The sequence below is a fragment of the Equus quagga genome, chromosome 20 (genome assembly GCF_021613505.1).
Source record: "Equus quagga isolate Etosha38 chromosome 20, UCLA_HA_Equagga_1.0, whole genome shotgun sequence".
Taxonomy (NCBI): Eukaryota; Metazoa; Chordata; class Mammalia; order Perissodactyla; family Equidae; genus Equus; species Equus quagga.
In genome coordinates this window covers 26,335,083-26,407,171 of record NC_060286.1, presented here as the reverse complement: position 1 = coordinate 26,407,171, position 72,089 = coordinate 26,335,083, and positions in this window count along the sequence as shown.

Here is a 72,089-nt window from a genome sequence, read left to right as displayed (position 1 = left end):
TAATAAAATGAATATGTTCACAGAACCAAGATGCAAATATCTAAATAAGAAAAAATATGTAGATTTTAAAATGAAAAATAGGAAATAAATTTTATTATAAACTCTTGAATAAAGTAGAAATATAAATGTATGTACACACATGCATGCACATATATATATGTACGTGTAATTATTGAAATTATCAAAAGCAGCAGATTAGAAACAAAAAGCGTTAATTACATTAAAAGGATTAATGAAATATGGTTTAGATTTTTAAAAATGTAACAGATTTCAAGACAGAAGAAAAAACAAGATGGAAAATATAATAGAAGCTGGAGAGACACTAAAATTCAAGAGAGTTGGATAAATGTACATAAGTTAAATCAGTGTTTCAAAAAATGATAACAATGAAGAAACAATATTTAAGTAACTATTAACCAAGAAATTTCCTGAATTGTTGAGAAACACTTATTCTCAGAACTAACCGACTAAGCAAATCAATAAAAATGATATTCTAAATTGCAATCCTAGGAAATATAAATAAAATAAATCCACACCTATGCACAACATAATTAAACCACAGAATCCTAATGGCAAAGAAATTATTGGCAAGGCATCTAGAAGACACACAGAAACACACACAGACGTACACAAATTTGACTGAGAGCTGACTTCTTAATAGCATCAATCTTGTCAAAAGTGAGTAGAAAGGAATGAATTGTACAGTTTCTCCAATGAATTTACTTATGTAAAGAACACAAACAGAAACATAAAAGGTGATGATATAAAATTCTTCAGGATTATGACATAATGTTTTTACATTCATATACAGGTGATGCCAGTGCTTATTACTACAAACTTTGGGGAACACCATTTGTATAAATAAATATAATTAGATTAATTATTTTGGACAAAAGACTACAACTCATGGGGATTTATTCTAAGGGAAGAAAGGACATTTACTCTTTTCTAAAAAGTTAAAATAGTGTAAACTCTAATAAAACATAAACTGTAGCATAACAATGGAATATTACTGCCACTAAAAATAAAAGCAGTAAGGATAGTCTGCTCACATACAAAATGCTTAAGTAAAAGATAAAAGTAAAAATTGTACAACTGCTACATTATAATTATTTAATACTTGAATACATCTAAACAAGGCCTGAGAGGAAATTGAAATGTTTTGCAACTAATTTTACATTATTCCATTTTTATTTCTAATAAAATATCCATAGTACATATTCTTCTGTGAATTATTTTGTGTAAATTTTTTTCACTGCATCCAGTTAATCACAACCAGCATAACAAAGAATTTTATTATTCATTAACAAAGAATTCATAAGATTGTATTAGATTCTATTTAAATATGGAATAAGTCAAGATGTCTTCTATGAGGTATCTACGATCTAATAAGGACAGAAGATGACCAAAATACATGAATACACATTTTAAGTCGCATGTTTTGTTTAAAAATCCTCAAAATAGATTCTGCATAAATTTAGCAAGTATAGAATTTATTAAAATGTGTTAGGAGGAATTATGGATTGGAGGAGAAAGTTGAAGAATTTAGGAATGGATAAGACTCACGTTGATTTCAGGGATGAAGACAGAGGCTTGTTTATTGGTTTTCTATAGCTGGCTGCTGTAACAAATTACTACAGACACAGTGGCTTAAAACAACACAAAAGATTATCTTCTAGTTTTGTAGTTTTAGAAGTCTGAAATGGGTCCTAGTGAGCTAAAATCAAGGTGTCAGCAGGACTACATATCTTTCCGGAGGCTCTGGGGGAAAATTCATTCCCTTACCTTTTCCAACTTCAAGAGGATGCCCAGGTTCCTTAACTTAGCCCCTTTCTTCCATTTTCAAAGGCAGAAACATCAAAGTCCTCACACTCTTACTCCTCTGGTTTTCACTAAAAATATGGCTTATAAACAAAAATGATTATGCTATTTAATTTAGCATTGTTTTGAAAGTGTTTTTTTTTTTTTTTACATAGCTATGGAAGAGCAATTGTTCCCCTATTTAATTGATGCTGAACATATCTTTTAATAGAACTTCCTTAGTTCTGAGCCCTCAGTGACATATGAATGAGGGTCATTAATATTCCCTTATTGTCCTCCTGGCCATATAAAAAGTATAAATACTAACAGTGCAATATAGTTTTACTGTATCCTTTTGAATTGACAATAGATTCCTTAACATTGATTTAATTTGCATTTGTTGGGTATGTGACTTATTATTTAGCCTCTAGACACAGATGCACAATGGGAGGAAGTTAGACAGCAAATCCACGTGGCATGAGATGGTAATTCCAGTTCATTTCATTAAATTACATTGCCTCCTAATGCTTAGCAAGGTGAAGACAATATGAAACTTTTAGTTCTTTTGACATTAGTTTATCAAGTATTTATGGTGTAACAGGTTATACCTAAGACATTATGTTTTCTATGTTGTGGATACAGTAATTAGTAAGATGCACTTTCAGCAATGAAATAGGTAGACCCTGCAAGGACGGACAAAAGAGTGAACAGGAAATTTTAAAACAAGATGTAGAAGAGATTAAAAGTGTTATGAAGGTTGAATAGCAAAAGGAAGATTTTCTTTCTTGTGAATATGTCACAGCCAGTCATTAAGATCTCTTTCTTGCTCATACTCTGGTCTTCTTTGTTCCCTCATGTTTTGTCACTGTCATTTTCCAGTCCATTTGTATTTTGTCATGTTTTCCATTTTCCAGTTTTCATAGTTTCTTAAGTCTAACTGTTTTCCCAGTCCTTGCTTCCACCCCTGTACCTTCTTTGAGAAAAACACAGAAGCACAATGATTGGTCTCTATATTCATGACCACAGACTTTTGCCTCCAGTGTTTCCTTAAGCTACCAGTCACATAATATATTCCCATTGGCATTTTGCTCTCTTAACTCTTGTAGAAATGTTTTTCCTCAAACTTTAATATGCATATAAATCACCTGTGGACCTTAGTAAAGTCCAGATTTTGATTCATCAAGATTGAGGAGAGACCTAAAATTGTACATTTCTAAGAAACACCCAATGATGTTGATACTGCTTTTTCTTAGACTACACCTTTAGGAAGAGGTTCTAAGAAAACTATTTCCTACAGTCTTCTCACTCCTAAACCCCAAACTCCCTCCCTATTCTTGCTTTCAGTTAATGGTTCTGCTTCTGACTGCACTGAAACAGTCAAAAGAGAAAATCAATAGTCTCAACATCATACTTTCCTATGTAACAACCTCTGTATCCTTACAGTATGACTTGCAGACATCAATGAACTATGTGTGATCTTTTTTTTTGAGGAAGATTAGCCCTGAGGTAACATCTGCTGCCAATCCTTCTTTTTTTGCTGAGGAAGATTGGCCATGAGCTAACATCCATTCCCACCTTCCTCTACTTTATATGTGGGACACCCACCACAGCATGGCTTGCCAAGCGGTGCCATGTCTGAACCCAGGATCTGAACCAGGGAACCCCGGCCCGCCCACGCAGAATGTGCAAACTTAACTGCTGTGCCACCGGGCCCACCCAACTATGTGTGATCTTAATGAAAGCCAGCATCTTTATCTCTAGAGTAAAGACCCAGTCTCCTCTTCTCTACTCAAGAACATTTTCCCCAACACTTTCCTCCTCCTTCTCCTATATTGTTGAGTTTTCACATTCTTCTCCTTAGCTAAGTGTGGGTGCAGATAAGAAACATCTAGCAATTCCCACTTACACTCACTCCAAACTTTTGCCATTATCACACCACTCCAACTTCTCCTGTTAAATCACCAATAAACTCCATGTAGCCAAATCCAATTATCAATGATTAATTAATACCTTGTTTGAACTGTCTTTGCATTTGAAAATTTTTTTAATCAGTCTCTTTACTCAGTTCCCAGAAGAACTTGGGTTTTTTCTTGTCCCCTTGGGCACTTTTAATCTCTTCTGCAAGTTTCTAATGTTCTCCTTGACAACTCAATATTGACTACACAAGGACTCAATCCTTAATTCTCTCTTTCCTCCTCTCCCATCCTTTGTGCACACCCCCACCTTCCCCTTCCTTCCTCTCTCTTCTTCTCCTCTCCCATCACCTTCCTTTGCGTTCTTTTCCTGTCTCTATTTTATCTACAGTCACATCGTTATGATCTCATCTAGTATCATGACTTTAAATTCCATTGAAATTTCTAAATGTTTATTTCCAGCCCACAGCTTGCTCCTAAACTGCAGAGCTTTTTAATTGCCACTGGTTATCTCCAAACAAAGGTCTAATAAATATTGCAACTCAATGTTTCCAACGGCAAACTCCTGAGCGCCCCACCCTAACAAACTTGCTTGATCCCAGTCTTATACATCTTAGTCAGTGGCAACTCCATCCTTGCAGATACCTTTCAGTCACTCTTAATTGTTCTCTTTCTCTCACACCCTAATCCAATTTTTCAGAAATTCTGTTGGATTGCCCTCCAAGATTTACGCACAGGCTGACCACTTATTGCCACCTCCATTGCTTCCCTTTGGTCTAAGTAACCATCATATCTCATACGAACTACTGAAACAGCCTCCCTATTGGTCTCTGTTTTCCACCAACAGCAGCCAAAATTATCTTTTAAACAAGCGAGTCAGATTCTCTGCTCAAAACTCTGCAATAGCTCTCAATTTCATTCAGAGTGAAAGCCAGAGATTTTACAATAACCTACAAGGTTCTACATGATCTCTCTATCCTACCCCTGTTATTGCCTCTCTGATCTAATTTTCTACAACCCACTGCTACCCATACTCGCCCCCCTCAGCCAGCTATTCAACAACACCTCCTTGCTACTGTTGCAACACCTCAGACATGTTCCAAGGAGCCTTAGGACTGTTGTACTTATTCTCCTTTACTGGGGAAGCTCTTCCCCAGATTAAAACATTGTTCAACCCCATTGCCTTCTTTAAGTTTTTCAAAGAAGTCTGATCTCTTTACTTAATAATGAAAAAATTTTCTCTCATCCCTCCACCCACTCCCTTGTTCCTCACATTGCTGAGTTTCTTTTGACCGCACCAATTATCATGTACTATACTTCTGTACTATAAATTTATTTCTTATTTATGGTTCTTGTTTATTGTCAAACTAAAACTGAAGTTCTATAGTTCTAAGAATCTTTGTTTTTTTACACTGATATAACCCCAGTGCTGTAACAGTGTCTAGAAGATAGCAGAACTCAACAAGTATTAGTTAATTGAATGTTGAACAAAGAATTATTTAGAGGAATAATAGGGTGTTACGTTGGATAATACCAAGGAAAGAGTTACTAGACACTGGATCTGTCAATGCTCATTGCATTACGTGAAATGTCAGCGTTTTTTTTCCCCCTGAAAATATATGGAAAACATTTTGAAAATTGGTGTCTGTATTCCTTGCAAGTACTACAGTTCCAGCATTCCACAGATCTGTCTGAATCCTGTTTTAGAGCTCCAACTGTTGTAGCTGTTAATTTCTTGGTATTTACTTGTTCATTTACAAATCAAAGCATTCATTTAACTTAAAACACTGGAGAATAACCTCTTCATGCACTTTATAATGCCAAAAGCAGGTTACTGCCTCCTTAATACCGTAGCCACATACGACATGAATGGAATTACAGGAGACCATTTACCATTCAATTACCAGTGCTCCTACTGCTTGGTCGTTGAAGCAGCGCTGTGCATTTTAAAAAGATCTATTTAGATAAGCAACATAATTTATTTAAGAAGGTTTTAAAAATACACATGGCATCTATCTTTTCAGAAGCTTTAGTGCATTGTATGTAACAGTAATTATAAACAAAACAAACAATTAAATCCCTGCAACTGAAACAGAAGCAACTTGCTTGTAAGAGTTTATCAGAAAATCTATTTAAACAGGCTTCAGCGAAGAGAAAGAACCTTCCTACTCAAAATAAAGTGCAGTGGCTGCTTTCAAATCTTTAACATGTTATCTCCAACTGATTTATAAATTTGTGTTCCGAGGTCCAAACAGATATTTGTTATGGGTCATCGTTGAGGGTCTCCAGGCAGAATTAGGTGTTTTGAGACTGTTTATGAGGCAGCACTTCAAGTATGGAAAGATTGCATTAGCCTTTGTAGCACACTGTGTGTGCAAATAGGTTTCTTGCTCAAGCTTCTGCAACAAACTGTGGCAAAGCTGCCCACAAAGTTGTCCCTAATAAGACAGCTAAAATGTGTTGCCACGTGGGTATTTCTGATCTAGCTCTCCAAACTCTCCAAAGGATGCTGCATAATGAATCAAAGAATCTGCCAGCCATTGAGATGCAACCCCAGGAAACGTCAAAGGTAGTCTCCAGCCTAATGTTCTGGTGAAAGAGGGACATAACCAGAGACCTGAAATCCATGTGCGTTTTTCAAAGGACTCTCTGATGCACTGGTTTGTGCTTAGGGGAGAGACAAGTAACCCGAATCCCCGGGCATTTCCTTTGGTGTGAGTGTGCGCCTCTTCAAGATTCTCCCAGGTGCAATGACAGGTTTGCGAGCAGAGCCTGCATCATAAAACTTACCCGGGGTTCTTAGCCACAGGAAATCTCCTAAGGAAAGCAGAGCCAGAGGCAAATACTCATATGGGCCCTCCCCTCTCTAACAACACTAACATTTTTTCCAAGGGATACTAAATTAAAACAACATTAAGTAGGGAAAAATTGACAGAACTCTCTGATCCTCAGGACAAGTTCCAAAACAGAGCAGGACAGACCCGTTTGCTTTTTTTAGCAGTAGCAGAAAATTGGAGATTAGGAGACGGGTAAGAAGCTGTGGGCTGATGATATGTCAGCAATCTCAAGGTATTTTTTTCTTTCCACACCATCCTGCAGACTGTTTATCCACATGTGTAGGAAGCTCCCCATGACACTCAGGTAACCACAGTGAGTGTGAGATCCAGAGTGACTAGTTAAATTAGATGTGTCCTGTCTAAAGAAATATCTGTGGCAGCTGGTCTTGAATGGTGATTACGTAACTGCAAGGAGTTATTTTCTTAAGCTTTTAATTAAACACAGTAAAATGAAGTTACCCTGAACTGACAGCAGTGACACATATATTCCTACCTTCAACAAGCAGCTGTTAGATGCAAAGCAAAGGAAAGGATTACATAAGGAAAACACAGTCAATTTTCCAATTAACTTACAGGAAAACACACCACCTTTGAAACAACTTCTAAACATGAATTCTCATGAAAAAGTAAATCTGTTTTGCTAATATAATGGCTGATTTTGAAGAGTTAAGATACTTCATTCCATGGATGGTCATTTCTTCTTTAGTTTGAGAGTCTTTCTGGTCTTTCTTCCAAGCTTATCCTGACATTATCTGACTTTGGATGCTCTACTCAATGTTTTTATAATTATATATAAAATAATATATATACACAGTATATATATATTATCAAATTTATCTTAAACGTTGACCAGAAGTTGCCAGAGAAGTAGAAGGCTTTGGTACTATCCTGGACAAAGTATTTGCCAGTTGGGTTGCTTTGGGAAGGTCATTTAACTTTGCAGAACATCAGACTCTTTGTCTGTATAATAAAGGAACTGAGAACGATGAACTCTCACTTTGGTTCTTAACAGAATATCTTGTTATTCTGTGATCATGTCTAGTCTAAAGTCCCCTCTGAGAATAGAGTGGAAATTGAACATCAGCATTTGAAGCTTTACACAGATCTGAGTCATCACATCATTGCTTTACACTTAGATAGTGCTAAACTTTCCTATTAACTGCTTTCACATATGCTTTGTTATGACAACCCTAAATGGGACATAAGGAAGGCATTATTGTATGTTTTTTTGAATGAAGAAAATGAAACGCAAAGTTAAGAATTTCAATCTCCCATCAAGTGTTCTGTGCATAGCTGCTTTACTCCTACTGTTTCAAATATGTAATCAACAACTCATTGTCCTTAGAAATAAATACGAATAGCTTCTAGGATTTTCATTTATCATTTTTTGAGATGTACAGGATATTTTAGTATCTTGGATAACTATCAAGAGCAGCTCTCTGACTCTATAGAAGCAATGTAGCTGCTTTTTCCTTTTTCAAAATGGACAACAAAAAGTCTGTGAAGCACAAAGAAAGATATGGAGACTTGTTATAAAACCAATGCCAGGAATTTGTTTAACACGGGTATGTATCGTGTTAGGCTACCACATCCAATTTAAATAAACTATGTTATGCTGCAGGAACAAATCTCAAAATATCTCTGGTTAATACCCTGGGTCCATCGATGGGAGGCTATGATTGTTCCTCAATATCTTTAGCCAGAGACCCATGATGTTGATGTAACTTCTATATAGATTATGTGTAGGATCATGGGAGAGAAAAGAGGGTAAGGAAAATTATACACTGGCCCTTAACATTTCTGCCAAATAGTAATACACACCCTTCTGCTCACATCTCATTAATCTGAATAAGTCATATGACCATGCTTGAGTTCAACAGAGTTGTGTTGTATATTCAACATGCAGGGGAGGATGAAAAACTGTGGTCAAGATTAAAACAGTCTATCATAACTATTTTCTAAAACAAATTAATATATTTAAAGAGAAAGTAAAGATTCCTGAGGTAGCTGGTTATTTATACGTGATTTAAACAACAAAGGTGTCAAATTACAAGAACCAAATTTCAAATAATAGTGTAAAGACCTCCAAAAATTTACTCCTCCACAAAAGTATTGAGAACACTGACCAAAATTGTTTAAATCAACCTTTTTAAAACTCTGGAAATCAACCAAAAGCTTGTAATGATCCTAGAAGAGCTTATTCAAGAAAAATGGCTAAATCTTAGTCATAGAAAAGAGCAAGTTTTGTGGCATTTTAATTTGTCATAAATCTTTCCATTCCCCTCTTGACGTATTTTTTGTATCCTTGAAAACCAAGAATTACAGTAGCTATAAAAATCAGCAGCCTAGCACCTTAGCAACCACTGCAGGGGACAGATCAGGATGGAGCTCCTCAAAAGGCTTATGCCCAGGGAAGAGTCATTATTTGACATTTCTAGAAGGTCCCTGAAAAGCTCTATTCTTGGAGCTTGTCTGTACTGACATGACTCAATGCATGCTCTCAGCAAAAAGAGAATATTGAGGGCACTTGTCAAAAATAATCACTGTCAATTGTTTAGCATCATAGAAGCCTGAAGCAGCAACACCAACTGGGGATAAGAAGAGACTTGCCAAAAATCTTAAAAGGACAAATTGGAGAAAAAAGTGTCCATAGTGGACTTGGAAAAACTCCAATATGTTTCTGGAAATTGAGAAGATCGCGCACACGTATTCTTCCCAAATTTTATGCAGGACTGTGTATATGCCCAGGAAATACCTAAAAAGGCCCTAATCTCTCACCTCGACTGGCCTTGAGGGTCTGCATGAACAGAAAGTGAAGGCTAAGGTGGAGCTTCAAACTGCCTGATCTGCCTTCAGCAAACTTCAAAGCATTTAAGGAAATCTCTGTCCAGTCAAAAGTTAACCACTAAACTAACTGGGCAAAGATTTCAGTGGCTACACATGACAAATAATACAGAAGTACAAATACAAATAATAAGAATAGTCCAAACAAAGACACAAAAAACAATACACACCAACAAAAACAATCCATAAGGAGGTGGGTAAATCTGATTTTTAGAGATGCCACAGTATATTATTTAAAATATCCAGTTTTCCACAAAGAAATTATGAGACACACAAAAGAAGCAGAAAAATATGACCCAAACACAGGAAAAGATGCTGTTAATAGAAATGTCCCTGGGGAAACCTAAATATTGAATTAAGATCGACTTTAAATCAGCTATTGTAAATATATTAAAGGAACTAAAAAAAACCATCTCTAAAGAACCAAAAGCAGATATGAGAATGATATCTTACAAAATAGAGATTAACCACAAGCAGATAGAAATTATAATAAAGAAACAACTAGAACTTCTGGAGATTTTCATAATAAATTAAGTGAATAATTGACAAGAGGAGTTCAAAGCAAATTTTAGCTGGCTAAAGACAGAATCAGGGAACCTGAACATATGTCAGTTGGGATTTTTCTAGTCTGAGAAATACAAAGACAAAAAATAAAGAAAAATGTACAGAGCCCCAGAGATACTTGGGATACCATCAAGCATATCAATATACAGATGATGGATTTTCAGGAAAGAGGAGACAGAAAGGTGAAGAATCAAGTGAAAAACTAATGGCTAAAAACTTCCCAAATATTATGAAAAATATTAGTCTGCACATCTTAGACAGCTACATAATTCACTTTATTGATTAACATCAGAAATAATGAATTTTGTATAAATATATTAAATACAATTCACTTTGGGTGAAAAAAGTACTTTCTTTATTATGGTTTAATTTTCCCAGTACAAAAATATTCATTGAGCAACTACAATAGACCAGAACCTTGTTCAGGTGAGGCTGTGTTAGTGAAACAGAATGCCCAAGGTCCTGGGGCAGAGACTGCTAAACCTCCCAGATATTTATTATCTCCATGTTCCTTCAGCCAGAGAGTCTCTTGTGGTCTCTCAACATCCCTGCCATTTTGGTTTCGCTGGGCAGATGGTCACCTGATTTAGAGAATACAATCCTTGGCTTCCACTGAAACTGTTTGGCAGCATGGGAGTAAGAGTAAGCTCCAAGTAGTGACAGCTGAGCAGAAGCAAGGGGTGCCACTTCCAGGTCAAATGTTTCTAAAAGAAATTGTTTTTTTACTCTAAATGATTTGAAGGAAATAACTCTGTTTCCCTTCTCTCTAACTGTAAAACAGATGTTGTGTTGGCAAGATGGCATTGATCCATTGTTCACTACAACACCTCAGAGAATCCAAGTTCAAGACAGAAGGAATCTAGGTCCTCATGTAATTGCATCAGCTAATCCACTTCCATCCTGCCTACCTGTCTCTGGGCTCTCACATGAGAGGAAAGTGATCTAATTGAATTGATCCACTCTATTTTTTGGTCTTATTATCTATACCCCTAACTAGTAAAATTCTTTCTTCTTGGAGTTTATACTGTAATGAATAGTTGGAATAGTCTGTCCAAAATTAAACCAATAAAACAGTGGGCTTATTTTACTCATCAAGGAATCTCTTGTTTTATTTCCCAAAGGATCTGCTTTTCATTTCCTTCAAAATATTTAAAACGTAAGCATCTAATTTTAATGTGAGAGCCCACTCAATCTCACAAATTTTCTGCAAATGTATCTTGATAAACTATGGTTTTATATTATCGAATTTTGTTAGTTTTGTTTAAGAAATTCTGATTAGCATTTCTTTCCAATGAGTTTTCTCTCATTAAATTAGGCAAATTTAAATTTATTTTCAAACATAATGATATTAATTCTTCAGGCAAAAATTCTTCCAGGTAATCTGGTGAACTTTCTCTACCAGTGTTTTGGTCTTACTTTCAAAAACTTAATTTTCTCTGTTACAAGATCTAGCATAATAAAAAATTATAGACTACATTCAGAAAGATGAGAGAATAAATGTATATCATGGCTCTACAAGTGTAGGAAATATCACATTGTCTCATCTCAAATGCATTTATTATATACAAATTTATTAAAGTACACTATCTATAGCATATACAAATGTTGATATAATATTGTATTGTATAATGTATGTGACTATTTTAAGTATAAATATATTATGTCATATATATAATGTATTTTTTTATTGTAATAGTCAACAAGCTAATTTTACTTTTATTTTTTGTGAGGAAGATTGACCCTGAGCTAACATCTGTTTTCCATCTTCCTCTTTTTGCTTGAGGAAGATTTTCACTGAGCTAACATCTATGCCAATCCTCCTCTATTCTGTATGTGGGTTGCCGCCACAGCACGGCTTGAAGAGCAGTGCGTAGGTCCACTCCCAGTATCTGAACCCGTGAACCCTGAGCCTCCAAAGGGGAATGCATGAACCCAACCACTATGCCACTGGGCCAGCCCCTAATTTTATTTTTAATAGCACAATTTAATCAATAGAAGGGATAGATACAACTATGCATATTAGAGAAGGCTTGATAGAATTTAAATAGAGCCAGTGAAGATTAATAGAGTGAATAATCAATCCTATTGCAAATATAAAAACATTGCAAAGTTTTACCTATGTAAGTTTTATCCACATATTTGTTTTCATTTTTCTAATCTAAGTACTCTTGCAATGTTTTTATAGCATCAATTTCATAAACAGTAATTTTGATCTATGCATGGAGACTACTTAAGTTGCTTCAAAATCTTGACCTTTTTTATGCCTCTCTCCATGTTGCCACTTTTGAGCTCTCATTCACACTTGATTTGGGTTATTATATAAAGAGTTTCCAAGACATTGCATTCTTCACATTGACTTGCTATTTAATAATATACTAGGAAAACTTGTCAATGCTAAACGTTTTTCTAGACTGTGAAATATGAGTTGTCTATGGTTAAAATAAAACGTGAGAAAAATTAAAATTTAACTTTATAAACAAAAGAGTATTTTTTCACTCAAAACCAATTTTATGAGTAATTTTTTTCTCAAACCATGTCTTTCTCTTTAATTAAAATGATCCACAATGTGATTCGAAGCAGGTCATTAATATGGACATTTAATGATAGCTTGATGATTGACTGCAGTGTGGTTTTCTGCCAACTCTTGCCCTGAGCAAAGTCATGGGAATATCATGAATCAAGGACAAAGAAAGAATTCTACTCTGCAGATATTCTGAAACTTTTAAAAGTTGCTGATTAACTAAAAATAACATTTAATGGTTGGTTGGTTTGCATTAAGCTACTCATTCTTTACTTCCTGGGCAATCCAAAATCGTCAGAAGATGATTGCACATCGTGGAAAGTCATCAACCTCCTTCATCCTTCATGTTGAAAAGCAGTGTATCCTTTAAACATAAAGAAATGAGAAATGTCGGTGAAAAGTTGTTTCAGACTTTTTAGCCCATGGAAACATTTCCTTCTTTGTTCATGGAGCTGTTACTACGGCTGGGGTGTAGTAAGAGGTATATGGACAAATAATTTAACAAAATTCTCTGTACTATTTCCTATTTTCCTTTCTTATCAAATCAAAATAAATATTGAAATATTAAATTCTCTCAGCATTTTTAAATTAGATATTTATTTAACACTGCATTTGCAAAAACAATTGTGTGGAATCCCCATCATCTTCTACCCTTAACATCATTGTTAATATTCTCAAGACAATGTTCTAGTATGTCATTTAGGAAAACACTTAGTCATAGTTAAGTGGATGTATAGGAGAATGCCTGGAGTATCATAGATTACATTTAGTTTTACTCATTGTCTCTATATATGTAGAACATACTTTCTTTTAAAAAATTGGCTTCAAGGGCCTGGCCCCGTGGCCGAGTGGTTAAGTTCACTTGCTCCTCTCGGAGGCCCAGGGTTTCGCTGGTTTGGATCCAGGGTGTGGGCATGGCACCACTCATCAGGCCACGCTGAGGCGGCATCCCACATGCCACAACTAGAAGGACCCACAACTAAGAATATACAACTATGTACTGGGGGACTTTGGGGAGAAAAAGGAAAACATGAAATCTTAAAAAAAAAAAATTGGCTTCAAAATAGGAAAAAAACACGATTTGCCAAAATGGTCAAAACATTTGTTTCAATGTGAGGCAATGTGCTGAATTGTACTTTTGTCAACTTGGTTATGCTAGGAACTAAATATCCCAGAAGGCCCTTTCCTGTGTGGTTCCAGGTTAGAGTTCTCCAAAATGAAGCTGTACGAGACTTGCAGGCATAGAAAAGCTGTTGCCATGACACGCTGCAAGGTAATCGTTGTTTAGAGGTGGAGAGAGACAGAGAGACTCGGCCAGGTTCCAGTTTGTCCTCACTTATCCAGCTTTATTTTCAGCATTCATTCTCAACTGATCAATAGCAAAACCAGACCCAACACACAAGTTTTGCTCAAAACTCAGAGACCATAAGCATGAAGAACTAACATCCTTTCATAGACCTCTGTATCACCCACAATTTGTGGTGCAACTACAGCAGCTGGAAATTTCTAGATTACTGGTGTCCTGGCAAGTTTCCTTTCACTTATTCAGGTATCATTACTGATTTTTCTTAGATTATTTAACTTCCCTTTGGGGACACTGACTTCCCCAACTACTCCCATAATTTTTTAAGATCTTATTCTTATAGCAAACATATTACTCCAGAATGGTCTTCATAGTTTTGCTTAAGTCATTAAAACATGACTGATACGAGCATCATATTTTTGTCCTCATTCTCTTGGTCTTTTGAATCAGATTTATATTCTGGTGGTCATTTTTCCCTAAAATCATTTGCACAGTGGGAAATCTGGGAGAATAGACTTGTCGTCATTTGTGTTGCCCGAACATGGGACAAGTTATTTTGCAAAGATAACTGATTATATTATAACAAACACAATTTCACCTTTCCAAATTTTAGAATTTTATCTTGACAAATTGTTTTCTTTACCTTATTACCTTGCATTTTGTCCATTTAGAAGTATAGATTAAATAAATTTAAAGTCCCCTACAACTGCCACACTCACATTTTCAAATCTCCTGTCTTTAAAAGTAGATACAGGGGCCAGCCCCATGGCTGAGCGGTTAAAGTTCCATCCGCTCTGCTTCAGTGGACTGGGTTTGTGGGTTTGGAACCCGAGTGTGGACCTACCCCACTCATCAGCCATTCTATGGAGGCATCCCACATACAAGGTAGAGGAAAACAGGCACAGATGTTAGCTTAGGGCAAATCTTCCTCACACACACAAAAATAATAGAAAATAAAAGTACATAACTTTTTCCTTTGCCATAGAAATTTCATGTCTCACTATATTACAGGTGACTTTTCTGTTTAGAATGGTAAGTTCCATCATATCTTGTGTTCGGATAGAAGGGATCCAGACTTATTTACTCACTGTGAAAATGAAATATCATTTTTTATTATTTTTATAATATAAAATGTGAAGATTTTAATTATTGACTTTATAAAACTAGCAAAATATTTTTAACGAAGGTTTCCTATAATAATAAGTGCAAAAAATTTTTCAAATGAGATTAGAAATATCAAAGTAATGTTGGAACAAAATTGTTCTAGTCATGGCACTTAGACTAGAGGTTGATTATGCGTCAGTTTAACTTGTTTAAGCATCAACTTCCATGGTCTTAATTTCTTATACTTCCAAAATATCTTGATTTTATATCATTTATTTAGATAAATTTCTAAAGATAAATGAAGAAAAAATACCCATATTTGGGAAGACAGCAAGAATAATCATGTCCAGTATACTTAATTAAAATAAAAATCTAAAAATTATTTATTTTTCAATAAATTATTTTATTCTGTTGGATACAGATTTAGGAGGAGATGAATAAAAGGGGAGTAATTCTCAGATTGAATACACTTGCAAGGAACCTATTTATGTTTGTCTTTATAAGCATTGTTTATCTTTATAAATAACATTTTGGTCAAATCTAATGAGAAATGTGTCACTTATCAAAAGATGAATGCACAGCAAGTGGGGAAGCAATGGTGTATTACATCGTGCTGTATTCTTCAGTCAGAAGATGTACATTCTCACCCAAGTCTACCACTCATTAGCTGGGGAATCTGGGAGAGTCATTTGACTCTCCAGGGACTTTGTTTCCATTTGCAAAAATTAGAAGATTGGACTTTCTTGGAGTTAAAGGATCCAGAGCTCATAAGAGCTCTAGGATCCAATGATTTTATAAAAATATGAAGCTTATCCCTTTGATCACAAAAATCTTATATATCAAGTAAGATTCCTGGTAGAAAAAAGAATTTATCTTGATTATAAAATTTCCTTTCTCACTAGTAGATTATAATGGTTATAATACAAAGTCCCCATCATGAACCACGGGCGTTATTTTAGATCTTGATCATTGTATCAGGTTTGACTGTAACCAACTTAACAAAGATTGGTGTGTTAAAGAAATATCGGCTTCTACAATGAATGGCCCAGAACAGATGAATTTTTCTGGCTTCTTTCTCACTCTTTGTTGCCTCTATTTTCTATGATTTGTGCAAGTATCTCTGGTACCATCTTTCCTACCCTATTTTACTATATTACATTTTCAAACTGCGTGATCTAAGAAGGGCGAAAAGTGATTAACAAAACGAAAATCAATGAACCATTACTGAAGGAAGGGGAGGAATATGCTGAGGAGAAAAACAAATAAAATTACAGCAAAAACAACAAAATCAAAGATCCACCACACTCTAAAATGGATGGCAGCTTCGAGAAAGAGTCACCTTTTACTTAGTTCTAACAATGTTGTAGAAATATCAAAACGAGAATGTTTTCCTTGGATTTGTTTAAACTTGCACAAAATTTATTTTCTTGTTATATGGTAATTTGGCTCTTATTATTTCTTTCTCTGATGCATATTTGTGGAATAGTGTGTAACACGACAAGGAGTGAATTTATTGTAAGGATAATCATATGGGATCTAAATTAATGTTCTGGACTTGCCTTTAAATAGTTGTATGATATTTGTCATGAATATATATGCATATTCATCACGTTCAGCTACCAGTGGTGATAATAAAGCCCTATTTTCCTCAATTTTTGCTTGCAATAAGTAAATAACCTAATTGAAACTTCTAAATTGCTGATACCATGATTTTAAATGCATAAAAATCACGTGCATTTTACTTGCACGTGATGACGTGACGAAGTTAGTTTCTCCAATTATAATTTGTCCCTAAGAGAAGAATGGAAAGAGAGAGGCCAGCACTAACTTCACCCTCATGACTCCCTACTTATTTCTGAAAAAAAGACCCCAAAAATTCATTTCTAAGTTATCCAGATTAAAATAGAGCCTCTTGAAGGAACAGATGAACCTCAGCATTAAATTACTTTAACCTTCATTTGTTTAGTTTCTAATTTTCGACACCATGTTTGATTATGTCTTTTCTGTTAATTAAACTTGAAAAAAAGTATATGTGATATATATTAATATGTAATACAAATATAACTATATTAACATATAACATAAACAATATATAATCACACATAGAATTCGATTTGATTTTTAAAATAAATTCTTGGTTTTATGGTGACAGATGGTAACCAGAATTATCATGGTGATGATTTCATAATGTATACAAATATTGAATCACTATGATGTACACCTGAAACTAATAGGATATTGTACATCAATTATAATTAAATAATAAAATAATTCCTTGGTTTTATAATCTCTGTGTATGGTCTAGAAAAAATTTACCAGAATCATTTTAGTTCATGGACAATATCCTATCATGGTGAACATGATGACATGATTTGTCACGTATGTCATTTTTTAATTCAGTTCAGGATTAGATTAAATCAAACTATCCCTGATTGTTTCATGGAAAGATTGTAGACAATGAAATGGAATCTATTGGTCTTACTATCACTTATTTAATGGAAGGTTCTGGAAAATATGAAAAGGAAGAGGAACATATCTCTATGACATTTAACCTAATAGTGCAAAAGAATATTTCTGCAGATAATTAATAAGCTCATCACGATGGATCTTTTTTCATTTGGAATAGAAATAATCTTCTGAGATAATAAACTTCCTATAGAAATTCATGAATTATATTCCTTTATTGAGAAGTATTTTAACCAGTTAAGATGTCTAACATTATATACACAGATAATTTATATCCTAATTTTGTCTAACGTGAATATTAGGTGTTTGTCTAGGGAACTTTTCATTTCAAGTACCATAAACCTTCTCAAGACTTTAAGAAAAGGGATTAGAGTTGTTTTAAAAAACATACAGGGATGTATTCTAAAACAGAAGACCATGAATTAAGTATGAAATTCATAAGGAAACAGAAACAGAAATTATGAAGGCTTCATGGACCTGAGTTATACATCTACTAGTAGGAGATTTACACTATCACACAAAAAGATCTGGGCCCATCATAATGTTAAAAACTGCATCTGGTGCCAACCCGGTGGCCAAGTGGTTAAGTTCACGCACTCTGTTTCAGCGGCCCGAGGTTTGCTGGTTCAGATCCTGGGCACAGATCTACACACCACTCATCATGCCTTGCTGTGGCAGCATCCCACATAAGAAGAACTGGAATGACCTACAACTAGGATATACAATTATGTACTGGGGCTTTGGGGAGAAAAAAAAAAAAGGAAGATCGGCAACAGATGTTAGCTCAGGGCCAATCTTTGTCACCAAAAAAAAAGCATAAAAAATAGAGAAAAAAACTGCATTAAATCTGTTTGGAAATGTGTATTAGGGGAGTATACTCTTTAGACTGATGATAATTAGAGCACCCACATGAAATTTTATTTATCCTTTCTAAAGTCCATTTTGAGGATTTGATGGTAATCTTCACAATATACATTTTTATCATGACTGATAGAGGTTATAAAAAATAATATATATGTCATCTTGTACTCCCCTTAAAAAAAAAGGCCCTTAATCAAACCGAGAGCACTTTCCTTCAAATAAGTAAAAATTAGTAGGGCCTCATCTATCTCTGGGAAATACTGACACCAGAAGTTTTATAGGCCAATTCATTCTTACCCTCAGACTTTTTTAAAGAGCTAATATCATTGGGCCTTTGAAATCAAATCACTGTTATATATGATTTCTTTTCCATCCATTTACAAATGTCATTTTTAATTCATTTTTAGATTGCACTTAATTGAAAATAAAACCCAGACCATGACTATCACAAGGGACACATTAATTTTAAAGTTCATTTATAGATTTGTTTTTAATCACAGTGATTTTTCTTTTTCATCTTCATTTACATTAGGGCTGGGCAAAAGGGCAAGAAGAAATATTGAGTCCGTCTAACTTTTATGGGTTAAGATGATGTGAGCGACTAACTGACTTTCATTAATTATCTAAACTCCCTACTCAGTACCCAGAAATACGGGCATTTAAGTGTGGTATTTCATTGCATAAAACATCACAATCATCTATGGTATTTACATTATTACAGATGCATAATGAGGTGATATTCTAAAATTATCACGACCCTGCTATATATTTGTTCCAGATGCTTTTAATGTTGCAGTGAAGAAAAGCATTGAAATATTTGAATGGATAGTTGGGATAGGGGATGCCATGAAATGGGATGGTTTAATTGAAACACAAGTCCAGACTGTCCTAATCCTGTGCAGTAAAACCCTTCAATGGCTTCCAAATGCTCCTAAAATAAAGGCAAAAAATTTTGATCGCCCAACTTAAAGTCAGTACTGGTCTACACTCTTCCCGATTCTCCAGTCTCAACTTATACTATTTTCCTCATCATTTTGAAGATCCCAGCCAAATAAGATCTTCCTTAGTTCTCAGTTTCTCCAAGCTCTTAATCAACATAAATTGTTCGCAAATACTTTGTACCTTTGCCAAAAGTACCTCCCTCTTCTTGCTCATTCCTCCACAACATCCTTTTAGCTCGGACAGCTCTTATGTCTTCTTCCCTATCAGTTATCTTAACTCCCAGGCAGACTTCCTCAGATTAGACTAGATGGCTTTCTTTACATACTTCAATATCACCAGCAAATGATACCATGACAGCAACATCTTAACAGAGATATGGGTTTGGATTTTCCAAGTTTTAATTGTCAATCCTCTGGAAATCATTTTTATGGAAGTAGATAATTGCATACGTTTCTATTTCTGCTGTGACAAATTATCACAAACAGTGGCTTAAAACAATGTAGATTTATAATTTCACATCTCTGGAAGTCAATAAGTGCAAAATGAGTGTCACGAGGCTAAAGTCAAGGTGTCAGCAGAACTGCTGTCCAACTGGGGTCTCCAAGCTGGGATCTATTCCTTGTCTTTTCCAGCTTCTAGAGGATGCCTGCATCACTTAGCTTATGGCTCTAGCTCTCCAAACTCTGCTTGTCATTACATCATGTGCCCTGCCTGACTCTGACACTCCTGCTTCTCTCTTACAAGGATCTATGTGATTACATTAGACTCACCTGGATAATACAAGGTAATCTTCCAATCCCAAAATCCTTAACTTAATCACATCTATGAAGTCCATGTTGCCATTGAGAGAACATGTTCGCATGTCCAGGCGTTGAAACCTAATGGACATCTTTGAGGAATGTGATGCATTATTCTACTTAACACAATGAGGATATTTTAAAAGAAATGATCATTCTATGTTTTGCAGAAATTAAAAAAAAATTATCTCATTAACTCTTTCAACGCTCTGTACTGAATCTTCACTACATGCGAGGAATTATATAGTACAATCAAAAATGTATCAATGACCAAGGATAATAGGATCTCAAGACAACTACATAGTAAGATGACACATAGAAAATTCATAGTAACTTTGTAGTAACTATGTAGTAAAACTACATAGCAAGTCTTGTAATAGGTACAATATTTCCTGAAAATTACACGTACAAATAATATGTAACTGAATTTTTTCACTAATGAAATTTAATCCGTATATCTCAGCCTTATTCTAACTAATGGGAGAAATGATAAACACAGTCACTTCTGAGTTAACTGAACTCCAACAATTCTATATTAGTCTCTACTTCCCTCTCCCTGGGGAGGATTTAATATCAGGGAACCTACCTGAGATCACAGGTTTGTGTCTTTCCACATTACTCTGCTGGTTTCTCAAATGTCATCATCCTATTCCAGTTCCTGAGTTTTGTGGCCCAGGATTCTCTGGGTCTGCAGACTTTCAGTGTTATATTCACACATATTTGGGAAACACACATAGAGGCACAGTAAATCAACAAACAATTGAAACTACTGAACATGAGAAAGTTGTGACAAAGAAAGGTAAAAAAATGACAGCTTCTTGACAGCTATGTATTCTTTCTTAAATATTTGTATATGTGTTGTAGTGGTGGCTTTCAAATTTATTTTACCAGAAGAATATTTGCTTAAGACCAAATTTTACATAAGAGCCAAAGATATAAAATAGATAGAAATGAAACTATTTTGCTATTAGCCCCCTAGAATTTCTAGAACTCAGAGAAGCACAATTAACCATCAAATCCTGCTCCCTCGCCCCAACACACACACTGGATGAAAAGAGATTTCAGGATGAAACAAGCATCTGTTTGGATTCCATCTTTGTAATTTGATAGACACTCACCCTGGGCAATATTGCTTAATTCCACTAGACTTCAATTTTATCATCTAAAAATGGTGTAATTCATCAAACTTTATAGAATTCATCCTTTTAGAATTAGATGATGTGGGTAGTTCACCAAGTGTATGCATGAGATGTTGTAAGTGCTCAAAAAGAGAAGTTCCTTTGGGCCAGCCCAGTGGTACCATGGTTAAGTTCACATTTTCTGCTTTGGTGACCCAGGGTTCACCAGTTCAGATCCTGGGTGCAGGCCTATGCACCACTTGTCAAGCCATGCTGTGGCAGGTGTCCCACATATAAAGTAGAGGAAGATGGGCACGAATGTTAGCTCAGGGCCAGTTTTCCTCAGCAAAATGAGGAGGATTGGCAGCAGATGTTAGCTCAGGGCTGCTCTTCCTCCAAAAAAAAAATGTAGTAATAAAATAGTAAAATGAAGTTCTGGGGCCGGCTCCGTGGCCGAGTAGTTAAGTTCACATGCTATGCTTCAGCGGCTCAAGGTTTCACTGCTTCAGATTCTGGGCGCAAGCATGTCACCGCTCATCAGGCCATGCTCATGCTGAGATGGCTTCCCACATGCCACAACTAGACGGACCCACACCTAAAAGTAAAACACATACCATTATATACTGGGGGGATTTAGGGAGAAAAAGCAGCAAAAAAAACAGAAGATTGGCAACAGTTGTTAGCTTAGGTACCAATCTTTAAAAAAATACAAAAAAAAAAAAAAGAAGTTCCTTTTCACCAAATTCCTCTGAAAAATAAGTTTTTGTCTTTTGATCATTTCTATTGTTTAACAATTTTCTGAGTGACAAATAACAAATTAAATTATATTCTGCCCCCTCGTGTCTCATCAGAAGAAAAGGAAAGATGAAGACTCATGATAAAAATGATGTTTTATAAATGTGAGCACCAAACTAGAAGTACATTGACATGGGTTAATATAGCACGTTTTAGAAATTAGAAACGCTCCACAATGAATATTCTCTGAGTGGCTTTTCAGTACGATTTGTTTATATGTTAAGATGCTCAAGAAGTTAGATTGCCAGTGAAGCACAGAGAAGCCCATCTTTATTTGCAGCCTGCTTCCTCTACCAAGGTCCAACAAAAGCCTCTCTGAAAGAGAAAAGCATGGATATCAATCGTGGTTGGTGGCACAAAATGGAGTACTGTGCTTCAGGAACAAGAATAAAGAACAAACTCCTTCTCTAATTGAATGAGTCAGCCCAATTTGATTCAAGATCCTTTTATCAATGAGCAGACCTATAATATACTTTACTCTCAAAGATTGAAAAAGTGGAACAAAAATAAATAAATAAATACTTAAGCCCAAGACACAAGGAAAATGGAACAAATGTGCATTTCATTTGAAAGATCTGACAGTATTCAAATACTTTTCTTTATTTCAAGTTATAGTGGATCAAGATCTCTCTTTAAAGTCAGGTCTCTAGAGAGGCAGTGGTGGTGTAGCTGTCAACAACCTTGATTATTTACATCACATAGCATAACGTCATCTTTACGTTTTGAAAGCTCTGGGTCTTAAAACCTCTTTACTTCCCCTGTCCCCAAGTCCTTGTAATTAAAAGCAAGAACGGCTTAAGTAGTTTTATTTCACTATCTCTATCTTTCGTTGCTAAGTTATACATTAATAAGCCTATCTGATATAGTAACATTAAATGGCTTTTTTGGTAACAAAATACAGTCCAGTGAGGAACAGTTCTATTGGGTTTAACAAAGAGTTAGTATAAGTAAATTTTCTTTTGTTATTACATATGTCTAATTTTATAAAATAATGAACATTTGAAATAGTTCCTATTTACTTCTTTGTCATTTTGCTGAAGTTGGTATAAAATAAACGGATTCACCCTCTACCCCTTCCCATGCCCCGCCCCCCACCCCAACCCACCGTGGACATAATTGCAAAGCAATAGATAGTAGCTTATATTTGGCAGGATGGGAGCAAGAGCTGAATAGCTTAGGCTTTAAGGGACATTTCGAGGACTTGTGTCTCTGAAAAAAATGAGAGATGAATGAGCTGAAAAGGAGGAAGAACTTTGAGTTGTTGAATGAAGAATTTGATGAGATTTTGGTAGAAATGTTAAGTTGTAAAACGTGTGTCTCATCTCCTTACTAAAATTCTCGTGACTTCTTGATGAGTTAAGAACTTGATCAATTGTATGATGTGCTTAACAGTGGTATTCTGCTTTAAAATAAATGAACATTGCAACAATAATTCTGAGGAGTTCTCATACTCTTAAATTCTACTACTCAAAGTAACAAGCTAATAACTTTCAAAATCTAACTGCAAGGTAGGGAGATCTAATTTTCGTTAGTTTGTTTCTTACTTTTTCCCCCTGTGCTATCAGCAGCGGTAGAGTGGTTGGGAGAAGATTAAAACATATAAAGAACAAATTACATTAACAGAATCCTTAGATTCTTTACACATTATAAACACAAGGAATATTTATCACAAGAAAAACAAACTAAAACTAAAAACAGTGTCTTAAACAAGTAAATGCTTTGTTTCACCATACAAAAATTCTTAAAGCAATAACCCAGGATTACTTCAAATGTGCAAAGATGCTAATTACGAAAGAGATTTTTTTTTTCATCTTTGGTCTCCAATATTCCCAGCACTTGGCTTTCATCCTCCTAACTGTAGGATGATTCCTTCACATCCTGGCATTGTTTCCACATTCTGGGCGGGAAGAAGGGCAAAGAGCCAAGGGATGAGCTAGCTGAGGCTTTTACATAAATAAAGCATTCCCAAAAGTCTTCCCCAGAGATTTTGGCTTACATTTTACTAGCGACAACTCGTATCATGTCCATGTCTAGATGCAAAAGAATCTGGGAAGGTGAGTAATTTGACTTTTCAGCCTCTATTGAAGAGAAAAGCAGAAAGTGAAAAAGCAGAAAAGAAAAACTCTAAGATGTAACTCTAATATGTAACTAATCCTTAGAGTATGCAACATATATTCCTACATTAATTAATCCTAACAACAAACCTATGTGATAGTAGTAGTAGACTAATTTATAGAAAATAAAACTAAAATTCAGAGGTTAAGGAAATTTCTCAAATTCATGAACTTGTAAAGAGCTGAGAATAAAACCCAAGTGTGTCCTATACTAAAAAGAAAGCTCGTGTGTACTCTTAGAGAATACATGAATAATATTTTATTAGAATATAAATAAAAATAGGTGGGTTTAATCAAAGTTGTGCTGTAGACAGTATATTAAATGGCTGTGCTAAAATTGTTCTTGCATTTCTCATTCACACACCCAGAGAAAAAGAGAGAGAGAGGAAAATCTACATATATATCACTTATTAGTTTTGTAACAAAGTAGGGGCAATTTTTTGAACACACACATCCCAGAATACATTTGGTGATATTGAAAGAAGGGAAGGATGTTTTATTTTTGATTTTGTCAGGTGTTCAATCTCTCAGATTTGCTCTCATTTAAGTCTAGAAACAGATTTTTGTAGAAAAGATAATGATCTTATTGAAAACTCATGTCTGAATCTTAAGATAGAAAATTTCTCACTAAATTTTGTCAGCTAGACAAAGTGACATTTTTGGCATATTATCTTTCTCTGTAAGCTTTTCAAACCACTTAGACTTATGTCGCCAATTGAAAACATCCCCTCTTAAACGTCAAAAGATGGTGATGAACTTCAAAACCAAAATTCAACACATCCAAAATAGCCTATAATTGATCTACAACATGTATTTGGACGAAAGCAGAGTTTTTTAAATGATATAATAGATTAAGAAGTCATGATTGTTTTACTTTCCTATGACTTATTTTGTAAAAATAACGTATCAAAAAATCATTACTTAATACCTAAAGCATTTTTATAAACTCATCTTAAAAACCTGTATAGTCATTTTCTCCCAAAACATTCAACAGATAAAATCATTGAATAAGAAATGCATGTCTTTTGACCATATAAAATCCTTTCCAAATACATTGTTACAGCAATGAGAAGGGCGTTGGTACCAAAGATTATGCAGGATGTTCTTTATTCTATTTTCCGCATTGCTTCTAGAATGATATTGGAAAAATGTAACTTGGTAATATCAAATTTTAAAATCATTCATAAGTTTTATTTTTCTCTGGGATAAAGTTTTAAATCCTTATCTTTGGACGTACACATTTTCTGATGTTACCTCTATCACATTCACCTACTTAATTTTTATTTTATATAAGTTCATAGATAAATGGACTTTCACATTCAAATTTGTGTTTATTTTCATGGCATCAACAAATTTTACCATATTTATCATCAGTTAGCCCTGAAAGTGTATCTCATATTTTACTGTCAGATCAGGAGTTTAAAGATGCTTCTTTTCATCAGAGTCACATAGCCAGGAGAGATAAATGATGGGAATCCCTAATCATGCTCTTTCATGGCCATAATTTAAAATCTGTATTCATATCATTAGCTATTTTACTACACTAACTATGATAGGATTCTATAATATCTATCAGGATATTCTTCTATACACACACATAGAAACACACATGCACAACTATTCAAACAGCACAGTCTTCATTGTCATTTTCCTCTTCTATCAAATTTTGATAGAATTGGATAAAATTTACCATTTTTTAAACATTTCAACTTTGCCATTTTATCCACATTATTGCTTTAAAGTACGACTCTGAGGACATATGAACTATTTTTAATCCTATCTTATTTCCTTCTTTTGAAATATCATCCATTATTGCTTTTCTTTCTAGGTAATAACTCCTTTTTTTCTTTATTAAACAGATTTTATGTGTCTTTTTATTACCAAGCCAAATTTCTCTTTTAAAAATCCTTACTACATCATTGATTCTCTTTCCAAGTGCGTTCTTATTAGTTTATTTACTTGTTTTACTGATAAGCTCTAGATCATAAATGCATTTCTTGGTCCTATTTCTGCTCTAAAATCTTATTTCTGCTCTAAAATCTAACTGGATGAAAGAATATGATAAGCATGTGTTCTTTCAAAGTTATTAAAACATTTCCACATATATATTTCAGATTTCTTTAGGACTAACCATCTGGTAGTCTTAAATAAGTGAAATGAGCCTGCTGGCTTTATGGCTATTAGCAAAACCTTTGTAGTATTTCAAATATGTAATCTAAGAGGGCAATTCTCTGGATTAAATAGGTCTGCTTTCAATAAATTTTGTACATATTTACATGAAGTATCTCACCTATTGCCACTATGTATAAATTCACTTAAATATATTGTGTTTTCTTTAAAAAAATTCTATAAGTGGAATATAGAATGCTGAATTTAAAGACTTTTTATGCCTTAATATGCAGATATTTTGCATAGTATTTTCTCAAAATTTTACATTAGAATAGCTTGCTAATGGCAAAGTTCATTCTATTAAAGACTAATAAAGTAATAACTAGAAATCAAGAGTCCTTAGCCACAAAGTTACTTAAAATCGGAGGGAAAACCACTTCAAGTATCAAAAACATAAATAAAGATAATGTTAACGTTTAAAATATTTTTCAAAGAAATAATAAAATGTAGTTTCTGTCTAGAATCTCAGAATCTATTACATCTAAGACACACTCTCATCACAGACCCATCTCCATCTGAGGCCCACACAAGTTAACATTCTTTTTAAATTGACATTTTCATGCCATTCAGATAGATCTCGGGATGGTCACATGCCCAATTAGATGGAAGACTGACACAGAGAGAGAGAGGGGAGTTGACCCCTACTTTAAAACACTGCTGGCTTGGCCTAAAAGAAAGAGAAAATGCTTTTTATCATGCCTAAGCATTCTGTTTATTGTGTCAATTTTCACTGCTAAGATAAAAGTAAAGTTCATTCTTAGCACCACCAATTTTTAAATGTTTATCTCCTTATTTTTCTCAAAATATTTATCTTCCAATGATCTCAAAATAAAAGTTTCAAACAAGCCTACTACTTTAATTTAATTTTAAAAATCTATACTGCAAACAAATCATAAGCAGATACTGAAACAAGCAAGATAGACACAGTACGAGATTCAAACACTTAGCTTTTTACACAGAATAGTTTTTTCTTTTCTGTATTCTCTTTAAGGGATCTCTCATCGCTATTGGGGACCATTATTCTATTTATTGCCTGAATGCCAAGGAATTAATCACTGGCCTGGAACTATTTCCTCTTTTACTGATTGATCTCTTTGTGAATTTGCTTGATGCAAAAGTAATATCTCAACTTATTCAAGAGGAGATTTACAGTACTTCATCAATTCCAAGGCACAATTTGCCCTACATCTTAACATCTCTGTAATTGGTACATATCTTGCAATTGATGACATTGCTATAATTTCATTGGCTATGGTTTGGGGTTTTAATTGTTTATTGTTCTTTTTCTTTTATTCTTAGTGGTACACAGAATAATTAGAATAATGGTGCATCCTGTGATTGATAGCAGTTTAGATCTGATGAAACATGGTGTTGTCTTTAATCCAAACAATATAATGTTGGAATAAGAATATTTTATTTATTAGAGCAAGAAAATCATATGTGGGCTGACAAGATGGTCAAGATCTTCCTGACCACACATTCTTTCTATCCCTGCTGTACTGTTAGAATATACTGGGTCCGGGCTCTAGCCTCCAATGCAGCCCCATATAGGAAGTAAGATACTGTCCTATAGGTGATTCACAGAAGTATTCAATCCACTACCACGTGAAATGGCTCTTCTCAAGGTTAACAATGATGTGCATCTTGCCAAATCCAATAGTCAGTTTTTATGCCTTTGATTTACTCATCTTCACAGCCGAATTTATCAGAGTTGATGACACAATTCTTGAGATATTTTTTACATATGAAAAATTGAAATATTTCCTACATATGGCTTATATGATACAGCATACTCCTGGCTTTTTTCCTATGTTACAACTCTCTCTTTCTCTGTCTCTTTTGAAGGATAGAGTGGAGTTTTGCAGTCCCTAATTAATTGCTTATTCTTCACTTTCTTCCCTAGATGATCCTTAGTAAAGAATATCATATATACGTGCAGATATAGAAAATGATACAGATGTAGGTTTAGATTATATATCTCTTGTCGTAGACATTTTTACTTGGATTTCTTCTTTGACCCAAGAGTTGTGTACTATGCTACTAAAATATATATGTTTATTTTCTAAGTGAGAATTAATTATATATTAAAATTTATAATACATTTTTTCCATTTATTTTTATATCTACTGTTATACTTGGCATACTGACCGCACGCTTATTAGTTATACAAATTTTCCCATTAATTATCTTGTATTTGCTAAATTCTCCATATGTCTTCAACAAATACAGTCATACCTCCCTTCATGACAGGGATATGTTCTGAGAAATGAGTCCTTAAGCAATTTTGTCATTGTGTGAAGATTGGAGAATGTACTGACACAAACCTAGATGATATAGCCTACTACACACCAGACTATATGGTACTAATTTTATGATTAGTCATATATGTGGTCTGTCATTGATAGAAGCATGATTATGCAGCATATGACTATAATGGGAATTTTATTATTCTTTACTGTTTTTATAGTCTTAATGCTTGGGCTTAATACTTTCTGCATAAGAAACTCCAAACTCCAGTACAATGTTGAACAGTGGTAGCTATCCAATGTACTATTATTTATTCTGACATATTATTTATTTTGATATATTTCCAAAAATATAACATTGAGTCTGATGTTTGCTTTAGGTAGTTGATAGATACCGTTTACTTGTTTAAAGAAGTCTCCTTCTTCCAAAATGCTAACAAACTTTAGTGTGAATGACTTGAAACTTATGAAATTCACTAGCTGCATCTATTTAAAAAGTGTTATTTTTCCTCTTCTTTATTCCATTAATGTGTTGAATTATCCTAATAGATTCTTTCATCTATAAACTTCAGGAGGAAACTTTTCTAGAAAATTATTTTTTATTGCTCAGTTAACTTGTTTATATTTTATTTAGAATATTTATATCTATGCTTACGATTGACATTGGATTTTAATTTTCTTTTCATTTAGTATCATTGCCTGGTTTTCATGTTAGGGATACACTGGATGCAATAATGAGTTAGGAATCACTGCTATAAGATGAGAAAATTTTGTACTTTGTACAGTTGGTATAACTTCCTGATAAAAAGGTATAGGAAAATATTGTAGAATTGATAAGCTACAAAGAAAATCTTGTTAAATTTCTAAAAAGAAATTTTAAGTTTACACAAAAATATCCCTATTAACTAGACATTTAAGAAGATGAGTATTTTGTTCCTTGATGTGTACAGAGCAGAAGCATCTTCTTTACCTTCCTCCAGAGTTCTCATTTAGATGACAGAAAATATTAAAAGAAGAACGAAACAATAGCAATATTAGGTAATAAAATAAGGAAGCAGTGGGCTAGAAAAATTGAGGACAATCCGGAAAATAGATAGCTAGGGAAAAAAACCAAATGAATCCACTGTAAAAATCTCCAGGAAAAAGAGCAGTTCTTTCCAACTTGTTTCAGGAAAAGATGTAAGTTGAATGTGAAAAAAAATAATAAAAACTGGAATAGGCAGTAGGTCTCAGGTAGTTAAGTATTGTGCTACAGTTACAATAGTGAGGGTGGTTGGCTTCTTAAATAATTGGCAATACCAATTGCTGGCAAGGATGCGGAGCAACAGAAATCCTCATTCATTGCTGATGGAAATGCAAAATAGTATAGCTACTTTGGCAGACAGTTTGGCAGTTTTTTTAAAAAGTAAAGGTGGTGGGGCTGGCCCCGTGGCTGAGTGGTTATGTTCACGCACTCCGCTGCAGGCAGCCCAGTGTTTCGTTGGTTCGAATCCTGGGCGCGGACATGGCACTGCTCATCAAACCATGTTGAGGCAGCATCCCACATGCCACAACTAGAAGGACCCACAATGAAGAATATACAACTATGTACTGGGGGGCTTTGGGGAGAAAAAGGAAAAAAATTTAAAAATCTAAAAAAAAAAAAGTAAAGGTGGTTTTGCTATATAATCCAGCAACCACACTCTTCTCTACTTATCCAACTGACTTTAAAACTTATGTCCACACAAAAACTCACACTCGAATGTTTATAGCAGTTTTATTTATAATCATCAAGAGCAAGAAGCAACCCAAACTAACATGAACCCTGTCCCGATAAAATTTATAGTGTGGAAAATAATGTTAATAACTACTTTTGAGTACTTGCTATGTTCTAACAAATCTTCTAAATATTCTCTCCATATCCTCATGGGAAGATACTATAATTATCTCTACTTTGCCTTTGGTGCTTTGTTCCATGGCCCAAGATTTTAACCACATTGATATACCATTGATCAGAGAGGTGCACAAACCTGTATTAACTATATCTATAAGAATTTTAATAATAGCTTTTAGTGTGAAGATTTGATAAAAAAACATATGGTCATGGAAGTTTTCCATAAAGATATGAAGATTGGCTGAGATGAGAATGAAGAGTGCTAATTCTTCTATGATACATGCCTGAAAACCTTGCATCCACAAGGTAAGTTAATATTTATTTTCATCAAAATGAGAACCTGAAGTCTAGCGTATCTGAGTATGGTAAACTGGTAACTGTGCTCCTATTGATCAAAATCTATTGGTACTATTCAGACAGCCTACATTGGTCAGCTTCGCTGATTCATATACAACTTATATTAAAGAATAGAAGGGATCCAAATCTTCTTCCTCATCAGCTGGAAACTTTATCCCTGAAGGACCAAGATAGGGAAAGGAGTGAATGAAAAAAACAAAGAACTCAAAATATAGAATCAAATTGTAAACCATTAACGCAATACATTAGTTTGATATGAAGTATTTTCATAATGTGCATCAGCGTTAAATTGCCCCAGTCCCCTCCTTGCCTCCATTCTTGCACAGGTGCACACAAATTTTTACTTCTTTCCCTCCTGTCTGAGAGGAAGAAATGCATGTCATTGTCAAGGATAAATTTAACCTACCAATACTTTGTTCCCATCTGTCTCTCCTTCCATTGAAACCAGATTTTTTTAATTCTTGATCCCCTTCCTGATTTACTTCTGCTCTTTTTCACTTCATTTTAAATCATAATCAAACAATGCTAATGTCTTCTTTAAGTCAAAAAGAAAACAACATATGTTTCTCACATTTCCACTCTGTCTTCCTCTGAATCTATTGTTTGTAAGCTCCCTATTATTTCTCTTCTTTTTTTTTGATAATAGCTATCCTGATGGGTGTGAAGTGGGATCTTATTGTGATTTTGATTTTCATTTCCCCAATGATTAGAGAAAATGAGCATATTTGCATGTGTTTATTGACCATTTGTGTATCTTCTTTGGGCAAATTTTATTCATGTCCTCTAGCCATTTTTTAATTGGGTTGTTTATTTTTTGCTGTTGATGAGTTGTAGGAATCCTTTATCTGTTCTGAATGCTAATCCCTCATCAGATACATGCTTTGCAAATCATTTTCTCCCATTCCATGGGTTGCCTTTCATTCTGTTGATCCTTCCTATGCAAAAACATGATATGTTTTTCAAGGCTTTTTTTGTTTTTTCAGTTTTATTCACACAGGTTTTTAAGAAATATCTTGTTTAATTTATAGATTTGTGTTTTAGTTACTTTTTTAGATACTTTGTGATAAAAATGATCCTCTCTTCTAGTATATGTTTTTTCTAGTTTTTATTTATACATATGAATGCTTTGATTTTTGTATATTCATTTTATTACTTGCTACAAATGGAATGCTGATTTGCAGCTTTTGCTAATTTCTGTAGAATAAATACTCCCGCTGTGGCCAATTTCAAACTTTCACTGGTTCATTTGCTGTTTTGCAAAATCTCTGAACTTTTAACAATCTGCATTAAAAGCCACTCCAGGCTGGCTCCAGCATTACTCTGCCTGTTGCTTTAATAAATTATTTGTTTGTTTGTAATAGTTTTTTCATTGATTCTTTTGGCACTTCTAAATGTATAATTATATCATCTGCAAATAATGATAGCTTTAGCCTTTCCACTTCATACAACTTTAATTGTTTCCTATTGTCTAATTGTACAGTTGTGTTTCTCTTAACAAGAGGGATATGTTCTGAAATGAGTCCTTAGGCAATTTCATTGTTGTGCAAACATCATAGAGTGTACTTACACACACTTAGATAGTATAGCCTACTACACATCTAGGCTATTTGTATGACTCTTATGGGACCATGGTCATTTATGTGGTCCATTGCTGATCAAAATGTCATTATGCAGAGCATGACTATATTAGCTAATATTTCCTACAAACCATTAAATGTTCCTGGAGGTGGTGGCTATCCCAACCTTGTCAATGGTTTTGTTAGAGAAGCTTCTATTATTTTTCATTGACTAAGCTTCTGCTCTTGAATTCACAAAGGTATTCTTTTTTTTTTGAGGAAGATTAGCCCTGAGCTAACATCTGCTGCCAGTCCTCCTCTTGTTTTTGCTGAGGAAGATTAGCCTCTGAGCTAACATCTGTGCCCATCTTCCTCTACTTTTTTGTATATGGGACACCTGCCACAGTGTGGCCTGATGAGCAGTGCTAGGTCTGTGCCCAAGATCTGAACCAGCAAACCCAGGGCCACGGAAGCTAAGCGTAGGAACTTAACCGCTGCACCACTGGGCCGTCCCCTCACATAGATATTTATGTGTTTTTGTTTATGTGTGTGCATGAGTGTGTCAATGATATATCTAACAATTGCTATTTTACTGAATGTTTTTAACACAAATTAGTTTTCATGTTCTTTTCTGTATGAGGCTTTTTCTGCTTCTACACAGACTCTATGGAGATAATCATATGATTTTTTCCCTAAAGTTCTATTAATAGACTAGATTGCATTCATAAATTTCTTAGTAATGAAATACCACTTTAATAAAATTTCTTTGGTTAGGACTTCTTGATATTCTATTTTATTATGCTGCTGTATTCTATTACCTGCTATATAATTTAAAATATTTGCAAAATATTCATAAAAGTGATTGGTCTTTACTTCTATTTTTTTTTTGGTGTACTTTTTACCAGGCTTTGAAACATTATAGAATTTTGAAAGAGTTATCAGCAGAGGTCTTGAAATTGTCCAGCAAGTAGACAATCTAACATTACTTCACTCTTCTCAAAAAGAAAATTGATTGCTGGAATACATATTTAAATAGTAAAAATTCATTACATAGAAATAGTGTCTTGCAAAGGATGTGAACATACATAATTATATTCTATACTTGTATATTGATAGCAGTTATAGAGGTTATGTTATTTCTATTTTACACATAAGAAAAATGAATGACTTGAAGTGTTCGGTTAGGTAATTAGCAGCAATAAATTCCAACCTAATCCTCCTTGAGAAAAGATAAAAATTTCCTATAAATTTTTGCTGCTAGTGAAGATAATGGGGTACACTAAGCTATCTGCTCTCACGCTGCAGTCCTTCCCTTGGCCAATGGTTTAGGAATCAAAGCTATAATCTTGGGATAGAATTGCTGTGTCTGAATAACTAACTTGAGAGCAGTGTCACAAAAATCTTTGCCCTATGATCTTGATGCCATATAGTCAATAACTCTGAATGAATGAACTGATAATTTTTGTCCTTTAGGAGCTATTTTGTAGTCTTTTTATACCATGCTCATTTATAATTTGGCTTGATTATTTTCATTTAAGAGAGAAAAAAAGTGTGAAGAATAATAATATTTTGGACAACATAAAAACAAATATTTCTCATTTGATGAAAAGTATGCTCTTTAAGGGGAAAATTTACAATTAAATTAGTTAATTACAATTTATTTTTTATCTTCATAATGCAATAAAAAGCCAGATAATTGTAAAAGCCTACAGATTAGCATGACTTAAAGAGAATGGCAATAAGCTTTAAATAATGTCTTTAATTATAACTATTAATAACGACAATTAATAATACACCCTCTTAACTTTTGTTTTTAAAGTAATGGCCTTAAATTGCCTTAACAAGATTTAATAATTCACAAACTCCTGTGAATATACTAAATAGCTGTAATAAGCCCGTCATTAATTTAGCAAAAGAAACCTTTTAAAAGGTAGAATTGGAAAAGAAAAGAAAAAAGCAATAGCTGCAGACAAACAAAATTTTCCTCCCCTCTAGCCCCATGCATTTATTACTGAGAACAAAATGGGAACTCAGAATGATTACTTTTACTTTAAATTTTCTTTAGAGAAGATGAAAAGAATGTACTCTTCCTATTCTAATTGGAAGGCATAATGTATTCCAAGCATCAAGATGGTAAAGAATGTGATCATAGAAAGGTGGCAAAGGTTAATTCTGTGAGTGCCTCGGATCCCACCTCTTTCTGGATTATTTAGTAACCTCGGTGCTCTGTTTTCCTTCTCAATTGTCTCTTGATTTACTGCTTCTATTTACTTTCCCTGACATACTTTCTCACAAGTGGAGGCTGATTAGTTTTTGTTATGTTTATATGACTTGATCTCTGTGGAGACTTTGGGGGGAGCACTGAGGGGTGCATAATGAAATGATAAATTGCTTCGACTGAGATTACAGAATTAAATATAATGCAAAGTTTATGCAAAAAGAAATGCAATCATTTGAACAAGATGAAGGAAAGAGGAGGAATGACAGCACTGTGGATCATTATGAAGTTAATCTAAATTAAAACATATACCGAAATTAATGTGTCTTTTTGGATGGTAGATTACTCTCTATTTTTTCTCCTCTTGTTGACTTAGAGAGTTGCATAATGCCCTCACTTTCAAATTCATGTGTCACCAACCAAACAATCTCTCAAGGAAATCTGTTAGGCAAATGAGATTTCCCAAATTGTCACAGTTGCCTATTGAGGCAAATAAATTAGTAAATTCCAGAGAATTCTCCACTTATGGATATTAAAGTGCACGTTTGGTAAGAATTATAAAGTGCATTCAATCTACTGCACTTAACTACTTTAGCTGAAGCCTAGAAAACATTTAGGCTAAAGGTAGGGTTAATAGGCAAGCTATGAAAATTAGTATTGAAAATATTTGTTAGCTTTAATATAGTTCTGTCTTAAGTAATGAATACAAAAACTCCATTCAAATCTTACCATGTTTTAGAAGCCTTCTTTAGCCAAGGCAATCTTTAAGATATCTTATTTCATTTCAAACCTTATAATAAATGATATCATTGCACCCAGCTTGAAATGTTATGCTTCTTATATTATTTACCCTGTATAGTGTTATATACATACATTTAATTTTTAAAAATTTATATTTCTCATATTTCCAGTTATATTGTAACTTCCTAGAGGACCGAGGGCTTCCTTTACTTTTGTAAACTTCATAATATCTATCAGGCCTCCTTGAACATCCCAAGCACTTAATATATACTTTATACAAAATCATGAACTGATGAGCTATGCAAATTATAGCTAACCTTTACTGTGCCTAAAACTAATCTGTACAAATTATCAAACATTTTCATGGTCTGGAATCAACTCTACCCCCAATATGAAATTCTATTTCACAGGATCTGTGTTCAAATTTACGATTTTTATTTTGATATTTTTCCGTGGTCCAGGGAATACACATCGAGAAACATGGCATAAAGTAACTCATTTACTCCTCACAACAAACATGAGATAGGTACTATCATCTCAACTCTCAAAATTGGTATTATTAATTTGCAGGCAGGCATTTGAACTTGGCAGCGTGTATACAAAACTAAATAAAGTGTCCTTGAGAAGTCAGATGCTGGTACATTTGCTCCAACTATCCAAGAAAGAATAAGGAAAATATCACTTTCTTATTGAAATTTTTCCCTCCTTTGACATCTTTCTCTGCCATGGCAGCTTTGCTCCTCTTTGCAGGTCCTATTTTCATCTTTCTGTCATTTGTATGATTCTCTGTAGAGAATGGAGCTAGTTCTGCACAACAACTTGGATAGAAAAATTATTGGCTAGTTGGCTTCCTTGGGTTATATTCTAAGTTTATAGTATCTCTACTATTTATTATTTTTTTGATCCTACAAGTAACAGTTGTAGAAGTTGGAAAAGTTAAAAATAGAGAAAAAAAGTTTAAACAAATATATGCCAATATACTCGCTATCCTAGTTTCCTTCTATCCATGCTTAAGAATTCTATCAGTGTCAGTTACTGCATTGGAAATAGCACAGCAATCCCCGTAAGGGAGTTTAGCATGCCTTGTCAAAAGACATACTTAAAAACTTATTCCCATAACTATCACAGAGCAATCTCTTGGTAGGAAATAGAAAACAGGAACGAAAATAGAATTATATTTTCAAATTCACTTCTGGGGATCCCAGCTGTCTTTTTAAATCACCTCTCTTTTGCTGCCTAGTTCTTCATTTGCAGTCTTGTCCAGACACAACGTGAAAATACTCATCCAGGGCCAAAAAACCAAAAAATAACAAGTCATTTGTTGGCAAAATACTCATTATCATAAAGGATGACAGCCAGATCAAACACTTCAAAAGCTTGTTGATTCACACCGGAGCACACAGCAAGAAGAAAGACCAACTGATTGCAAATTGTAGGGATACAATTATTGACGTGTCTAACTACGTTTCAGAGCAAAGCATGCTTTATTTTTTTAAAGCATGGAATGATGGCCTTCTATACTCTAATTCTGTAATTTAAATTAATATACTCTTTACCTAGAAAGAAATTATCTTTTTCTGGAATTCTTGAATGACTGTCTTTGTCCATTGGGGCTGGACTCCATTTCTTTTGCTTTAGTCATCCCCACCTTCACCTGCTTAAGATGTGGTCTTTCAGCCACATCTCCTGGTATCACCAGGCACTTTTAGGCAAAACCAACTCAGTAGGTTCATTTCTCAGAGCTTCCTGCTATGCTACACATTTGGCCTGCAATTCTTCACTGCCTTGTCAGTTCTCCATTGCATTTCTCTACATAAAGAACTCTACCCAAATGACCATAAATCCATAAAAATTCCATAGATGGGCTTTAAAGATTAGATGAATTGGGTATAAAAGGAAAGCTTAGCAATTTGTATCTTCAATGCTTCAACTCTTTACGTAAAACAGGCTTTATCAGAAGTAGACAACAAAGTACTTATTTTCTCGTTCTAATTTTATTGTCTAATATGTTTTCATAAGATATAACAGGCACAGTGATTTCTGAGCTGCAAGTGTCTTGAGGTTGGAAGCAGGAAGTTTACAGAGCTCAAGGAACAACTTTCCTCTTTCAACCATGACACTATGCCACACAGTGTCACCAGTTTTTTTTCTTTTCCCTTTTTTTAAGTAAAAAAGCTATGTTGTGGTTTTGCCTGAAGGACTAGGCCTGGTTAAGAATTGGGATCTTTTTGTTTGCTGTTTTTTTAAATAAAGCCTCCCAGACCTACGGCCACTGCTGCTGGTTAAGGAGAGTAAATGTTGTAATAGTCAATTTTAATTCATTTACTGTGGGTTGAGATTTGCATGTTGATTCCTGCATCCCAAGATGTGTTGGAAAGTATTCACGCATGAATAAGACAAAAAGGGAAGTCCCCGTGGAATAAGAGTCACAGAAAGTATGTTTCTCCTTTCTGGATAAGTAAAGCACCGGCAGAACTATGCCCTGCGCTATAGCAAAAGATAATCAGAAAGAATATTCCTTGCTAAGTAACAAGGTTTATAAATAGTTGAAATATTTAATATAATAAATTTCACACAACTGAAAAATCATAGGCTCTCTTCATTAGTCAAAACATACTGACTCTGTTAATATAAAGCACATTGCAGAGAAGGAGATTATCTAGAGAACTCATCCACATGCATTTGGGGAAAAAAAAGCAAAGAAGCAGCAAATTTTATATGCCAGCCTCTTTCCTCTAAGGGTTACGTTCTAAGGATAGGTTTCAGAATTTAAGATTCTGCTTGTCGACTTTCTCCCAAAGAGAGCAAAGGAAAGCATGATATTATACAGTCAGAATTTTGTCCCTTCTACTGCACTGTATCCTTCTGGAATGGAATCTATGTCTCTATCTCAGTAATAATATATAGCGTATGTGACAGTCTCTTCTCACCAAAATAAATATTCTGCACATACTGCTTTCCAAATAATATATATCGGTTTTCTTTTAGACGTTACAGCTGTACTCTGCCAATCCCTGCTGATATCCAGATATCCCTCAGAATATTTTAACACTATTATGAGAGATTTCTTTTACAGCCACAGAACTTTACCTGAATTTCCTTCAACTTCAATCGAAAAGTACAATTGTCAATGGCTGCCAAAGGAAGAATAACTCAGTACCTGGAGACAAAGCCAAAGGTGGAAAAGTCTGAGTTCTAGACTCTGAGTTCAATAGTATCAACAACAATAGAAAAATATAAGTTAAATGACATTCTTCATGCTCGCCTAACCTCCATTAAAAAAATTCCAATATATTGAGGTGATGATCCTGGGATTTATTAAAGGACAAAAAAGTATGAAGAGAAAGAAGAGCAGGAGTCAGAAGGAGAGATAAATGAGGAAGAATAATGACAAGAAACTGTGTTTATTTACTGTTTGCCTTGTGCAACGTATTGCACTAAGTTCTACGTACCAAGATACGTAATAAAGTCACATACAAAATTTGTAGATTCATTCATATCCACTTAGAGTTATTGTAAGGATTATTGTGGATTATTGTGAGGACTAAAATAATCACCATTTTCCAGATGAGAATCCTGTGGTTTAGACAGGATATGTGATTAGTGCAATGTGGTAGTTATAAGAGGGTTCCAAACCATACCTGACTGCAGACTGTACAAGAGTAAGGCCTACTATAGACTCTCTTCTTTTAGAAATGTTAAGCCAAGAGGCTGATCTAATTTGGGTTCCAGTGAAAATCTACACTTATAAAATTCATTTTGTACTACATATAATAAGAAATTCAATTCTAAACCCTCCAGGTAAGAAATCAAGATGGACAAATCACAGGGGGAGCCAAAAATAAATTTATTTGGAAAACAAGCAACTTATCTCCCCCGTGCAGAAGCCTCTCAACTGGACTCTCTTCCTGTATTTCCGGTCTGCACAGCAACCAGGACAAATCAGGAAGCAAATTAACTGGGTACACATTTAAACTAATCTGTTTCTTCCAAATATATTGCAGTCACTTTAGCAAGTAAAGCTAAACTGAATGCTTCAATAAAAAGGAGAAATAAAGAGAGCTGAATATATAAGGCACAATGATCGGTTTTAAATCAAAACAAACCTCAAAATCAATGAAGCAGGCCACCTCCTTTCTTCGCAGTGAGCCACACCCAGGGAGTGGAGGTGCGATATGTCTGAAGACCATCTTGGTCACCAAAACACAATTAGCAAAAGGAAATTTCTACTTCTTGTTTTTTTATTTCTTAAACCTATCTTACAGATGTTATTACATTATGGCTTCTTGTCTACTCTTCTGTCATAATATTTGGATTTGGGAATCAGTCAACGCACTAACTTTAGGTGGGAAATGGTAGACTAAAAGACCAATTTTCTTCCTAAGAATAAATAATCCTTGCCTGTCAGATGAGAATAAAGCTCCTTCAACCAGCAAAGAGAGAATAATGCTCCAAACTTCTCAATAACATTTCTTTCTTTCTTTCTCTTCAGGAACAATATTCTTTTCACCCATATTCCATCCTACTTCTGCCAGACGGTGCCTTTCCCAGGAGTCTCTTTTGTCTGGATTTTTCTCTCTCAGGACACCCTTTATCAGCTCCAGCTGTCCAAGGTAAGCTTTTTTCTTTACTTCCCAAAAAGTTTTCAGAATAGAGAAACCTTAATTACAACTCTTTAGAGAGTCAAGTTAATTATTTAGAATTGTTGCCTGGATCCTCTAATTTTATCCAATATTGCCTTTGGGGCTAGTGAACTGGAGTGGAAAAAGCAGGTGCTCTTAAACAAATTAATCTTTATAAAAATCTCTCCTGTACCATTAAAAAGCTGGCATTCATGGGTAAGTCATATCACTTGCCCTCATTAAAAAACTGGAGAACATAATTCCTGTGATAAAGGGCTATGAGGAGATAATGCATGGAATGCAGCTTGTATGATCTTGACACATATTGGGAGGAAATTTTGGAACGTTTGGAAAGAAAAAAGCTTTGAAATTTTGGCAATTAGACAGGGGTTGAGGAGCTGTGGTAAAGAAGAGCGATGAGGAGTAAAGAGGATGTATTGTTCTTCATGAGAAGAAAATATGGCAAGCAGTGTGAGAGCAAGATCAACTGAGCAATAAGAATATGTTCGTGATGGGGGAAGCTTTTAGAGGCCCTCTCCTCTCCACACAAATATCTCTATTATTGAATTCCTCAGCCTATAAATCAGCCTTCACTATCTTTCTTATTACTCCAACCCCTCAAGAAAATCCTGAGATGGAAGATAAACATGAAGTCCTTAGGCATAGGCAAGGAACCACCTTCACTTCAGTTGCAAGGACTCTCTGCTTTTTCCCCAACAGCCTCAAGCAAGTCACATGATATTTCACTTTTATAATACTCATAGCTTTGTACCCAGTGAAGGAGACACCTTAATATTTGTTTTTGGCAGTTTATTTGGAAATGAAATGTGGAGTTAGGAGGACTGGCTGTCTCAACATCTCTCAACCACGTGGTAATATAGATTTTGTCAATTTGGCTTCCTCTGACAGGTAGCCTACATCCCTTGGCTAAACACACTTTGTGAAAGGGAGATGTATCATTCCACAACCTTCTATTCATATTTTTTGAGAGAAGTATGCACCACGACATAATATCACAAATTAATGGTAATAAAAGTTGGAGTAATGAGAATAATAATAATTTTAATAAGAAGAAAACAAATTATCATGGTTAAGTAATTACTAGGCAACATCTCTGGGAGGATAATGTTAAAAGCCTTGTTTTATTTCATTTTTACAAAAAAGCGTGTATTTTTTATTCTCATTTTACAGATGAGTGCTATGTCCAGACTCACAAAATTATTTAAATTACTTAGTGGCATAGTTGAGATTCCAGAAAAGGGACAATTCTTTCAACATGGTCCCAATATGTTGGACAGAGACAAGATTTATGAAACTAACACCCTAAACACTGCAACAATGCAAAGGAGTGGGGATTATGTTCTCAATGGATTCAGGCATTTTCTTTGATGTGTGTGTAGTTACGCATGTGTATTTCTTATATTTTGTACACCATGCAGCTATGCTAATCCTAAAATGTAGATATCATCAGTTCCAAGTTTACTGATAAACTATTTGAAGCTCAGAGAAGTTAAATAATGTCTTCAAGATCACTTCCATTAAAAGCACAAGAAATGAAATCCAAATTAAGTCCAGGTCTCCTGGAGTTTCTTCATATTTCATTCCTTCTTTGGTTGATGGTGAGTTTAGTTTGTGAAAGATGAATTATATTTAAATAGATTTTATATTACCTAAGAGCATGTGTATATCAGTTAACCTTCTTAGTGCATTTCATTTTATTTAGACATTAGTTGGTAATAGCCAACCAAAATGGTGGATGTGAAAGCATTTGTTTGTTTATTAGATGAACAGAGTATTATACTGACACAGTCATCATGGACACTTTCATGAAAATTTGACAGGCTTGTGCAGTTCACCCTCAGGAAGGTAGCCATGCAATGGTGTGGTGATAAATGCTTAACAATTAGATCTCTGGAAGAGTGGAAGCCCTGATTTGTAGCATGCACCAGTTTTCATGGTGTGAATACTCTCACTGTGGTCAATTTTAAGCTATCAACACAGTGTCGCTAAACATGGGGACAGGAAGAAATGTACACAATCCACTCACAAGATGCTGCAAGCCAGCCCAACACACCACTGAAAGCCAAGCCACAAAGCCACACTTTCATCTGAACACAAAAGAGGTAATAAAGTGAGATGTGGCTACCTGGTAGTCAACACCATGCCAATATTAGTACAAAAGGAAAGAAGCAAATTTTAGCTTGTTAATATCTTGACATTGGGCAGTATTGACTTTATGTTGCATCCAATGTAGTTCTGACTTTGAGCCTTTCAACCTCAGTTTGTTCCTTCCATGGCCACATTTCTAAGCTATTTTATAATTTCCATCCCTATAAAATTCAAGAAATGGTACCAGTGCTAAATTGGACTTCTTAAAGAAAGGTGAGTCACATTCATCAAAAATGATGGGCAGTATTGAGCAGGCAAACTTATTCCTTTCTTTTATTGCCCCAATAAATCATTCATTTATGGAAAAGGACTTTAAGGACATCCTAGTAATTTTACTTCCACAACTCCACTAATATCAAATCCTCAACATTGAAGGTGTGAAGAGGAAACTCTGTGATAAATAACATCTCCAAAGCGGGGAATGGTTTGTAAACCACCCACAAGAACACTTGATCAGAGCAGGTATCACTGGGCCTTAGACAAATTACTCTGACTCCAACGAGGAGCCTAATATTTGTGCGTTGTTGAACCACCATGGGAGAAAAATTGAATTGAGCTGGAAATTAGTTTTAATGACATCATTTTTAGATTATGTTCAATGTGTATTTATTAGGTCCACTTTTATGCAAGGCCCTGCAGGTGATGTAAGAGAAATAAAACGAAAATTACAATTACATTGATTTGACAAAATTTACACAAAAAAATTAATAACAGAAAAGATCTATTAGAGTGAGACCATCAATCATATAAGGAGATATATATCCAAGGAGCTGGAGGAGTACACAGAAATGACAAGATTTTTATGAACTAATGTAATCTGAGGAGGATTCATAAAGATGCCAGGATGCAAGTCTGGGTTTGAAATTGTACCAGACATAGAAATGAAAAATTATCCCCAAGAAATGTGGAAAAGGGAGATTTGATGAGTGCATCAGGAGAATAAATTGGAACTGTTCCAAGAACTAACTCAGCCCATCACTAGAGAAAAAAAAGAACTCGTTAGAAAAAAAGAAAAATGTTATAGGACAGAGATCTCATGCTTAGATATCTTTACGGGACAGGTTATGCAAATTAACAAAATGGTCCTAATATAAAGGGAAAAAAAGACTTGAATTTTCCAGCAGCATCATTTATTTTTTTCCCATTCAAGCTCTGTTGAACTTTCAGTTCTTTTTTCAGCTCAAAAATTTATCATCCACAGCTTTTTCTGAATAACTGTCATGGATTTTACAATCATTGGTTTCATAATGTTGCCTTAAGTTATTCATTCTCAGAAAGAGGTCCCACAAAGAAATGTACTCTCTCCCTTTTTCAGATAACTATGGCTTTTGTTTTCTGTTTTTCTGTCTTCTCAATTTTTATAGATATTTAGATATAGAATTATATTGGAAATATTTAAGCATGAGAATGAAAATATCTTTACTAGTGGACTTTATTGAGACTGTTCAAATCACCAACTTTTGTTGAGTGTATCTAAATGAGTCAGCCATGTCCCAATAAGCTACTTCTGTGTAAAGTGGATAGACTGACACCTAAAGTTTAAAAATGTTTTAAATGTGAGTGTATAAAGAGATGAGTAAGAAATACAAAACAAAACATAAAAATTGACTATTAGAGAATAGTATTTCTGGAGATGTGTTTTGAAGATCAAAGAACACATTTCATAATTAAATGAGGTAGCATTGTAAAGTGTGTTGGTTGAACTCATTCATAGATGGTAAATTGGCCATAAATCATTCCAGTTAAATTTGGATATTATACAGTATGAAGACCATCTGTAGAGGATGGTAGTCAAGAAAAGCTATCTATTCTCATGGATAAATAATGCTGAAAACAAATGTTGCATACCCTCACCAATATACAGTATCTTCACTCATTATTTGTAGCCTCTCTGGTCATGTTATAATAGTTTTAATTTAAAATTCCTGGTTGACTAATGAGGTTGAGTACATTTTTAAGTATTTATGTCCATTTGAACATTTTCTTTTTTCAAGTTCCTGTTCAAGTCTTTTAGTCATTTTTTTCAATTGGATTTTCTTTCTTTGCTTTGCTACTTTATAGAAATTCTAAAAATATATTCTGGAGACAAAACTTTCATCAGTCATATGTATTGCGAACATCCTGCTCTGTGGCTGGCCTTTCCACTTCCCATAAAGATCTATTGTATGTTGATAATCACAGCCTCTTAATTCCTATATAATGTTTGTCAATTTTTTTTATAATTAGAGGGGTTTTTTTGTGTCCTGCTTAATCTGTATAATCTTTGTATACCCCACTGTAATGGAGATATTCTGTATAGTATCCTCTGAAAGACTTTTTTTACCTTTCACATAAATATCTAAAGCCCACCTGAAATCAAATGTTGTTTATACTGTGGACGGATCAAAATCTCTCTCTTTGGGGTGTATCTAATTGTTGTTGTGTAATTTATTTAACTGACTGTCCTTTACCCACTCTTCTGTTGTGACGCCTTTGTCATTAATCAAATACCTATATATGTCTGCGTCTGTTTCTAAACTCTGTTCTATTCTCTTGGGTGATTTGTCTAATCTTGCACCAATAACACACTATCTTAATTACTTTAGCTCTTAAATAAGTCTTGATGTCTGGGAGTCTGAGTTCTCCTATTTTAGTCTCTTTCTTCAAGATTGCATTGGTGGACTGGCCTGGTGGCATAGTGGTTAGGTTTGTGCACTCTGATTCTGCAGCCTAGGTCTTGGCGGATTCAGATCCCAGACGCAGACCTACACACTGCTCATTAAGCCACTCTGTGGCAGGCATCCCACAAACAAAATAGAGGAAGATTGGCACAGATGTTAGCTCAGAGACAATCTTCCTCACACACACACAAAATGATTGCACTGGCTATCCTTGGCTTTTTGAATATTTATACAAATTTTACAATCAGCTTGTAACTTTCAACAAAAACTCCTGTTGGGATTTTTTGTTTTTGGTATTTCAGTAAATATACAGATGAATTTGGAAATAATTGGCTTGTACACATACTAAGTCTTCTATTCCATGCATATTCTTCATTTATTTAGGTTACATTGATTCTCCCTCAACAACATTTTATAATTTACTCTGTATAGATTTGTCTCCTCTTTTTTAGTTTTTCCTAGGCATTTTATTCATTTGGATGATTTGATCAGCTCAGATGTATTGAGGATTTAAATATTAAAGGAATTAAAACTTTTAGGAGGAAATTTAGGGGAATATCTTTATGACATTGTCTAGAATGGTTTCTTATATATGACAAAAATTAAAAATTGTAAATTAAAAATAGAGAACATGAAAACATTGAAAGAAATACCATTTATAAACGACACCAGAAAGTGCATGAAAAATTGAGCCATAAGGAATCAGAAGATATTGGCAAAATGAATAATTGAAAATGTAAAGAATTCATGTATCAATTTGAAAGGAGCAAATATCTCAATTTAAAAATGTGCTAAATTCATGAACAGGCATGTAGCAGAAAACACAAATGACCTGCCAACATATGACAATGCTATTTAATAATTAATAATGGTTATTATTACTTAATAATAATTCCAATGCAAATGAAGTCAAATCAGATGTAATTATATGCCACTTGTTTATCAAAAATTAGAATGTCTGACAAAACCAAGTGATGATGAAGATATATAGCAGGGGAACATTTTCATACTGCTTGTGAAACAGAGTGATAAATAGATGACAAATTACGTTATATTTTAAGACTGAGTGTAATAGACCAATTACAATCTCAGGTATATGATTTAACATATTGATTTTTATTTATTTATTTTTTAAATTGAGAGTTGCTACATATTTGCTTGTGCAATCATTCTTTGGGGCCATACAAAGCATTTTTTAAAATGAAATAAATGGAAAAGCAAAGATCAATATTCACTCAACACGTTAAGGGTGAGGGTTTCAGTCACACACATATTTGTTGGGAGAGGCAATTCACTGTGAGCCCTGGTGGCCCTGCACATTCCCACTGGATGTGCCAAGAATTTAAAGCTCTACCCACTCTGCCCAGGCCGCTACTCATGGTTGTGTTTGCAATGAACAGCCTTGAGGAATGAGATAATGTCTCCCCCCAGACAACATGCAGGCTTACTATATAAGTGGAAGATCACCCAAGCTCAGTGTTCCTCTCCTGTAACACAACCCACTGCATGTTCAGGCATCCATCACAAACCCTTTGTGTCACACCTGTGGGACTTGGGGGCATGGGAAATTGCTGCCAGCAAACATGAAGCTCTGGCTACTGCTTTTGCCATGAGTAATGAGGTCTTTTGTCTCTGACTCAAGAATTTTGTGTCTTCTGCCAGCATCCATGAAATAACAACAGGTTAGCTTATTAGCTTGCAAGTAGGGTAATATCCCACACTCTGCACAGTTCTTCACAATATTTTCCTGGCCACACGTGAAATTTTTCTAGTGGTGGGTCACCATTGCAAAAGTTTGAAAGCCATTTCATGAACCAAGAGACATGTAAAATACAATTTAGAGTAGTATTATTTGTAATAATGCAAATAAAACAAAAGCTGAAAACAACACAAATGTTAATCATCAGGAAGACAGGTAAATAAATTGTAGGATAGCCACCCAAAGCAATATGACACAGTAGTGCAAATAAACAATCTACAGCAACATGCAACAAAACAGATAATAGAAACAATGTTGGGTAAAATCAAGCCAATTATAGAGCACGACTTACAATACGTTTTTATGAACTTTTAAAGTAAAGGTAATTAGGCAATATATTGGTTCCGACTGCATGCATGTGTGGTAAAAATTATAATTTATGAAATAAAAAATTATAAACATAATATGCAGGATAGTGGTTAGTTGTGGAAAAGAGTCAATGTCATGTGATTAGAGTAAGCATAAGGGTAGGCTAAACGAAGAGTGTAGATAAAGGAGTTCATTAATGGTTCATAATAGAAAATGTAAACTATATATTAATTTCATGTGCAAAATATTATTTGATAATTTTTGGGTTCAGCCCTGTGGTCACGTGGTTAAAATTCTACACGCTCTGCTCTGGCAGCTCAGGTTGGCGGGTTCAGTTCCCAGGTGTGGACTTACTCCACTTAGTAGCCACACTGTAGTGGTGTCCCACATACAAAATAGAGGAAGATGTTAGCTCAGGGCTAATCTTCCTCAAACAAAAAAGGAGGTGGATTGGCAATGGATGTTAACTCAGGGCAAATCTTCCCCAGCAAAAAACAAACAAACAAACAAAATATGTATATATATTTATAATTTGATAATTTTAAGAAATATGACCCAAATCCTGAAATAATGTAATTCAGAGTTTGAAAAGGAGAATAGGCAAACCATGTACACTAATAATAACAAAAAATATTTGTTTCAATCTTTAATATAATTGCCACCAATGGAGAGTAAAATAATTTAATTTCAAACTGCATTAGTTTTTACTGCTTGGAGCACAGACTGCGGAGTTTTAAAAGGTACGCTTTAAGTAATCAGTTTGATATTAAATTTCATTTTATTTTGTATAAATGAAAAATTGAACATACCAGGAAACTCAGATTTACAGCTGATATTTTGTTCATAATTTGGAGATTGATATGGAACACCCTCACCACCACCTTTCAGCATTGAAAAGAAGCTCAAGGAGTATTATACTTAAGCCTTTCCCCATAGTTTAGGAAATCCAAATACAAGAATATAGAGAAAATGTTTGAGAAGCTGAAAGTTAAATGGATCACTCTAAATATGCACCATGCTGAGTGAAACTTTAAATTAAATTAAGTTCACAAACAGAGAAAAATTCCAGCTTTCGATTGCTAGTTTTCCTCAGCTCCAATGCTACAAACAGAGATTTAAAAAAATTACATTGAGCTATGAAGGCATGAGTTTTCTTGATGATAAAGCAAAATTTCTAAGTATAGTATCATATGACAGGTGTACTGTTTAAAAAAGGGAGAAAAAGAAAGAAAATCTTAAAAATCTTCACTCAAGCATTATGCTTATTTTATGACATGCATTTGTTTCTAAGAGTCAATATAAGTACATAGAATACTATTTATTCTTGCTTTTGTAAAAATAAACATAAATAAAAGTAATAGAGGGTAAATGCTCTTCTGCAATTTTGCCCTTGCAGTCATATAGGCTTTATTGCTAATTCTATTTGTATGTGTGGTGCAAATGGAGTCTTATTAAATCTATGGCTTTGAGTCTCATGATTACTTCTTCACAATTTATTCCATATGCCATACTGCGTTCGTAACTCTTACTCCGTTAAAAGCCTTTATTTTTCTGGCTTCTCAATGACCCCGTTACTTTCCAGGGAACCTGAGCCCATTTGGTTTGCAGGAATGTCATTTCAGCTGAAAACCTCTCTGCACAGATATTTACCTGGTCCAGAAGCTATATGGTCGTGGCTGGTGTTCTGCATCTTTGGGATCAGCAGCAACCCACCTTCCCGCTGCCCAAGCCCTTTCCTGGCTCTTCACATGATACATTTGGCCAGTTTCTCTTGCTGTGGAGAGAGAAGCAAGCCATAGTTACTTTACAACCAGCAATTAGGCTCAGGGTACCAGGAATTTGCTTCCCTTGTAAGGAAAAAAAAAAAAAAAAAAAGCAATAGTATGGAGAAAATGTTTAAGAAGAAATGAGCATGGAGCCAATATGGATGCGCGACAGTGCTAAATTAATGCTGAGTTTGGCTCCGTTCTGCTGAGGGAATTTAAGGCTTCTCAAGGTCTGGATGTAACAGAAATTGAACAAAAGCCAAAACAGTCGGATAATAGATGGTAATTTTGAAATAAGTCGGAATAGAAAAGTCCACCATCTCTGAGCTTGCTTACTTTCTCTTACTAATATAAGAATTGTTCCAATGATTAAGCATGTGATGTCTAGAGAAGGGAACAGCATATGTCATTAAGTATGAGCGTAGTAGATAGAAACACATTTCCAACCCTCGTGTGTTAATAACGTTTATAACACGAAATGCTTTCAGTTCACGTACAGGTTTGGGTGATGAGCTAGGAAATTCAGCACAGCTTGTGTTCCCCCAATTCGGCCTCACAGGCCTGCCTGTGGAGAGTATCACTTGGATTTCTCTACTCAAATTCTTTTGTCATTTTAATTCCTTCCCGGAGGCAGCATATGATGTAGGTCACACTAAACACTATACTACATCCCTTGGATATTCTGTGTGGCCTCACCTTTCTATCATCTAAGCTCATCTCTGAAGGGTAGCAGAATATGCTACCCCAAAATATGTCACTTTGGCATATTGATTACTTTGAACTGTAGTCATTTGAAAAACAGCAAATGTAAGGAGAGGCTTTCTCTGGACTCCCCTTATCCGCCTAAAGACGTTACTCCAAAAGGAACTCAATTGTCATAACTCCCCTCCCTTGGAGTTTCATCATCCAGGGAAGATGCACTCATCACAGGAGAGAAGATTAGAAGTTGACACCACACCCAGATAAACTTTGTCACCATCATAACTCTCATTTGTTCTTCTAAGGACATCTAAGGCCATTTGTTCTTCATCTTTCCTAAAAATCATTTACTCTCTTCTAAGATGTCTACTAGAAAGAAGGACCTGGCCACCCACTTCCAAAGAAGTTGGCCATGAATACCCTATAAATAGGAGCAATGTCTGATATAGCGCCAGAAGTTGAGAGGATGGCACAAAAAGGACTGGGCAGGATTCCCCTCTGCTGTACACGGGGTCACTAATGGTTGGAATCAACTCCATAGCACCAGTAACAACAAAAGAGGTCTGTAGCCTGCCTTTCCCTTTCCTATTAAGACGGTATTTAGTCTTTAATTCTAAGCCGCCTCGAGGAGTTATTCTTTTTCCCCTGGGCATCTCTCATGTATACATAGATATACATGCTAATAAACTTGTTTGTTTTTCTCTTGTTAATTTGTCTTTTATTACATAGGTCTCAGCTAAGAACTCATAAGAATAGAAGGAAAATCATTTTTCCTCTCCTACATCCCTATTACCAATTTCCCAAACCAGAACCCCTGTCAGCCTCTGTGACATCTTACTGCACCCCCTTGCCACTGTTCCTCACTGTTGATTTTCCTCTCTGTCCTCTCCATTGCAAGAAGAGAGGTTGAGAAAGAAGACTTTGAAGTGAATGATGCTGAAACCCTAATATAACCGTTTATCAGCTATAATGTGACCCGGGGTCAGATAGTGAATGTCTTTGAGACTTAATTTCCTCCTCGGGAAAATACTTGCTTGATCTTCTGGTTGTGAAGATTGACTGAGCTGACGCAGGGAAAACATCAGCCAGTGACTGGTATAGAGTATTAACTTGATTGGCAGTACTGATCATGGTGAAAATGAGGAGGAGACAGAAGATAATAATCATCAGTATTATTACATATCAAATAAATTTTAAAAACTCTTAATATCAGACTGTTTCCTATCACGCATAAGAATGCGCAGTATAGAATCTAGAAAAATGATAAAAATACACAAGCACAACACCAGAAGACAGGAAGTATAAAATTTACAATCAGGAAATACGTGTGAAGGACTTTTTCTAACCACAATGGTTCTTTTAAAAGACACAGTCTCAGGAGATGAAATTACACATGTACTAAAGTGAAGGTGTAGAAATATTCCCTTTACCATTTGTATTTGAAACATTTTAATTATTATTTCATGTGCTTTTGCTAAAAAATGCCAGTATATTTGAGAGAATAGTTTATTCTTTCTTTCATATTGTCTGTATTTTAGTATGCCAAAACATGCTCATAATTTTATCTTATCACCTTTCTAGATAGCAAAATATTTTCTTCCTCAGGTTTTGAAGAATTAGTATTCATAGTTTTTCATCCTTAATAGAGTATTTAAAGAATTTAGTTGTTTGTTTTCTCTTTTCTGATAGAAATTTTTGTTTTTGGAATTTGGAGGTTAGAGAACGTGCCTATCCTCTTGGTTTTAAATTGTCCCAAGAAATCAAGGAGACCATGAAGCATAAGTAAAATTAGAAAGTGTAGAAGTCAGTAGGGGGGCATTTTATGGAAGAAACGTGATCGAGCAGTGGTACATAGACCAAAATCTTGGAGTATTGCCTTGGCAAATGGACATTTGATGAGTGCAAAATAAGTTAACTCAAAGTGGCTTACCCTAAGAAAACCTTAGCGAAAGAATACAGGGGGTATCACATCAAAGCCATTGCCAACAGTGTATGTGAGCTTCACCAGATCCTAGAACAAGAACATGAATGTAAATGAGAAGATAAGCCGTTGCTTTTTCCTCTTGCTCTAAGGGAAAACGAGTGCTCATCTCTTATTCTCCATGTGCCATCTTTTAATTTTCTCCCTCTGCTTATGCATATCAGTTTTCTCTGCTCTTCTTGTATTTGGTTTATTACTGTCTCATAATGGTGCCTCCAGTCTCCTTTGCTTGAGTTCAGTTATTCTCTGTCTCAATTTGGGAGAAAGAATAGAATTGACTCAGTTTCAACCATGATTTGTTCAATCATCTGTGACTTCAGAGAGGAATAATGTGGTGTATAGGTCCCCCATTTCTGTGATATGTGCAATATTCATAGTACAGGATATATCTCTAACACATATGAAGTGAAACAGGCATAAATTCACCTTGACTAGAGGAAAATATTTCTAAAGGACAGTATTGAGGTAAGTAAGGGTACATTAGTTGAACAATACTAGATGATGTAACCAGTAAACCTTAAAATCTCCACGATTTAACCAAGTAGAAATGTACTTCTGACTCATGTAAAATTCAACTGATAGATATTTTAGAGGTGTAGAGAGTTTGCCTGCTCCACACATTCAGGCATATAGCCTAATGGAGGCTCTGCCATCTTTTTATTAAAGATTTTATATTTTTCCTTTTTTCTCCCCAAAGCCCCCCGGTACATAGTTGTATGTTCTTTGTTGTGGGTCATCCTAGTTGTGGCATGTGGGACGCTGCCTCAGCATGGTTTGATGAGCAGTGCTATGTCCGCGCCCACGATTTGAACCAACGAAACACTGGGCCACCTGTAGCGGAGCGTGCGAACTCAACCACTCGGCCACGGGCCAGCCCCGGCTCTGCCATCTTTAATATGAGGCTTCCAAGATTGTCCTGGGTTTTAACATCCAGCCAACAGACAGAGAAAGATTATGGAGAATGATGTGTTGGAGTCTGTCATGGACCAGTCCTGAAAGTGAGGCACATCACCAAGGGTCAATTTCTATTTACTATTACTTGGTTATACATACACATCTAACTTTAAGAACAGCAGAAAAATGCAGTATGGAGTCCAGGAAAAAAATATTTGGGGCTTTGATAGCCAGTCTGAAAGTGTTGTACATCATTCTTTTGTTAATGTGGAATTATTGAACATTTTTGAGTTAGTAAAGTGAATTTGAACAATGGTTCAAGTAATGTAATTTGAGTTCTCTGTATCAAATAGATTAGAAGTGGAAAACTAGTGATTTTAGTTTACAAAAATCAGGGCAATATGTTGCAATGCAAGGCTTATATGGAAGTAATTTCAACAGATATAGAAAGATAATAAGACATGGAGACCAGTGTCTTCTTTATCCATTCAAGAACTATTTATTGAATATCTTTACCCTGGGCTAGAGACTGGGCTATATTCTAGAATACAATGGTTTACTCTTCGTGCAGCTACAGAAAGCTGTAATCTAGTGGGATCAGGGGGATGGAGATTGAATTTAAATTATTAAATTACTAATACTGTACCCAAGAATTGTGATCAATATTGTAAAAAGGATAGAAATCTATGAATGTGTATAACCGACTAGTAAAGGTCTCTCAGAGTAGTGAAATTTAAGTTACATGTGTATGTGTGTGGGTGGACACACTTGCATGACTCAGGAGATGCTTGTGATGTTACAGATATGCAATTCAGTAAAAAAAGGAAAGAATTTACCAAAAAAAAAAAAATGTCTGGTGGATAGGATGATAAATTCAGATATAGAGCTACCAATTTGGGGAATATCAGCTAATATTCAGGCGCATGTATCTATTAGTTGGCTATAAATGAGAACAGGGAATGATGGTAGGAATTCAAAGAAAATCAGATTTATAGAGGCAGACAACTGTTACATAATGTCAATTATTTTGGTACCACTTTTGATGGGATCCAAGTCTCCCTTGGGTCCTGCACAAAGATATTTCTTACAAAATATTGTAATGCATATTTGTCTTTTCCTTTCAAAAATGTATGTTTCTTTCTCTTAATTTAGGTATGATGCTACATTGCAATTAAATGTTTATGTGGTTGAAGTTCCCTCTGAACTATTACTTCCTTGAGACAGTGCATATTTATTCATCCTTTTCCCCCCATGTTTTTCACAGAACCAGAAATAGAGCAGGTGCTCAATAAATATTTGATGAATGGGAGGGAATAAAGAAATGAATGATGAATGGGTACCATGTATGTGGAGATGCACAAGGTTCCTGGAGCATGGAAAACATAGGGTGCAAATGATAGAAGCATGGAAAAGCCTCTACGATGCGCAGCAAGAGCAAAGTGTGAGTGTGTAAAGATGGTGGGAGACAAACCAGGGCAGATGAATTAAGGCTACACACCATAAAGCCCTTAATTCCTGATTAAGCAATTTAGAAATATCATGGGGGAAATAAGAAGTCATTATAATGTTTCAAAGCTGTGAAGACGGAATGCAAGTGTAGAGGACAACTAGTGATCAGGGGGAACAAAAAGCTATTTTCACATTTCAGATGAAGAATAATGATGATGAACTAAACCATGCTCTGGGTCCCTGTGAGAAAACAAAATTTCAGTTTCTAGAAGATTCTTTAAACTATCAGAATGTAATAAAGCTGGAGAAATGATTACAGAAGGCAAAATTACTAATCTTGTGCTTGTGATTAGTGTGGTGGTCTTTCTTTGAATATCTGTAGAACTTTCCAGAAAAATTTAGAAAGTGTAATATACATATATTTATATATATATATAAAAATACATATATGAAGTGTCTATGAGTTGCCAGAAGAGATAAAGGCAGCACAAAGTTTTGAAAGGAGACCTATAGAGATTTTTCCTGAGAATGATGAACAGACTTCCCCATCAGACATGATACTACAGAATACTAGGTCCCTTAGTGGAAATTTTATCAAGAAACTCTGATGACAATAAATCAACATCATAAAAGCAGTGAAAGACTATACAGAAAAGAATGAGTGTGGCTGTGTTCCAATAAAACTTTATTTTCAAAAACTGCTGGTTGGCCAAATTTGGTTTTGGGGTCATAGTTTGCCAACTCCTGGTCTGATATCTTACTATTGTAAGAATCTGTGTGAGCGATGTAGGTTAACACCACGAAGAATAATAAAATCTCCACCAAAGCTATCTCAGAATTCTATTGCATATTATGCAATGATTTTATTAATAGTTTATTATCAGGGAATGAGGACAAAAATGTCAAAGTGCTACAACAGTTTTCTTTTCAAATGAGGAGCATATTGAAAATTATTCTTTGATGTTCACAAGGTCAGTAGCCATAGAGACCTCAAGTTAGGAAGCTCAAGGATCTGATATTACTTGAGAATTACTCCCCTCAGACTATATCAGCCTGAAATATCTACTTAAAAGATGAGTAACTTCTTTTACCAGAATATCAGGCTGTCTTCATCAGCCCAGGCCGCTATAACAAGATAGCTTAGAATGGATGGTTTCAACAGCAGAAATTTATTTCTCCCAGTTCTGGAGACTGGGAACTTCAAGATCAAGGTGCTGGCTGATTTGCTTCCTGGTGAGAGCCCTGTTCTTAGTCTTCAGATGGTCTTCTCGTCCTTGGATCTTAACATGGTGAGGAGAAAGAGAGAGGCAGGACACCCTCTCTCATCTCTTTGTAAGAGCACTGCTCTCATTAGGGCTCTGCCCTCATAATCTGATTATTTCTCAAAGGCTCCATCTCTAAGTACCATCACATTGGGGAGTAAGGTTTTAACATACGAATTTTTGGGGAACACAAACTCACAGCATAAGTCAAAGCAAACTTGGTAACTGAAGTCATTACCAAGTCTTTGTAGTTATTTTCTCAGCCACCATGTCACTCTTGAGAGCTTCCTCCCCATCCAGAACCCAGGATAGTATACTGACAATTTAATTCTTTGATTGACTAAAGAAATGTTTGTGAGCTCTACTTCCTTGACTCCATTTTATTTCCTCTCATGCCATTTCCTTTGTGCTTCTTTTCACCTGGATTCCATCGATCTACCAAGACCTTTGATTCTGAAACTTCATATATCGTTTAAGTTTCACTGCATGATGCAGTTTTTCCAATAATCTTCTCCTTTGTACTCTGTCATTTGAGAATCTGTCCTTGCTCATTGTGGCGCCCAATCCAAGGTCCCCGAATTTCATCCTGAACCAGACACACTTGTCCTCAAGGGGAGTTCTGATGTTTATATATATGCATAGCATTTGTTAAAAAAATAATTTATAATAATTATAATAAAATATTACAATAAAATTATAGCAAGTATGATTAAATATTTACTTTGTGTTTAATATGTGTATATGAACCTTGTTGTCATGCTTTTAGTAATAGTCTTTTGGCTTATTTTTCTTATTTTATTCCTTACATTATATATTTATGCATATACACATGCACACAAACACATATTTATATATTAATATAATTAGGTCCCCAAGCATTCTCTATGTAAGAAGGAAAATTTACCTTATTACTGAATATTTTTTAAGACGCCTCTCTTCTATAACTTTTTGACTGCTTTCTTATGAATTCTGGAGTTTTCTGAGAGTTCATTTGAGGTTATGTGATACTTAATTTTTAATCAGTTATTTAGACCCACGATTGATAGTTTTCAAAATCAACACCTAACGCTTCTTCTGGAAGTTGTACCTGTATTTTACGCATCTCTTTCCATCGCTCTCTTTTATTATCCTGAAGAGAAAGTATTATTTTTTATTTTATGACAGCTCAGCCACTTCTATCAAAGAACAATCTTTGTCATTCCTCACTACCTCTGTTCTTCTTTGCTGATCTCTTGCTCCCTCTGAACCAGAAACATTCCTTAGATTTATGGACATTTCCTGTACAACGTTCTTTTCATTTTGTTGCTTAGATCTTTACTCATTTTGGTTCTAGTTTCTTTAGTTCCATTTTGGATTTTTTCCAAACTCCCAGTCTTTGAAGTTTCAGTCTGTCTATTAGTCTTTTTTCTATACATGCTCTTTATTCACTCATAGACTAACCTAACCCATTCATTTCTCTTCCTGAGCAGAGAGAATTTTCCCTTTGAATAGATGATGTTTCTCTTCAATGTATGTTTTTCCCACTTAGTCTTCCAATACTAAATGATTAAATTTTCATTTACTGAGGAACTACCATGTGTCAGACAGTATATATAAACAAGGTTAATTAATTCTCACAACTATGAAATTGATATAATTTTAGAAGTTCAGACGGATTAATTAAGAGGCCAAAGTTTATACAACAGGTCTTGGATTTATCCTCCAAATATTTACTGAGCTATTTCCAGATTCCAGGCACTTGCCCAGATGTTGGAAATGTAGCAGAGAATAAGACTATTGATGGTCATGCTCTCATGGAGCAGTATGAGGGACATTATCAGAATATAAGTAAATGTGTAACTTTATATAAAATAAAATACTTTTTTAAACATATAATAAATATATGTCTTGATATATGCAGTGAAGGAAATTAATATGTGTTTTGATAAAACATAACTGAATGTGAGGTGGTTGGAATAGCCTTCACTGAAGAGAAGACATTTTAGCAGAGATTTAAAATGGAAGAAAAAGTTAGTTATTAGAGGTGAGATGAGAAGAGCATTCCAACACCAGGAATGTGACTAAGGCAAAGACATATGGTAAGAAAAGTTTTAAGTGTGCTCAAGAAACAAAATATATCTAATATTGCTAGAGTGTAAGTGGCATGTGATGAGATGGAGAGGCAGGACTGTCATGCTCCAAAGTATATATTTTTCCACCTCTCTCTCAGAGGTTAGTTTAATTTTCTTGACACAGCAATAAAATAGCAATTAACACTCCATAGCATTTATTGGCACTTGTTATTATGTCAACACTGAAGTGTCTCGGGTCTCCGTCCTGGTTACTCTTATCTAACTATATTCACTCCCTTAGTGAACACTTTAAGTCTTAAGGCTTTAAATACACAAACATTCTGATGGCTCCCCAATGTTACCTATAGCCTGGACCACTCCTCTGAACTTCAGAACTGTATATTCCAATATGTCCTAGACATCGCCACTTGGATGCTTAATAAACATCTCAAACACAACTAGACCAAAAGTGAACTCCATATGCAGACTTCTTATGGGGTCTGGGTTTTGCTCTTACCCACATTTAGAAGTTAAGAAGTTAACCTATACTGTTTCAAGGATACAGTCAGAAGACACAAAACTCCTGGGTCAGAGACAAAAGACTTTATTACTCACAACACCACAAACAGCAAGAGTATCAACATATTTGCATTGTTTCCCTTGCCCCCAAGTCCCATGATGTAGAGGGAGCCAGAGAGGTGCTATACATGCAGTGAATTTTTATTGCTGCTGAGGAACTCTGACTTTGCATAACCTGCTGCATTTACAGCAAGGAGTAGGAAAGCTTGCTATCTCTCCTGAAAGCAGATATTTTCTCATCTTTCAAGGTTGCTCTCTACAAACACAACCCTGAGAAATGGCCCAGGTATAGAATATTCAGCCCTGGCCTTCTTGACATACCAAGAGAGATGGCTAGGAATTCAAGAAACCATGGAGGACAGTCTCACCCAATAACACCATAAAATGGGAGTGAGATGGTTGGTGTCATGGAGGCATGTGGAGAAGGGCATAGGTCTAAAAGCTGCTACTGTAACCCTTGACAATAAGGGTAGTTAAAACACCAGCAGTGAACTTGGCTTGATTTCTCTCTTCTTCCTCAGTCCTATAGGCTGATGGCTGCCTGGGATAGAAAAGTCTAGATACCCGGGCCAAGGTCTGGGTAGCTCCCAGGTTTGTTCTCCCATAGCACATCCTATAGTTGCTGAATTCTCTCTAATACAGCTGTTTCTTTGAGGTCCACCTCACCTCACCCAAAAGAGAAGGAGAAGGATCGACACCATTACGTGGGCTGTCATCCCAAGAACACAGACTCTCCCCACCCCGTACCTTGTTTGGTCATCAGGTAGCTTCTCATCATGGGTGGACACTCATCCAAGGAGAGAGTGGTGGTTCCTCACTGCTACCCCAATCCAATACATCAGGCTTTGTACCCTCTTTTCTTCTGAAAAGTAAAAACTACAAGCCCCCTCATCTTTTGTCCCTCTTAAGATCATCTTGTTCAAAAAGCATCATTTGCACTATCACTACAGTTGAAGTCTCCATACCCATTTCCACTGTCAAATTATGTAACAATGCCCAAGACATGGGTGCCAGCATAGGCTCATCCCATCTGGCCAAAGGGCTGAGTTGTGGAGCTGCTTCACAAGGGTCCCCCAGTCATAGCCTGGCCCACTGCTAGCTTTCTGTAGCTCTCCTAAACTCGCAGACTGTACTACCACTATTGTCCCTGATCGCACCTTGTGAAATGGGCTTGCTAGCTTCCTCTTGCCCCAGTCTCTCCATCACGCTACAGACAACCCCCTAATATACCTATATTTACTTATTTAGTTTTCTTATAACCCATCTTCTCCATTAAAATCTAACTCTCTAAAGGAAAACATTTTTTGTATTATATGTTCACTCATGTCTTTAGCATCTAGGACAGTGCCCCAAACGTAATCAATATTCACATTATCATATATAGAATGAGTGCATATGTTTGTTCATCTGCTTCCTTCACCACTAGAATGTATTCTCTGTTAGAGTTGGAAATCAGATGATCTTTTTCACTGTTGTATGCCCTATGGCTTTAAGCAGTAGCAAATCCTAGATTTTCCATAAGTGTACACTGAATAAATTCATTGAATGGTCAAATAAAATAAGTTCTAAGTAAATAATTTCTCCACATAATGAAATGTAATGGTTAACTTTCACTTAGGCGCTTTACTAGTCACTTAAAAAATTCAGTTTATTTTGGAACATGTGGCTCATTTGTTGATTTAGCAAGGGTTTACTGAATACTTGTTATTTTCAGGGCTTGTTTTAAGGATCACCTCTCACAGCGTTGAGTAGGTTATGTTAAAAAACTAATTCAAAGAATGCCTGTTGAGTGTGACAGAGAGTGCTGGCTACTTGTCAAAACCTATATTCTGTTCTTCTTAGGCTCACACACATCATTCACAAGCTCTCCAGCAGTTAAACGTGGCACCAGAAGGGTTTTCTGACCAGCGAAAGACGACCTGAAGGGATATGTACCATTTACGAGCTTGGCGTATAAAAATCTTCCCATGTGCAGCTCCATTTTCTTTTTTCCCTTTCAGTTATCAGAATGGGGCAAACTCCAGGGCAATTTTGGAAGCTGCACACAGAAGAGGAGAGAGCCTCATTCAGATTTGGGCCCTGAATGATTACAAGGAGGAGAGTTGCTTGGCCAAACGATGCCCCTCTTAGAATCATTTTTAGAACTTACTTCTGGTTCACATCTTTACCTATATGGGGGTCATTTTTCAAAACCACTTAGTATGGCTTAACTCATTGAAGAAATAGATTTATGTTTATTTGCTGCAAGAAAGTAAATGATTCTAGGAATATTTTTCTTTCTAAATAAAAGAGTAGCAAGTCAACATTTGGTATCCTTGTTTTCCAAGGCTGTAATAAGGGTGAATGCATTAAGGATAATAAATGTTATTCTGTTGAATTTGCCCCATAAGTAACTTCAGTGATTCCCACAGAAACTCTTCTATACAATTGCACTCAACCTCTTCTGGACAGTCTCCAGGGGTTGTGTCTCCTGCACATGGGAAGTTGCATTGCCTTCTTCTCTTCCTCTGATAACCATAGATAGTATTTCTTGGATGGGCCTCCACAGTCCCCAGTCTTGTGAAGGATTCTGCACAGCAGCCTCTGGCACTCACATTGAAGACCTTCCACCAGGCATTTCCAGGTGCTCCCAAAAGTTTGGAGGCAAAGATATCAACACTCATGGCATGTTTTGAGCGACTCACTCTCTTTTCTGTTATTTTGCACTTCAGAGTAAAAATGATTTATTCATCTTTTCCTGACATTATTTCTTACCCTTAATCCTCCCAGACCTGGTCCCAAATATGATTCTTCTTCCTTTGGGGGTGTAGTTAGGGAAAATTAAACACAATGCTCTACTCCAAATCTCCTTTCACACCGTAACTGAGCCTTGGATGTTAGTCTAAGCTTCTCTGTCTGCTCCTCTTTGCCCTTCAGAGAATTCTGTCCTCATTTCTTCAAGCAAAAAAATTCTTGGCACACGAGTGAACCAGAAAAGATCAGAGAAGTTTGACTCTCAAAACTGAACAGAGCTCAAGGCTCCAGCTTAGTCCTGTTACATAAATTAGCTATTGGTTTATGGCCAGCAAGTCGTTGTCAATAGTACACACACCAAATAATATCCGGAAAGGAATTTATAGACAGAGAAATGAGGAGCAAAAGTTTTGAATTTTCAACATTTGTTTAGTTGTCTTAGATCAGTTTTGTGTATGTGTATGTGTATGTTTCTTCAGCCTTATTGGAATAATGCTATTTAGTTCTACCTACTTCACAGATTTAAAAAAAACACGTTGTCAATTTAATCATGAGTTTACGGACATCTATTGTTTATGTTTTCATTTTAATAGAGAAGACATGGTAAACTAAAATTTCTATTAGCTCTTTTAAGTATAGATTCAATGTACTAGATACGTGCGGGACACGGATTTTTGAAGCAGCCATCTGGCCTCAGATGAAGTTGGTAATGAAGGTTATATAGAACAGAAGTCGAGCCATAAATATACTCACCTAAGTTACCCATTATAAATGTGTAGCCTCTCTGAATTTAGTTTCCTAGTTCTTAAACAAGGATATTAGTGATTTTTGCAGAGGTATTATGAGGCTTAGACATAATGTATGCAAAGTGACAATCGAATTAAGTACTCAATAAATAAAAGTTTCTTTTCATGCATAGAGGACAAATTTGGACTTCGTGCTTCGGGCAAATGATTTAACCCCCTAATTGTTAATTGACCCCTCTTTAAAATGGTGAGAACATTACTACCTATCTTATGACATTGGAATAAGGCATGTATCCCACTACACTGGTATTATAATAAGTAATTAAATTAGATAATTGTTATTACTGGAAATTATATTACTTTTCCAAACATATGTTAAAAATCTGTCCCCTACAGTCTTAAGAATTTTTCTAAATTTTTTCCTTTTTTATTTTTAAACTAAGCTCTACTATTGAAGTGCCTGTATCCTCAGAATATTGTCTTTTGTTGTTTTTTAACTTTTTATTTTTAAATAATTTTAGATTTATAGAAAAGTTGCAAAATAATAGAGTGTTAGTATATCATCTACTCAACTCTCCCTAAAGTTAACATTTTACATGACCATGGTACATTATCAAAAACAGGAAATTAACATTGATACGCTCACATTTACTAATCTACAGATCTGATGTGAATTTCATGTGTTGTCACGCTAACATTCTTGTTCTCTGTCCAATCCAGGATCACATGCTGCATTTAATTGCCATAGCTCCTTAGTCTCCTCCAATCTGTAAGAGCTTCTCATTTTTTTTTATAACCTCAACACTTTTGAAGAGGATTAATCAGGCAGTTTGTATAATATCACTCATTTTGTTTTGGTATGGTGTTTTCTCTTGATTAAACTGAGGTTTTTTATTTTTGGCAAAAGTACCACTGAAATGATGTTTTTTATTCTCATTACGGCATATCAAGAGAAACGTAATGTCAATATGTCTTATTAGTGGTGATGTTAACTTTGATCACTTAGTTAATGCCAAGTTTCTCCTCCGTAAACTTACTAGATTTCCTTTGGTAATTAATAGGCATCTTGCAGGGGATCTCATTGCAACTATGCAAATATTCTCTTCATCATAATTTTTCTCACTCATTTCAGTTACCATTGCCTGCAGCCTTTATACTGTGATGTTTGCCCAGTGATGTTGTTCTATATCCCTCATTCCTTCTACATTATTTAATTGTAATTCTAGCGTAAAGAAGAATTACTGCTTTTTCTCCATTTATGTATTTATTCATTTAGTTATTTGTTCATGTCAGTATAAACTCTTAAATATTTATTTTATGGTCTACAATCCAACACTATCATTATTTATTGTGTTGTTTAAATTCTTCCAGCCTAGGATACTGGGATCTTAAGTTGGTTCCTGTATCCTTTGTACATGGCACCACCATTGTTTGAACACTCCTTTACTTTCTTGCACTACAAGATGTTTCAGTCTCATTTTGTTTATTCTCTCTCAATCCATTTCTCCAAAGAAAGCATCACTTTATTTTTTTTTTACATAGAGAATAGCATTTAGAAACGTTATCTATCTATCTATCTATCTATCTATCTATCTATCTGTGTATACATACATCTATAATTATTTCATCCTTCATCTATATGCATATTAAACACCATGACTTTATATGATATCAATTCTAATCCAATAGTCTAAGGTTTATTCTAGCTTGACTCCTTTTCTTCTTTGTCTGACGTAGAGAAAACTGGATCACATTATCCACAATATGTTTCTTTCTTTCTTTAATCTTAGTATATACAAAAAATATTTTAATATATGATAATCCATACCTCTGTGAAAAACAGTGTTAGGAACTAGAGAACAGTATTGGTTTTCTACTTTTTTTACCGTAGCCTTTCAGTATACTGTCAAAATATTGCCCTCCAAAGTTGCTTAAGATGGCTCTTCACTGCTCCACCCTCTTTACTGCAGTTATGTTCCCCATTTGTGATATATTCCATTTTGGATTTCCCTCACATCTTGGTGGATTTTAAGTTTTTTTAATTTTTTATTGAGATATAATTGACAAATAACATTTTGTAAGATTAAAGTGTCCAATATATTGACTTGGTACATTTATATAGTGCAATATGCTTACCATGATACATTAGGTAACACCCTTATCACATCGCAAAGCTATCATTTCTTCTTTGTAGTGAGAACATTTAATAGAAATTTTAAGTATGTAACATAGTATTGTTGACTATAATTACTATGCTGTGCACTGGATCTCCAGAATTTGTTCAACTTGTAGTTGCAAGTTTGTACCCTTTAAAAATATCTCCCCAATTTCCCCCATCCCCCCAACCCTTGGTAACCACCATTCTACTCTCTATTGCTACAAGTTTGGCTTTTTTAGATTCCACATTTAAATAATATCATACAATATTTGTTTTTCTCTGTCTGACTTATGTCACTAAGCATAATGTCCTCAAGGTCCATCCATGTTGTTGCAAATGGCAGGATTTCCTTCTATTTATAATTGAATAATATTCCATTGTGTGTGTGTGTATATTTACACATATATATATATATATATCACATCTTTATACATTTATCCATTGATGAATTAGGTTGCCTCCATATGTTGGCTATTGTGAATAATGCTGCAATAAATATGAGAGTGTAGGTATCTTTTTGAGATCTCGTTTTCATTTCCTTTGGATGTATATCCAGAAGTGAGATTGCTGAATCATATGGTACTTCTATGTTTAACTTTTTGAGAAACTTTCATATGTTTTTTTCCATACTGGCTGCACCAGTTTACATTCCCACCAACAGTACACAAGAGTTCTCTTTTCTCCACATCCTCGCCAACACTTGTCATCTGTAGTCTTCTTAATGATAGTCATTCTGACAGGTGTGAGGTGATATCTCATTGTGGTTTTGATTTGCATTTCCCTGATGATTGGTGATGTTGAGCATCTTTTCATGTCCCTATGGGCCATTTGGCTGTCTTCTCTGGAAAAATGTTTATTCAGTTCCTCTGCCTATTTTTTAATTGGATTGTTTGTTTTTCTATTATTGAGTTATATGAGTTCTTTATATGTTTTGGATGTTAACTCCTTATCCAATGTGTGGTTTGAAAATATTTTCTCCCATCCTGTAGGTTGGCTTTCAATCAGGCAAGAGAAAGAAATAAAAGGCATCCAGATCAGAAAAGAAGAAGTAAAACTATCATTTGCAGACGATATGGTCTTCTATATAGAAAATCCTAAAGACTCAACCAAAAAACTATTGGAACTAATCAAGGATTCAGTAAAGTTCCAGGATATAAATTCAACATACAGAAATCAGTTCTGTTTCTATACACTAACAATGAAATATCTTAAAAAGCAATAAAGAAAATAATCCCATTCATGATAGCATCAAAAACAATAAAATACTTAAAAATAAATTTAACCAAGTAAGTAAAAGATCCATACAATGAAAACTACAGGACTTTGATGAAAGAAATGAAGACAACACAAGCAAATGGAAAAATATCCATGTTCATGGATCAGAGGAATTAAAATTATTAAAATATCCATATAACTCAAAGCCATCTACAGAGTCAATGAAATCCCTAGCAAAATTCCACTGGCATTTTTCTCAGAAATAGAAAAAGAATCCTGAAATTTTTATGGAACTACAAAACCCCAAAAAGCCAAAGCAATCCCCAGAAAGAAGAACAAAGCCAAAGGCACACTTCCTGATTTCAAGCTGTATTACAAAGCTATAGTAATTAAAACAGTATGGTACTGACATAAAAATAGACATACAGACCAATAGAATAGAATAGAGAGCCCAGAAATGACCCATTGTATTTGAAATCAACTAGTATTTGACAAGTGAGCCAAGAACACTCAGTAGGGAGAGGATATCTCTTCAACAAAGGGTGCTGGGAGAAATAAAATTGGACCCCTATCTAACACCGCTGACAAGAATTGACTCAAAACAGATTAAAGACTTAAACATAAGACCTGATGCTATAAAACTCCTAGAAGAAAACATGGAAAAGAAGCTCCTTGACCTCTCTCTTGGCAAAGACTTTTTTGGATATGACAACAAAGAATAAGCAAAAAAAGGCAAAAGGACAGCAAGTGGGACTACATCAAACTGAAAAGCTTCTGTACGGCAAAAGAAACAGTCAACAAAATGAAAAGGAAATCTATGGTTTGTAATTTGTTATCCATATTTTGGTTATGCAAAGCAGTACCATGAACACTAGTTTCAGAGCATTCCTAAAAGTGTACTCCAAAAAGAGTCACTCCTTCTGCATCTGTACTGTTCCATTCCTTTCCCATTTCTCCACTGTTTTCGCCCTCTCTCTGTCAATAACTGATCTTAATACTTTCTACTTATCATTCCTGTATTTTTTCCTATAAGTATGAATATGCATATATAATTTATTATACTGCTATCTTTTTTATATGAAGTATATTGTAGATCCCCTACTGAACTTTGCTTATTTATCTAAAAATACATTCTTGAAATTACTCCATGACTGATCATAGAAATCTACCTCCTTTTGTACAGTTCCATTGTACTCAATTATATGTACACCTATATTTCATTTACATACTCTACTATGTATGAGTATTTAGGTGGTATCCAATATTTTGCAATTGTTAACAAGGCAGAAGTGAATAATCTTCTGCATATATATTTTCATATTGTACTAAATGCAGTAAAAGACAATTCGATCATTTTCTCTGAGACATCAACATGTAAATATTTGTAAATATGATTCAAATATGAACACGTAATTTATTTTTTTAATTATGATACAAAATTTTGTTTAAGAAGTATAAGAATCTTATTTAAAAACCTATTTACGTAACTCTGTGTTTATTGTCCTACTATAGTAATCATCTTAGCCTTTTCAGGCTGCTATAACAAAATACCACAGACTGGGTAGCTTATAAACAACAGAAATTTATCTCTCATAGTCCCAGAAGCTGGAAGTCTGACATCTGGGTGCCAGCATGGTCGGGTGAAAGCCCTCTTTCGGGTTACAGATTTCTCACTGTGTCATCACATGGTGAAAGAGGGTTTCTCTGAGGTCTCTTTTATAGGGGCACTAGGCCCATTCACGAGGGCTCCATCCTCATGAACTAAGCACTTTCCCAAAGCCCCATTTCCTAACAGCATCACATTGGGCGTTAGGATTCCAACATGGGAATCTTGGGATTCACACTATAGCACTAACCTTTTATCACGTTAGCATATTGCCTATCATTAGTTCAGGAAGAGGGCAAGATTACCTCCCTGTGGGCGCATGAAACTTCCATCTAACGTAAAGTTATTTACATCATTTTTGCTCCATTCCCTACGCTTCAATAGAGGATCCTATTCCCTAGTCCTTATAATATGTATACTATTAAATAGATTTGTATGCTTTTCATGAGCAGCTTACTTTCCCAAAGATAGTAATAAATATACAGCTACTACTGTTACTTCTACTTCTAATATTCATAATAATCTCAATATTTAAACATGCTGTGCCTTCTACTGTTTATAATAATTCATTTAATAACTCTGTGAGGGAGGTGCTAGAATTAGTCCCATTTTACAGGTAAAAATAAAGGAAAGGCAAACAGTGCTATGGAGAGTTTAATCCAATGCCAAAGTTACACAGTTAATAAGTGGAATTGAATTTGAATCCTGAAGGTCTGTTTTCTGAATCCATAAGATACTGAGTGAAAGTCAGGAACACTGATGGATTTTAAATGATAGAGATAAGGATTTTGTGTCTGTGTGTTTCCTGAGAGCTTTCTACACATCAGCTACTGGGCCAAAATCAAACTCATCCATCCCCATCATCCTCACAACATTTCTAGGAGAATGGCACATGATCATCACCACTGCCCCAAACTACACAGCTCATAAGGGCAAGAAAGATGTGATCCCATGAACAATATATTCCACAAACTCTATTCTCAACCCCTAAACTGCCATGGTGATTTCTAGAGCATTATATTTTGATTTCACATGGCTGAGTGGTTCAAGTTCCACGCACTCCTCTTTGGCAGCCCGGGTTCACGGATTTGGATCCCGGGTGCAGATCTACTCCACTCATCAGCCATGCTGTGGAGGTGTCCCACATGCAAAGTAGAGGAAGACCGGCACAGAGGTTAGCTCAGAGCTAATCTTCCTCAAGCTACAAAAGAGGAGGATTTGTAGCGGACGTTAACTCAGGGCGAATCTTCCTCACACACACAAAAACTCTATAATCATCTCTCTTCACAGTATTCTTTTAGCACTTGGCAGTACAAGCAGAGTTTTATACATTCTCCATAAGTCTGAAAGAAAGGCTGTCCAGTCCAGGTAATTGTACTTTCTTTTTATTCACGAGAATATTGACTCTCAGAAAGGTGTGGTGAAATCCTTATGGTCACAGGACAATAAATCATTATCCTAGGGTTGAAACTCTGTGTTGAGGGTTCCAAAAACTCCAAAAATTAGGGCTCAAATTCCAAACTTTAGATGCACTGCATTATATATATTTAAGGAGTCTTATAAAGTATTTTAAAGGAAAGAATATTCTTACGTGTGCTTTTACATTTAAAAATAAAGACACCTGCAGGATACTGGCTGTTACTTAAGCACTTCAAATAAGAATCAGGAGATCCATTGCTAGTCCTGGTTTCACTAATTACCAGCTATGTGACATTTGGAAATCCATTTACACTTTCGCAACTGTTAATTGGAGGCCTGTCTCGCACGCACACTTTTTCAGAGACATACAGCAAACTGGGGGGCCCATAAGGAGCAGTTGTTCAGACTGCAGTCAACTGCCTTTCAGGAAACTCCCAGGGGGAAAAAAATCCTTTTAAGGATTAACCCTCTCATCCTAAAGACATCTGAGGATACAGACCTAAAAAGCACTTTGGTTTATCTATTTTTCCCATTGCATTTGGCCTCATCTTTGACTGATTCTGAATTTCTGCTTAGAGAAAAAAAAGTGCTAAAATTAGGCTCCATTTATTCTGCTAGTCACATATGCTCTCTTTCATCTCGCTAACTTGTAATAAGTGGATATCCTAATCTCATCGTTCATATTCTCTTCCTGTTGGCAGGATTTAAAAAAAATAAATAAATAAAAACAGAAAAAGCAATTTGCAGAGAAGACTATAATAAAGTCCCCTGGTCCCCCCAGAAGGAACTTTCTTTGTTAGCACGACCTTACATTGTCCCACTGAATAACGCAAACTTTGTTTGGTTGTACCCTGCGGGTTCTCAGGCCCGGAAGTCAGGGGCAGCAGCGGTACTGAGTTGGCACAAAGTAGCAGAAATGTCATTTTTTAATTATGTGGTTCTGAGAGGAATCTATTATCCACTGCTGAGATGCTGAAATCAGACAATTTATCTGCAAGGCAGCTCTGTCTACAATCCAGAATAGATATCTCTCGTCACTGCAGGAAATAGAACGAAAGGATGGTTTTATTTCTGGAGCCTTATGTTTGTAAATTTATTATTTTAAGTTGCCAGTGAAAGCGAATAATGTCCTAAGGTATTGCTTGGTTCCACTCTACCACCTTCTCCTCCAAGAAGGGTGTTTAAGTCACCCAGGCCCTTTGTCCCCAGTTGGCATCAAACTTTCTAGGCCTCAAGTTCAAGAAGTATTTGCCCAACCTCCAGCTCGTGTTCCAAATGCCCATTGCCAACGTAAATAGAAACAAATCTTTAAGAAGGGCCAAGCAAACCAGAGGCATCCACCTACATTAATATAAACACAAATTACTCTTTTGCATTTCAAACAAGATGCTGGAAACTATTTGAAACATATCCTTTCTTCTTCTCTTGTGAGCTTTTTTCATTTAAATGTAAACTAATACTTATACCTACCAGCTTGTTCATAACGGTTCTTCATTATTTCTGATTTTTCTCCCTTAAGGTATCAAGGCAAATGAAAGAGTTTAGTTCCTATTTGTCTACCCCTCCACTTTTCTTTAAAAAATCTGCCAATTTCATTATGTTCACTAGTCTGTGTGCATCAGGGCTCCAAGCAATTCACATCTATTAACCATCAGGTACAAGCTAAGTGCTTTTAAAACAAATGCATGCAGTTTATTTTAAATTAATATACGCTTTCTATATTCTAAAATAGCATCAGGAAATTTGATCAAAACCTGGCACGGCGGAATTATAATAGCTGCACTGCCCTCTAGTGGGATATTATTGGTATAGGATTATAGATACAGCAAGACCAACGCAAAGGATTTTTTTGTTTTGTTTTGTTGTGCGCGCGCGCGCGTGTGTGTAGATTATCAGAATAAAAGTGCAGTGCCACCTTCTAGGCGATCAAAGTGGTTTTATTCTGAAATACAAAGTTTTCAAAGACCCTCAGTTGGTTTCCTAATGCCAAAAGCATTTATCACTAATGCATTTTCAGCTCTCCTCCTTCGGCTGCATAAACGAGGCGAAAATGTGATCACCTTCACTATAGACTTCATTGCTGTAAGTATTAGAATATGAATACTCCACTCATCATTTTCGTCCACCCTGAGTGTTCTTTTATAAACTTATGCAACTCAGTTTAGAGAATAAATAGGCTTCAACACAGAGTCATTCCTACTTAAATGTTCATAAAATAACTCAAGTCGACAGAAAAGAAATCATATCTAGAAAAATTTGCCCACAGGTAATGGGCAAAAATTTGTCCGTAGTTACTCATCATTTACAAATAGGTATTTCCACTACCAGCAATGTTAGATTGATTTGGGGATTTGATTCCCAGACCATCAAAGAAAGCAGTCCCTAAAACCTCCTCCAGACGTGATCAGGAAGACTTGGGAATTCTGATATACTGGATCAACACAAAGATACAGAGAGGTGAACCTGCTGAGTATGTGGAATTTATTTTACAGCTTCTGTGGGACCTTGAATCATTACATAAACACATAAACATCACGGAATCTCACACCAGACCTGCCTTTAATTTATGCAAATCACCCTAATCTTGTAGCATCTTACACACACCATGCTCCTCAGCTGAGATATTTCAGTCTTACCAGTTCCCATATCCAAGACTGTGATGCAGATAACTAAACACTGAATATTTTTTTTCTAACTAACTGTGCAGCAGTAGGAGCCAATTCCAGAGTCAGACATCATGTGTTCAAATCTTGTATCTAGCACAAGCTCTGCTACTTCTGGTAAGTTACATAACATTCTGAGCTTCAGTTCCCGTGTCGGAAATGTAGATAATAATAGCACCTACTTCACAGAGTTGCAATGGAGATTAAATGAGCGAAGTCATATATGTCAATCAGCATGTTCTCTATCATATATGGATATATCCTCTCAACGAAGCTGTTAGTCCTATAAATACTGTTCAAACATCAAAACATAAACAAGATGACCAGTTACCACTGCCAATTGGGACAAGTTCTCAAAGCTGATGGCAAAGGAGAGAGGAAGAGACAAGAGAGGATGTAGAAACTGAGTCACCCGTGTGACTAGGAACAGCACTGACATTTCCTGCAATGTTCTGCGTTGTAGTTACGAAAGATAGCAAAGCAGGGGGGCTGCTGAAAGCGTCTTTAAGGCACAAGGCCAGCGGGTGGAGGTCCTCTGAGAACACTCGTACTCCATAATATGTTAATGGATATGAAAAGAAGTCCACACATAAGGCAATTGACTGGCTCTGTCTGAAGCCCCACAGCAGCTCTCTCCTTGGGGTCTTAGCAGAGGCATGTGGAAAGGAAAGGACCTTCTCTGTTTCTTCCAGTATATCCAAAGGGCATCAAACACCCCAATTTATTAGGGTGTTAATATTAAAAGACCATTTTATAGACTGGAAAAAGAAAAAGATGCTATGGCTCGCAGTATTAGTTCTTGTGTTAACTAGTTAGCTACTAAATCTTATGAAAAACACTCAATTCTCAGGCTATTGGGATCCTGATTTGAGAAAAAAGAATTTAAATTTCTCCTGGTTAGAGATCCCACATGTGATTCTATTAGTTGATTTTGTCTTAACTGGTGAAATAAAACTTGATTCAGATTCAGAAACCTGATTCCATCTACTAATCGGAATATATATATACACACATATATCATATATATGTATACATAATGTATATCAAATCTACTATTATAGATAATCATCTACTAATCTTAGTGTATGTGTTCTAACCTAATATATATGTGTGTGTATTCTTTTATTTACATATATTATATTTAGACATATATATCACGACTTCAGGGGAAAAAAATAAAGTTTATTTTTAATAAACTAATACATTAGTGCAAAAATAAGTTAAAAATATGATATAAATGCATCAATGGCATTATAAATTTCATGAAAGGTTAAAATAATAAAATTTCAAGAGATAATTAGTTTTGACAACAGAATTGCCACTCTGAAACAAAGTTATATATGAGAAAGTCTACCAAATTCAGTACTAATAACAAAACTATTTTCCTTTACCAAAATCCATAGCCAGGCAAGTTTCTTAGTTCTCCAGTCATGAAAAGTAGAATATCGTCTATTTACGTATTTCAGAAGTACTCAAGTATCTATTGAGAACTTCTACAATTGGCTTATTTTTTTTCAAATTTCTCAATGTATTTTGTAGGGGACGATGTGCGTGCGAACAGGCACACACACACACACAAACAGCTGAATGGCTGTCAAGTCTTGATTTTTAGGCTAAGGGATACAGTGCATTGCTTTAAACCTTGCCAAATATTTTGTTCTATTTTTCCTTTATCTGACTCAGGTCCAGCAGTTATTTTTACCATCTTCATGAATATTCTTGTGAAGAGCCTGGTTTTCTATCTTCCATCCCATTAAAGATACTTCAGCAAAGGATCAAAGAAAATCTAGACTTTCTCAAAGACTCTCAGGCATTTTGTCCTTTCTTTATGCTTTAAAGCAAAATTGTAACTTTCTACCATTGTAACTTTCTGTTTCTAGTATAAATTTTTTGTATTAGCTAGAAAAATAAAGGATGCCTTTTACAGCTCTTTACTGTTAAGTGACAGGATTTTTCTTCTCTCCACTTGACATAAATTACCTTTTATTTTCATGGTTTTTTAAATAAGGCTAGAATGAAAATATTCTCCTTTATTTCATCAGCCAAAAGTATTTCCCACCCCTTTTTATAATTCTTGCAACATTGTTCAGCATAGCTTTGTTTATTCTACTTACTCAATTTATTTTAACAAGATATCTTTTTCAGTGCAAAGATATCATTATTTAGCAGTAGCAAAATTTTGCCTGAAACATTCCAGGTTTTCACAGCCG